Source organism: Argiope bruennichi, chromosome 4 (assembly GCF_947563725.1).
Source record: "Argiope bruennichi chromosome 4, qqArgBrue1.1, whole genome shotgun sequence".
NCBI lineage: Eukaryota > Metazoa > Arthropoda > Arachnida > Araneae > Araneidae > Argiope > Argiope bruennichi.
In genome coordinates, this window is record NC_079154.1 from 50,059,693 (window position 1) to 50,131,781 (window position 72,089).

Below are 72,089 nucleotides of genomic sequence, written 5' to 3' on the forward strand. Positions count from 1 at the left end.
ATACAGGTATCAGATTGTAACGTTACAACCGACAAGTACCTATATGATATTTGTTGGTTGTAAAGACGACTAAAAAGCGCCAAGAAAAAATCTCGCCAAATTATCAAAATATATTTAAGTGCATAAACAAAATTTATAATAAATATGTGCATAAATATGGATCAAATTACGTGCGAAATCGCCAAATTGGGAAATTTAATTTCTTGGCGCTTTTTGCTTGCCGTTACAACCGACAAGTGCCATCTATCTTCTTGTTCCTCTCCATCTCTTTTCTGTTATAGCTTAACATATCTCGGCTAGACTTGAAGCGATAGGCGAATGTGGACCTAGGACCTTGTGGTTCGCAGTCCAGTGACTTAACAATTATACCAAAACGATCGTTTGGATAGAAGAGTTGTTAACTGTATTATATGCGATTCACCACAGACTAAAATGTGCCGTACTGTCATCTACTTAACATTTTTATAGAGCGATAACTCTCCAAATGGGATAATCATCCTCAATGCGGCAAGCGTGACTTTTTGCAGACCTAAAATTATTGGCGAGTTTTACGTGTTTGGCATCATTTACCGATACTGGGAAAAGCTGACACCATATACTTTAGTTTTATTTTGATTTGTTTTTTAAAAGATAATACCCTTATTAAATTAAAATGTTATTTATTTAAGTATTACTTATATGTGGATCATGAGTTTGACACACTCTTTCCAATAAATAAGTTAACTAAATCCACAGGGTGGCCCTGAGATGATATTAGCGCAAGTGCACTATCTGTTTTGATAATGGAAGATCCAACTGATAATCAGGTCTTCAAGTCAAGAATATGCATCTAATTCCGAATTATTTATTATCCTGTAGACCATACTGATAAACAGTGACTCAGCATGGAAATTTTCAAAAAAAAACTTTAGAAAACTAGTCAAGAAGTTTATTATGATGAAAGCTGTTTATGGATATAATATTTATATTTGAAAACGGATTATGAAAGATGAAAGAATTACAAAGAGATGATATAAAGTGAGGAATAGTGTCGACTTCAGGCGTTGATGAAAACACTTTAAATATGTGCAGTCTCTTAGTTTTCTGACTGTCAAGATGATTGCTGATAAACTGAATATGAGTGTGACTGGACATTCTGTTCAGACAAATTACGTGGAGTTGACAAAACTGTTTTATGAAAATTGTTCCAAAGTACAGCACATTCAGCAATGATTACCACAAGTCTGGTTGTAAATCAATCAATAAATTGGATAGTCTCATTGCTCACTGGACATAATCAATGTGACATTTTTTCGCTTCTGAGATTCAAAATGTGGTATTTGTTTATTACTGATATGGTTATGAAACAATTAAGAGGTGGTAAAATGAGACAAGTAAAGGAATTTAATCTCTGACGACTTCTAGAGATATTTAAAAAAAATAGAAATGGAAATAGGACCGATATTTTGATGCACATGAAAAGCAATTTCAGTGAGAAAGATGATGAATCCTGAATCTTGGAAAATAATTTGTTTTAAACCGCATTTTTATTGAATGAACAGATTAAACGTATAGGAGAGCAATCCATTTAAAATATCAAAAATTATGACTAACCACTGTCAGCAACAAATTATGACAATGTGAACGGAAGTAATTTAATGATCCCTCAATCATATTTGACACTAACCAGCAATATAAAACCCATTACCATTTTATTTTCAGGTACTTGTTGTTGTGAGGGCGACTAAAAGGCGCGAAGAAAAATTTTTTTTTCTAATGAATTCTAAATTTTGTAAAACCAAAAATACGTGCAGTTTTTGCCAGTCACTGCCAAATCACACCAAACAATAGAAAACTCGCTAATTTTCAGCTACAGAATGCAGTTAGGTTAATATATTTGGCAATTTATCGCTATTAAAAAATTACAATTTGGCACATTGTAATTATTGTTGCAATTGTATTCTTTAGCTTAACATTAGATTTTAACATTGCTGATTGCTGCAATGTTTCACAATTCAAATTTACAGTTACAAAGAAAATTAAAAAAAATGTCGCCTAATGATATGGATGAATTTCTTTGAAGTTCGCTTCAGAAGCTGCACTATGTAATAAGATTTTTTTTGTTTAAATATTTTAGATGCTATTACTTTAAAAATTGCTTACGTTTTCTGTTCCCTTTGCTGTAGCCAAAGAATTTCGAAGTAGGAGCAGACGATTTTCCAAACGAGAAAGAATAATCGACAAGACCTTCAGTTGATTAGGCATCGTTATATTGTGCCTTGTTTCAGGATTTGAAGTGGTGTCCATGATTTTATAACATGTTATTCTACAAAAACTTATATCACACAATTAAAAGTTAGTTGTGCATGAAATTTACTAAAACAAAACGAGAATAATTATAATGATGATGATGAAAAAGATTTGTGACTTATGCTGCGGTTTTTAAGTTGGCTTTATTTCAAAATACCTGTAAATAATTGTTTGTAAAAGAGTACTAAATATTTAACTATCGCTATAGTAACCAACACAGTAAGATCGATCTTATAATAGCAAGTGATTTTTCTGACATGGTCGCTACAAATTCGAAAATAATTCTTTATTCTATTCTTTTAGTGGAAAAATAAATTTTTAAGATTATTTTTTAAGAATAACTAATTTCCTATGTTGTAACCATTAAAGAATATTGCTTTGAATTCATTTTTCGTCAAATTTCTTGGTCAAAGCAAAATCTTCAAACCAAAAGCAATAATGTGTTTAAAATCATTTTATGAGTAAAGCTTCAAAAACTTAAATTTGATATTTTTAGTTCCTTCATTTGCTTATTTCTTCGAAAACAGTGAGTTACCAAGCAATACGGATTGAGCTAATCAGACAAAGAATATATATTTTCTCAAAAGATTTTTGTGTTTGGACACCGAACATATTCTTAAAATATACAGACACTTAACAGAATAAACGCAAAAAAAGTTTATGTGTTTAATTTTTGTAAAATTTATTATCATTATTTATTATCATTTATTGGCATCGTTGTGGAAAAGATGAATAAACGAAACTAGGATGCCAAAGAGATGTCCGAACCAGAGTGAAACTCTTCAGGCGAACAAATAAATACAGATATCAAAATGAAACTGAAAATAAGAAGTATGCACTTTTATACATGTATGGAAGAGTTTTAGAACAATCCTTTAACAACTACATTCAAAAGTGTTTTTTGCATTCTCCTATACGTAGTATAATAGAGTGAAGTAATCTTTAAAAAAATTCGAACTCTAGAGTTTGACGAATCTCTACATTTTAGGTCTCCCTCAGTTCGAAAAACACATTTTTGGAAAATGTCCGTCTGCCTACCTGTCTGTGAAAAAGAACTCAAAAAAGTTTTAAGCTAGATTGTTGAAATTTGGTATGCCATTTCTATATCACGTTTATAGATTTCTATCAAAGTTTGAACAAAATCCATTCAGAGGAAGTTGTCTGTCAGACTGTTCGAATATAAATTATCACGATAAACAAAAAACGAAGAAATCTACATAGATAAAATTGCGCACATAGACTTAACACCTATAGTGCATACACCTATCAAATTTTGAGACAAATCTAACAACGGATTGACCGTCTGTCGGTCTGTAATTTCAGAAACATGTAAAAACGATAATTCAAAAACGAAATGACTTAAATATATCAAATTCGGTTTGGAATTTTGTGATATCAATTGTAATTTTGTGTCAAATCTTTGTACCAATCGGTTGAGAAAAACGGTCTAAAGCATAAATTCAATTTTCGGATACTATTAACGACATGCCAGAGATTAAACTCGCCAAGTATGGCACGATAGATTCAGTAAAAATGCTAAATTCACGCCAAATGTTAATATTTCGTAGCTATTGTACACTAATGCCATGTAATGCGTTCTCTGGTGTGATGAATTTATTACAGAATATACGAGAAAGTTTTGGGAAGATCACCCCAGCTGGGTTTTGTTTGTGTGTATGTGTGTAATCTTCAAAAAATTTTCGGCGTCATTGCCCCCCCCTTTTTTTTTAATTCACCTAAAAAGGCAGATGATGTTAAATGTTATTAAGTATATCAGAATATATTGTTCTACATTATTTAGAACTCGTGGTATGTGGGTTAAATTTTAAAGAGTTGCATTTACTGTAATAATCAAGGAAGATATATTTATTATTTTAATTATATTTAAATAAAGGCAGTAAGAAACTATACCGATTTTTTTAGGTCTTTTGTTCGAAATATCAAATTCCTTGAAAATTCTGCTGTAATTCGAAAGTGGGTCAATTGAAAACCTGTATTGTTTTAGGCATGGCTGGAATTTGATAATTTTGTAACTGTAGCATCCCCTAACTTTTTACAGTGCAAAAATTTAACCATTTATTTATTTGGTCTGATTTGATATTTGGAATACCAAAATCTGTAAAGAATCTAAGCCTTTTCCGAGCAGAATAAAGGAAACGAAGGTTACTTGAGGGATTTTCTTTCTGAGCCTTTTCAGAAAAATTTCATACCCTTTCCAAATACTGAGATATTTCTTTGTTGAATCTCCTTTTAGCTATGTATTCTTATTTACAAGCAATCTCAACATTTACTTTTTATCTTAGTAATACATTTTGCTGAGAAAGGTATTTATTGTAAGTCAAATAGGGAAACTGTTAAAGGTTTCTGAATTTCCGAAATTTTTTTCCACGAGATAGAAAGTAAAAATAAATAATAAAGGGAAATTCAAAACTAAATAAGGAGATAATTAAAAATAATTTGAAAATAACTGTAATGAATGTGTTTGCATTCAAAATTATTTTGAATACTTTTAGTCAAAAAACAACAAAATGTTTCATTTTTATGGGAAGGGAATTTCGTAACCGATTTTTCCATTATCTTCCTTTAATATTAGATTTCTTTGGTATTGAGGCATAGTTACTGAATTCTGATAACAACAGTGGAAGTTTTATGTCAGGCGTTGGAGGTAGCTGCCTCATATTTCGAAATGTAGAGGACAATCAAAATCTGTTCGACGTATATCGCAGTGTTACGCTGACCATAAATTTTCCACATTGCAGTCTTATTCAGAAAAAAAAATCTCTCTTTACTTAACTTTAAAAACAATTACAGGAAATGGATAATAGTAAAATGAGCCAAATAAAATGTTAACGAATATACGAACTAACCAAAACGCAATGAACAAAATCAGATTAATAATTTCAAAAGTTGTGATATTAAGGGAATGTTTAATTTATAGAAATACCAAAAAGTAAAAAAAAATGATATTATTAAATCAATAGTATCTTTTAAACTAAAGGCGTAAAAAATTGTTATCATTATCTTGTTTATCTAATGAAATAAATAAGTTTTCAGTAGAATCATATGCGTCAATTGTCTATCAAATTTCAGACGAAATCTGTCAACGAGTAGTTTCTTTTGTCAATATATAAACATAAAAACTCTGAAAAACTTCTAATAATTGTTTGAAATTTTATATACAATTTTATTACCAGATTATTATCATTTTTTTTATTTAGGCGAAAGTTTTGCAGTTCACTAAAGTGCATGTTATATCATGAGGAATTTCGAAAAATTCAACTTATCCGGGTGTTTTATCGAAAATGGCCACAATTTTTTTAAATTTTTTTATCATGCATAAAGAATTATATTCTTGTAGTTCCAATGGTTTCTGTATGGCTGTTTCTCGGAAGAAAAAAATGAAAATTTATTTTTCTGATGTACCACGCTGCTCATGTTGCGCTTAGGAATACTGATTTATATTGTTTCAAAAATACAAAATTCATAAAAGATACTTTTTTTTGTGCCAGAATTAACATATAGAAACCATTTAAAATTGTAGGGTACCTTTAGAACAGGATTTTATGGGGGGTGGAGGCAGGTGGAGAAGTACTTATAAACATTTCCCGAAGAATCTTTTTTCGAAAAATAAGGCAATCTGAAATTTTAGTTACATATTTACTTGCATGTAACACCTTTAGTAAAATTGCAAAAATTTTGTTCGAGTTAATGTAACAAATTCATATTTATGTACAGAAACGATACGTTGAGTGATGTGGTGCTATTTTTTACAAATAAATGACAAATAATATATATTTAATATATCAATTTTAAAATAAATTCTCTGTAAAAATGAAGGAAAATAAACGTTATACAAAGAGTATTTACACATTTTTAGAAAGAATTCAATACATGTTTTGGAATAAAAATTTCTGGCAACCGCTAATTATTTCAAATGAGAAATTTTCATCTTCAGTTTATAAATTTATTATTCTTTCAAAATGTCACATGTAAACAAATTTTAGATTGAAGGAAATGTTTTTACGCTTTATGAAGGAAAATATTCATATTCCATAATTCAAAAACATTGCGAAAATATGGTTTGGGAATTTTTAAGTGCAAAATGAGCAATGTTATTAATCGAAAAGAGGAAAGAAACCATCCATCTTTGCTCCACATGGAAAGAAAATCGAACGCTTACTCGAAAATATTTACATACTGTTTCAAATATTTCTAAAGTGAAATTACTGGTAACAAGAGAAAATACGCCAACGCAAAAATCAGTTGCAAAATCTTTAAATGCATCCCTAGCAACAACAAATCTCTACGAATAAAAAAGATGAACATGTGTGTGTGGGTGTGTTGGTGCTCTGCACACTAAACCGTTGGATCTATGGCTATCAAATTTCGCACATATATAACTTGGAAGGTGGAAATGTGCATTTCAAAGATATTTTTAAAAATTTTAATTTTAATTAACTAAAAATTAAGCTGAAATTTGACGGTTTGCTGGGATAACTTCCGAAAATATGATTAAACACAAATGAATTTTACACGAGGTTAACATTCAAAAATTATCTTTTATCACGATATTAATTTAGAAGCCATGCGATTTTTTCCTGAATTTTGACAATTTTTAATTTTTTTTTTTTTTTTTTTTTTTGCTTAATTTTTAATAATAGCAATGAGTTGAAGGACAACATTGTTGTCTGCTATTCAAACACAGATTTCATTGTTTTATCAAATATTTAATTATGTTATTTTCTTCCAATGTTGAAAGCTGAAGAACATGGATTCTATTTAATATGTGTGAATAAAAAAATGAGTTTACAGTGTCGCAAAATTTAGAAAATTTTATAAAAGATAAAAGATAATTTTTTCTGCCTTTTTTAACCGGAAAAAGGCAGAAAAACTTTTCTTTTGGCCTTTTCATTGGTCCAGATATATCACATGATTATCAGCTGATAGTTGGCTCTTTTTCATGTGTTTATTGTTATTTTGTTTCTTTCCGAGATGTGTATAAGAAATGTGGGACTAACAAGCGAGAAAACAATGTGATGTTGTCTAACATAGTTTTAATGCCTGACAATTTGGTGGAATCATGGACATGAAGTTATAGCGCTTTAATCAGTGCATCAAAAATGAGAAATAATTGTTTTATAAAAATTCTAGAAATCAAAACAAAATTTGTAAAAGTGTGAAAGGTAGGAAACGCTAGAAAAAGATTATAAAATCACCAGGAATACATAAAAAATAAAAAATCAGGAGCATTCAGTATAAAAAATAATTAAAATATGAATTTCATAATTTCAGTTTACTTAAAGCTTTTCATTCTGTGCCCCACGTTTTTACGAATTTTGCTTTGACCTCTTGCTTTTTTCAGAAAAATAATTTTTTCCTTTTTTTTTTTTTTAAATAAAAGGGAAAAGCATTTAAAAAATTTTTTTGATGTTTATTGATAGATGCCTTTGAAGACCAGTCGGTTGACCAATTGTTAAAAATTTCTTTTAAATATTTTGTGTAAACAGACTTAATATTTCTACAGTAAAATATTTTTAAACTCGAAATTTTAATAGACATACTGTTTTTGAAGCTTACATTGTTCTGTTAATTCTGTTGGTTAATTCTGATATTTTCCACCATTGTAGGGATATCATATAATATATTGTGTCAAAAGAGATGTATTTAGCTAATTTCCTGTCTATATCTTTATGCGTTCAATTATACTACAGGAAAGAGCAACAATGTGTAAAAATGCACGCACTCTAAACATTTCTCATCATTGCTTGATTCTTGAGCTAAATATTAATTAAAGTATAAAATAATTTAGAAAATAGTTTTAAAAATATATTTTACATGGAAACCTACTGAACATAAAAAATAAAATAAATCTTCATATCTTGATAATCTATACTAATAATGAAAATGAATGTGTGTACGCGTATATGTGTTGGCACTCTGCAGGCCAGACCGTCAGAACCTACAGCGACCAAATTTGGCACCTATATATCTTGGAGGTCGGTAAAGTGCACAATGGAACTATTCATTTAAAATTTTAATTCGAATTAGAATTAAAAATTAATATTATCGCAAAAAAGTAAACTCTACACTGCTTCAAATTTTTTTTAAAAAAAATTATCTTTTTCGTGATATCAGTTTATTAACCGTACTAATTTTTGTTGAATTTTGGCAATTTTTTTATGTATATATATATATATTTTGTCTGATTTGTAATAATAAATTACATTACTATTATGAAGTTCAACATTTTCATTGTTTCACAAACTATTTGATCACAATTTTTCCATTATTAAAGAACAAGATTTCTGTTTAATGTGTAGTTTACAAAAAAACAAAACAAAAAAAAATTATAATATAGCAAAATTTAGTAGATAGATGAACCGAATACTTACGTTTATAATAACATCATGAAGTAAGGACTGATCTTCATTAGAAAGGTTCAGGCACACTAAAAACAAAGCAGATGAAAGACAATTAAAGTAACACATCTTTAATGCCTGGCAGTTTCATGATCTGATGGATATGAAGTTACATCTAAATGATTTAACGGAAATTAATATGTCCGGTAAACTAGCTGGTCTCCAAAGGCGACTAGTTACTTATAAATGTTGAAATGTCTGAAAGGAGGTTCATGCAAAATTTCTGCAAATCCCAATATTATCCTGCAATATCCTATTTAGGACCTCTGACTGAGGAAATTAAAAATAAAATAAAATACAGTAATAACATAAAATAAAATAAAATAATTTCATTGAGGAGAATTTCTTAAAGGACTTCAGGCACATGGGTTCCAGTGCCGCAGGTCTTATTATCCAATCAGAAAAATCGTGGAAATCTGAATAACAGAACTTCTTAATGATAATCTGTAATTGCATTAGAAAGCTCCAGAACACACATATTGGCAAATATACCATAAATTAGTAACTTTTCTTGCTTTTCCGAATATATGGTATCTAAACAACACAAAATTATTGTAATTGTCAAACTATTCAACCTCAAGATTTTGTGTAGCTTCTATATTTCAGAGCTTCTGGAATTCCCTTTCAAGCTTCCCCCCCCCCTAAAAAATCGAATTTGTTCGTTAGTTTATTACCACCATAATTGAAACCCAAAGCAGCTTGAGGAATGAAATTAGGTAGAACATCTTAACACCAAAATTATGAATTATTTTTGGACGAAATCCCTGAAATGTAATTCTGTCTGTTCGAGTGAGTCCTTGTATGATATGAGAGTCATACGAACTGTAAAAGAAAAGTTATTAGTCTTTTCGTTCGAAATAAAATCTGAAGAGTAGATTTCATAAACCATTTTTATTGATATAATGGTTAATGAATTATTGGTATCATTAATGTATAATTATCCGTAATGGTATCATTATTCTTTTGATATCTTTTTCTTTAACATATGTGGTCATTTCAACACAGTTTTGAAAAAATTAAAAAAAAAATTCTTAAAATTCAGAAACACAATAAAAAAAAAATGCAAATTTATTTTTAAAAATTATGAATTAATTAAAATATACCGATAGAAGTAACCTTTATCAAGTAAAACGTCTTATAATATTGTTTATTAACTGATTATTAAACTGTTCGTAATTAATTAATAAGAGACCTAATTTAAATTATTCAGAAAAGCGCCGTGACATAGTTTAGAACTTAAAATTACAGCATCCAAGTGGTGACTTTTGTACGAGCTACCATTGTCAATTGTACATGTTTTAAGATTCAAGAAGTGTGTTTACAGAATAAGTATATTATTTTGTACTTTCATTATAATCTTTCTTGTTGCTGTGTAGAATTAAATCTATTAAACATACAAACTACTTAACAAAAATAAGCAAAGCAAATTTGTATTCGTAATCACCATTAGAAACATTAGGCATTCTTCATTCTAACATCTAATAAAGAAAGAATGAGGGGGGAAAAGAATTAGTCATGAAAAGATTAAGAATTTGATATCTTGTGTATAACAAAGAACTAATCTTAACATGAAACACGCAATATTATTTAAATGAATTCATTGATTGTCCATTTCAGGAGGGTGCATATCAACTAGTGTAATAAGAGATAGTATTCGAATTCATTCATGCAACCCGGAAATAAGTAGTCCTATTCAGAACTCACTCTCTCTCTCTCTCTCTATATATATATATATATATATATATATATATATATATATATATATAAACAGCGGTCATAAGTACACTAAATCTCGATTATTACAAATTCAGAATATGGAGAAATTAATGGCGTAAAAAAAAAGTTGGATGAGATGAATGAGAGAAGTGATGGATGAGAGAAGGTTCTATGAATAGTCCCTGACGTAAACACAACTCATACGTCTCTGTGTGATATTTCAATCTTTGTTTTTATGCATATTAATGACGAATTGAGAAGTCAAATACATACTCACAACTGTTGCGAGAACCTAAATATCACTTTAATTAATCCATGTAAGTTAACAAGTTCTAAAATTTAAAAATAAAAATTTTTTTTAATGATGATTTGTCTGCTAATTCGATTCGCTGTGTTTTAGAATATATGGAAAATCTCAAGATTTTCATATATCTCCGCATTTTAAACGTCTTTGAATCCAAAAAATATATTTTTAAAACTATGTGTCCTGTCAACGCAAATCATTAAAATTTGAGAAATTCATCTTTTCTATAAAAAAACTGAACATTTCTATCAAATTCAATCAATGATGCCATTAACAAGAAATTCGTATTTTTTTAGTATGTTTGTATGCATAACAAGGTAACAAAAACTCGATTAGTTGGTGTTTCTTGTGGCAAGAGCCATGTTTGCCTATACTGTGCATAAATAAAAACGGAAAAATCTCGATGAATAAAGTTTGGTATACAGTTTCCTTATTATAACTGTAGATTCGAATTATATTCTAAACCAAATTCATCAAAGGTTGAAAGTCTATCAATTAATATATTCGCTAGCATACGAATACGATAATACAAATACACAGTAAATTGACATAAACAAAATTTTATGGATAGCTCTTGTGGGCAAAAAGCTTTCAAAATACATAATGAATTTTTTTTCACTATATTAGGATGTATATAATGCGCCAAATTAAGTCATTAACCTTTAAACAAAAAGTTCTATTTTCCTGCGATTAAAACTAACCTAGTTATGATGCTTTAAATGTCACCTTGAAAAATATCACTTAATCAATGACGTATTTAACCGTAATTACGCAAGGAAATCCTTGATTGACTTTAATAGTGAAATTCAGCGCTTCATAACTTAGAGAGTTTTAGTTGTATAAGTGAGAAACTTGAATGAATATTCTGCTAAATCTCACTAACAGGACCAAAAAAACTACATAACAATTGAGATTTAGTTGTTGTTTTTTTTTCTTTTTTAGAAACAAATTAACTGACTTAATTAATATAATTCTTAAAATAATTTAAGGCATTTTTTTTTTCATTAGAAATATTTACCTAGCTCTGACGTTTAGAGGATAGCCACGATTAGAATGGCCACCCTGAATAACTTTTTAACAATATTATTTTATTCAGGAAATATTTCTCATATTCAATGGAAATTATTCAAAAATGAATAGAACAAAATTTTTCTTTCTTTTGAATGCATGGATAATGAATTTTGTATCACTCTTACATGGAAAGGGCACTTTATTATATTAGGAGTCCTGGATATAAAAACTTTTCACTAATTGACCCATTAGTGCTATGTGTTACAGTACTTTATCTTTATCCAGAAGGGGATGGGTGAGGGTTCATTTCTCTAATAATAGTTTTAATAGAACAATTATTTCCACATTGTCAAACTAAAATTTCTACAATTTCAGTGTTTAAATCATCTGATGAAATGTGTTTTATCAAGAGACAATATTCAAATCATTTGAATTTTAATATTAAATAAAATATGATTAAAACACAGTTGTCATGAAAAATTATTTATTCAATACATACATCTAACCAAAACAACAAAGTCATGATAAATAAAATCTGTAAGGCGAATAACATGGCATTTGAGCATATAAAAAGCATCTTTTTTTCTTTACATGAAGGAATGAATACTGAACATGATAAACAAAAACAAAACAAAAAAAAAAAAAAGTTACTTTTATCAGCAATCTATTCACAAGTGTAATACAAATCATAAGTATTATAAGACAAAGATGCATAAAGTAATTATAACATTTAATTGAGCTAACAGTAAACAAATAACTGTTACATACAGAATAAAACAAAATTCAAAAAGATATTTACATGAAAGCTAATTTCCATTTGTTTGTCAAGTACTGAAAAAATCGGTATACATAACAATCAAAACAATATACACTTATGAAATCATATCCATTAACTAAATTATTGCCTTTAAAGCAAATGGCACAAAAAAAAAATGAATACATAATGGTGGATGACCAGAAATTCAATTCCAAATTTCATAAATTTTAATACATTTTAAAATGAATTGGACAATCTGGATTACAGAATTCTTTAATTTCCTGAATATTCCACAATGACCTTACTTAGTTTGGTTAAGAAACTAATGTCCTTCTTGAAATAATACAAAAGTTATTTGTGGACAGACTTCATAATTTTGATTAGTAATCAGATGTCAAGAACAACTTTCAAACATATTTATCTTCAAACTTAAACATTATATCTGTACATTGATGTTTCATATCAACAGATTTCATGGGCACCAGGTCTACTTATACATAATAACCTAACTTGGTAGTAGCATTGTTAATTCTGCGCACAAGCACAGATATAAGTAATTTATTGAGAAATTGATATCATTATCTTGCAAGAAAAATAGAATACCATGTATCATTTTGAACAAATAGATTTGAGATTTAACATTATTTAAAAATACATAGAAAATGACATTTTCTAAATTCATTTTAGAGCATAAAGTTTGTCTAATAACATACATAAATATGTAGCAATTAATTAAAAAATGTAATATAGAAATAATATGTGAAATATTTTTTTCAAAAACCACAATGATTTTTTTTAATCAAAAAATGAAAATGAAATCATAATGAAGTCAGCTCGTGTTCACACAACTATTGTCAAGTATACAAAAAAACCAGTTTACAACTCATACTATAATATATTGCTTATCCTGTTAAAAGAAATTGAAATACACTTGTCGTTAGAAAGTGACATTGCACAATTGTCTCCAGTTCATTCTTTTTCTTCTTTCTTTCATAAAGTATGAATAATTTTTTTTTAAAGTTAAAACATGTGTATTGCAACTTTTTAAATCAATAGTTAAGCTCAACTTTAATTATATAAAGAAATCAAACAATATGCTTTTCTCTGACTTCACAGTTATTTTGCAAATGCATTAAAAGAAACAACGTAGTTGCATGAAATCATCAACCATATATTGCATCTTATCTTTATGACTTATACTAAAAATCTTTCATCAATTACATTTCTTATCATCATAAATTTATTAAATCATAATTCTTATTACTAATGGTAAGAGAGCAAATTCATGAAAGATTTTTTAAATCTAATTTTAAAATATTTTGTTATTACTATCAACAACTTTGAAAATATTTCAGTTTCAACATATAAATAAATATTTTAAAACCTCTTCACTCTATTATCATAAAAATACATTTATAGAAAAAGTAACTTATAACAAAACAAAGAAAAGACAAAAATCTAATTCATTTTTGCACATTACTTATTTTACTAATGCATTGCACAGCCTTTAAATGAAGCAGCAACAACAACAACAATAAAAAAAAAATTATGCAAGAAAAACTTAATTGCACATTGAACTTTCAAAACAAGTTTTTAATTTAATTCATTGCAAAGGAACAAATTCAAGTAGCAAATGTAATGTTTGACAAAATGAGGCATTTTGAAACAGCACTTTTTTTTTCAAAAAGAAAATCTAGTTTTATGCAAAAGATATTAGAAATGCTTATTGCTATGTCAATCAAATGTTGTTCAAATATTAATTGCTTAACTGTATTATATGCAAATTTATTTTTTCACCACTTGATTGTAATGTCATATATTTTCAAAGAACCAATTTAAAATAAAAAATTCATATAATTCTCATTCAAATAAAGTTTCCATTTAAATAGACTTAATATTTTACATGCTTCTATTAAATTTTAATATTAAGCCTGTGAGTAATGTGACTGACTGGAAATTACGAAATTTTAGCCCCACTTTACGACACAAACCAACTAATTCAAAATGTTGATTCAAGTGATTAAAATACGATTATTATCCAAGTTTATTACCATATATCCATGCCACAAATTTAAGAGATTTTTTAATACTGCAACAAACAGAATTAAGATGGAAAATTTGTCCAAATTATCATATAATAGACTCTCAAACATTAGTAACTTTAATCAAAATATTGCTTAAAAACTTCAATTACAAACTTAAAAAAAGAGTCACTTTAACATAAAAACACAAAATTAACAATATTATTAATAAAAAAGTAAACAAACTTTAAAGTTCAGAAATATACTATTATGTGAGTATTTTATGCATAGCCCACCTATTGTAAATAAAAATTACTCAAACAGATTTATTTCTTTTTTTCAGTCATTTGATAGATTATTCAAAGTAATCAATTTACTTTATAATTAATTTATACATTAAAATTTTCTTGCTCGTAACAAACATTCATTAAAGTTGTAATATAATAAAATAAATAACAATAATTTCTTATAACAAAAAATAGAAATAAAAGAAAAATAGACACATTTATTGTGGCAATAAAAATGAATCATTGCAAGGAAAAGTGAGTTAGATTAAGTCAAGACCAAGCCTTAGGTCTGCTTGATTTCCTAAGACACCGCCATATATTGAACTGTATTGCCATTAATATGGTATCGATGTAAAATGTCACAATATCATGAAATAATCTGAATATTCTCATGAGAGATTGATTGGAAGTTTGTACATTATAATAGAACTTCCTATTTATTCAATGCATCACAATCACTCGAAATTACATTACAAAAAATCAGTAATCCCTTTTCTCCTAAAACATAATAATATTTCAAGTTTTTCTTTACATTATTGCATATTATTAGGATATTCAAGCCTAATTCATAATAATGCTCTACAAAACAGATATAAAAACATTCACTTTAAACCTTTGTGAAAACAGCCTTTTGCATTTCTCATGTTCATTTTAAAAGCAGATAATTCGTATTTATATTTTCTCAACATTCATGAATAAAGTACTCTTAAAACTTCACAGATATGAATAAGTGGAAGGGGGGGGGATCATTTATTTTAAAGACCAATTTTTTTAATCTCAAAAAATAACATCAAAATATTTGGATGCATGGAGAGTTAAATACATTATAGTGTTTTTTTCTCACCCTTTTAGATGATTGCATTTTCAGGAAGTAAATAGGAGTGTCCAATATGTAGTGGAGTGGCAGTAGAAACAAAATTGTATTACCCTGTAGAATTATCAATCAATAAACATTTCAGTTGGAGTAATAATTAAAATAAAATAATGTTAATGAGTGAACTTTTGTTTGAAGATATCAAACTGCAAGATCAATTACTGTGTGAATAAACAATCCAACTAATTTAAATATTAAATAACAAATATATAAATGAAACAAATTAATAATATTTTACAAACATTGTTTTTCTTCCTTTGGAATAAGACCATACATACAGATTAACACACATTGAATGATACAAAAAAAAAAAAAATGTCTATCAATAGCTTTCATGCTCAACTGCTTTTCAGTTAATTTCAATTCATGACAACAAAAATGCACCTTTAAAGCTGAATTATGAATCCAGATGATACTTTCAGAAATGAAAACATTATATAAAAATATAAAGAGGTACAATATTGATTTATTTATAGTCAACAAAGCATGATTTTTGTACTCTTTATCTGATTTCAGTGATTAATTTACAAATGACTAGCATGAATATAAAATTTATGTCACAAATAACATTTAAAATTCAGTTTATAAAACATTTCAAAACAGTTCATATATATTTAAACATAAGAAATCCAAATGCACTAAAAAAAGTTATTATTTATCGGAACAATAAATAAAACAAAATGTTTTTAAAGTGTGAATTTAATTTGTAACTTTACAGATAATTTAAGAAGAAATGTAGTAAACCTTCTGTTATTCACATACTCTGGAGAGGTATAAGAAAAATTTTCATTTTTAACTGCATATTCCCAGAATTTATCTCCCAAAGCAAGTGAACTGGTATTTTCTTTCCACTTTTTTAATCTTAAAAAAAAAAATTTGTATTTATTAACATAGCCTTTTAAACTATATATGTAAAATATTCTTTAACATACAAAAGATCTTTCCACTAATACATTTTATAAAATCTATCAATTCACTTTACACTTATTTCTCATTGATGAAATAATTATTAAAGTTAATTAATAATTAGAACAATAAAATTACACAAAATTTTGAATGATTTGTTCCAAAAATATGTTCCAATTATTTTTAACACATACTCGTATAACTGCAACAAAATCTTATACTATCACACACTTTTGATACTGGGATGAAATCATTACACACACCAAAAACACAAAACATGACATTAAAATTTAGTCAAATTTGATCCTAATAAACCTACTTATCTACATCTTCCTACATTAGCCCCTTTATCGGTCTGTTAAGTTTTACTCAAAAAAAAAAAAAAAAAAAAAAAAAAAAATCACAAATGATTTCAATCTTATTTAATTCATATCTCAATGTAACTCTCATTCACAGTGTGATTAACAGAAGATAAAACAAAATATTGAAGTGCAATGCTATAAAAATCATCAAATTTCTTTCTTACTAATCCCATAACAAAGTTTTATTTTATAGCAATATAATAAGATTATTTTAAATGTCCTACCAACAAAATGTAAAGTTTTGTATTGAAGAAGAACATGCAAAGATGAAAACATCAAAAAATGAAAAACTTTTAAAGTTAGGATGAAATATAACTATCCCAAAAAAACTAATGTAAGAAAGCACAGTATGTACAACAACAAATTAATTTTTTAAATCAAAAATTTCAATCAAAAGTGGCTCAACTTCTTTAGGATTAACATCCAAATAAACACGAACATGATTCTCATTTAAGATGTGAAGCTCTTGTATTTTCTGTATCAGCTTCAGATAAATAGGCTTTGCCTCACACACACCATATTTGAAGTCTAAATAGCGTCGAAGAAGGTAGTAGTAACTATCTTGTTCTAGTTTTATGGCTTCCTTATGTACTGTATTTGGACGTTCAGGAGTGAACAATGCAATGCCACTAAGTATCAGCATAATGTTTTCATCAGCTCGCCACTGTGGATGGAATGAAGTTAGAAATCTTTTGTGCTCTTCATATAAATTCCCCTTTGCCTCTTTTAAAACATCTACCTTTATAGACATGATCTTTGGTCCTTGAGGACCATGCCAACATTCTTTCTCAGGATCATAAGACATGACAGACCTCAAAATCATCATTTCAGTGCAACCTCCTTTTAGAAGGGCTATTTGGTCATCTTGGCACAAGTTTTTGAAAGAGCTTATTCTTTTCGACATTTTGATAAGTCGTCTGATGGCATGATCAGTCATATTGATGACATCGATAAGACTGGGATCATTGGGACCACATACCAAAGGCATTTTCAGGACCTCATTGGCATTCACAAGTTCCTGAAGCTTCATCTTTTCAATTGTATTAAGCTCTTTAGAGTTGATGAGAGTGTTTCTAATAGGTAGCTCTGTAAACTCAATTTCCACAGCCTTGGCAAAAGCTGACTGAGGAATACCTTCAAAAGAAACGGAAGATAAACCAGGTAAATTCACTTTTGGTATCAAAAGACTATCATCAGTATTTAGGTCTTCTGATGCACTTGTATCATCTGCATTTAACAACCTTTTACATTCCGCATTGCTAATTTTACGGCACCTGGTTGAACCATTCTTGATGGGTGCAGAACTGCTATCAATGGTGCTAGTACTGTTCTCATCTTCATAAAATCTTGAATCAGTCATAGAATCTGATGTACTTTCCAAATGAGGGATCTTTGATGGTGGGCTGTATTCACAATCTGATGGAGTAAGGGGCTGATGATTGAAGACCCGAGCTTTTGGAAGTTCTGCTGTGATGCCAACACTTCCAGGAGTTTGTGGCGTTAATGGAGACATGGTGGACAATGGACTCAGCACAGTTTGAGTGTCATCAGGGCTTTCAGTTTTTATATAAGTGTATTCCTTATCTGATAGCTGAGCTTGCTGGCTGTTGCGCTTCCTACGGTTCTGGGCAATTTTTTCTCTCTTAGCTTTCTTCTCATCTTCAGACATGATCCATTCCTTTTTCATCCCAATTTCAAAGCACTTCTTCAAACGACATTTCTGACAGAATCGCCGTGTCACCATGTCAACTTTGCAGTTGTTCTCAAAAGGACATTTGAATTCCTATAAAAGAACGAAAATTAATTATACTTGCTTGCAGAATAAATATACTTACTTCATAATGTACAAACAGAAATCTGAAAAACAATATTTTCTCTCACAAAACAAAAAAATATAATTTTAAAAATGACATCCTGCTAATAAAATAAAATGAACCCACATGCTCACATAAAAATGTTAAAATCTACATTACAGAACTTCGAAAATGTAAATGACTAGAATAAATGAATTTTTATTTAAAATATACATGCATTTTTATCATTGACTAATTTTAAACTTTTTATATTTAGTTAGAAAACAAAAACTCAAGTGAAAATATTTAAATTTCTATACTTTACACATAAATAATACCTGGAAAGATAAAATGGAATATCTATGTAGATCTAGACTATTAATATTTTGTGATAAATTTTAACAAGCATATTTTCTTAATACAAAGTCAAAATTTATATGTAATATATTTAACTGGCTTAAAAGAAAAAATTTTTCTTGCTGTTTCATAAATTTATAACTAAAAGAATTTTTTAAAAAATTCTTTCATAATCTTTTAACAAAAAAAGTAAATTGCCATGCTTATTATAACTTTTTGATATTTTTATGTTACAAATACAGCTATTCAACTACCATTTTTTCCTATAATGTAGACTAACAATGATAATGATTAATCGTGAATCTCATAAATAATATTTTTACATCATGAAATACTAGCAGAAGCAGCTTTAAAACACACAACTAACTTCAATCCACAACTTCACCAAAATTTATTCAGAATTATAATGAAAAAAAAAATCAAGTATAATTTCTAAAAAGTATTTAAAATGAAAAAAAGAAGAAGAAGAAGAAGAAGTTTTATTCAGAAAATTCTTGTTATTAATATTTTTGACATGACATTAAAATTCTATATCATTTTTTGATTTTAAGGCGAAACAGTTAAAAAAAATTCAACTTTTAACAGTACAACACAAAAAAATATTTTTTTTTCCAAATAATTTTTTTTAAATCACTGTAGGAGACGATGTATATGCAGAATACTGACATACATAGAGGAAGCAACATGCCATCATTTACAGTAGTCTTAACTATCACTCTGGAATTTACAAATTTCTTAATACATCTAATTCTGGTAATATACAAAATAAAAATTATGCTTTCACATGAGTTTTCTTTTAGATTAAATACTTCACTTAATATAAAAAATTTAATTCTTTTTAAAATTATTCTCAAATAAATATTTCCCATGCAAGCCAAATATTTTCTCAAATCAGTCTTATGATAAATAATAAATGTCATTTCAATATTTTGCCTTTTAATTTTATAACATAAGTTCAATTACAAATTATAGTACAAAAAGAAGCCCTACTGACATATGGAAGCAATTTGTGGGAAAACAGGCATGCAGCTCCTTAATATTTTTTTATTATTCTTAATGCAAATCAATTTTTTATTCCTATTAAGATTTCTTTATAAGAACCATAACTAGCAGTAGTCATAATTTGAAAAGGAAGACAAAAAGCACAAAGAAAAAAAAGAGAAAAAGAACAATGAGGAAATATTTTGAACTTATATAGATTTAGAATGGAATTATGCAGAGAAATAATTTTTTTATTTCAACTATGTTACAGTCAGCGAGGGAAAATAATAGCCCATGTAACTCATAAGTTATAATACAGTGGTTAACAGAATGAAATGACTTCATGACTTTGCTATATTTTCAAACAACAACAAATAAAAGCATCCATTTGGTATCAAATAAATCTTCTCTAATTTCTTTATTTTCATAAATAAAAAAGCTGATTTTTAATTACTGTTAACTAAATAAATATAAACTTTATCTGTGGCTAAAGTAACTAGAAGATGACCATAATTACATTCATGATTTTCTTAACATTAATATATCATTTTTTAAAAGACAGCCATTATAAAACAACATTCTTATATAAATACTAAACTATTTTTATTCATTTTTGATTGTATTTTTTAAATAACTTCATTGTTTTACATGATATATACATTAATGAAAATTATTTCAAGGTCCATATAACCACTTTCTACTATTCAATCTATTATTCATCTCCAACCCAAAAAATATTAATATTTAAAAACCTTTCGGCATAGATTAGAATATAAAAGGAATGACTTTTAAGCAAAAGATTATGAGCATACCTTTTGTTTTAAGGCATTTCTTCTAAAAAATGCTTTACAAGATTCACATGTAATAGCATTGAAGTTGCTACCCAAAGCATGATCACCACAAACACCACATTTCTTATGATCCTTCTTCCGTGACCTCTCAACAATTTCAGCCATCTTTAAGACACTGAAGGTCACAAATGAACTGAAAGAGACAATGACACGCTTCTTTTATAATCACCAAATCCCATTAATTAAAGCCTATATTTTCATCTGACATATATCATGGTTATATTTCATTTCCTTGACAATTTTTCAACATGAATATTTTATTCCTAAACATATAAATTAAGTATCAAATTACCACATTATTACAGCATGAAACTTTCACATTATGCACCAAATTATCACATTTCTAATTTATTTACTCATAGATATTATAATTGGACCCAAAAATTGTATGGAATTGATAATTATATGTAGTGTTTGATTATTAAAGTAATTCAATATATCAGCATTTACTTAAAAAATAATTGTTGGACTAGCTTTGAGTAGGTGGATACTAAATATGTAATATTAATTAGATTATTTTAAATTTAAAAGGAAATACATAAAACAGTTATTTGTATAGTAGTAATCAAACCTATTAATATACTAATCAAAACTAAAAAAATTAAAATGCTTTAAAGAACAACTTTTAATTAGCATTTAGAACATTAATCAGCACAATCATCAACCTAAATTGAATTTCAAATATCAAAGAAAAAAAATTTAATACAGACCTTTTTAAAGCTACCCTATGAAAAAATTAAAAGTATTTCACCTTTTAACTTTTGGTCAGACAGTTACTGCAGCTTAAATTGCTCATACAGCAACCGTCTGTTTAAAAAAAGAAAAAGCAAAAGATTGATGACTAATACATATCAGTAACAGTTACTCCAAAACGTGTGTTTTAAAGGTCAGTTCCATTCAGATTGAAACAGCTACTCTTATCTCACGTTTTAAGATAAATACTCTGACAAAAAAGAGAAAGAAGTTAATATTAGATGTAGGCGCATGACATAGAAAAAATAAAATGAAACAAAAATTTTCATTAAGTTATTAAACTGAGAAATGTATATAAAAACATGAATACTTCTACCAAGAGTAGGCTTCTTCAATGCCAAGAAAACATTGTAAACATTCTTATCAAGCAAGATATATTATCTTAGAAAAATACTTTACAATTTATTAAAAGTTAAACACGTGAGAGATGTCTGAGATAAAGAAAACAGACTAAATTAAAGTTATAAGTTTTTTCACACAGGCTACTTTTTATAATGTGTATTTTTTTCCCCACTAAGTATTATTATTATTTTTTGGAATTCTTTTTAAAAATTAAACTATGATTTTAGAATTATTATCAGAACTGCAGATCAGCTACCAGAGACTTTTTTCCCCATTATTTTAAAGTCTACAAAGATATTTGAGCCATTTCTTAAAAATAATAGTCTCATTTTTCAACATTTTTATTCCCTTATAGTAGGAATAAATACCTTAGGAGAAAAAAAACTCAAAAATAATTCTTAAAAAAACTATAAAAATGAATGACATTCATGATTATGAAAATTTATTCCTTAATTTAAATTCTATAAAATGAATTGAAAAATATATGCCAATAAATTAAAAACAATCATTAAATAAATTTTGATGAATTCCATTACTATGGCATCAAAAAGTCGTGGCTTGGGCAATCAATTTCTTGTTTAATTACAAGAAAATTACAAATTGTAGTCATAATTTAAAACAATAACAAAAAAATCATTTGCAAATGTCTGGTTATTGTACATTAAATGAAATCATGACTTTAATATCCTCATTGGAAGGACAGTGTGAAAGCTGCAATTGTTTTTTAGAATTATAAATGGCCTATAATTACTTTATATTTCCATGGAATTTTTAGAACTTTTCTTAAAGATAAACTGCAGGAGTCAGCTTACATATGGATCAACTAATCTCACAAAAAAAATATATGTATATTTTTATTAGCTAAGGATGAGCAATAAATCAATATTATTATTAAATATAGCACTTTTTATTTCTATAATTTATATTTCCCAAGTTTAAGAAAGAATTAATTTTAAATAAAATGAATTATTCTTTTTGTAGAAATAAGTTATTTTACTTTCAAATTTGTTTATTATTGCTGGTTTGTTTGGGAATAATTTTACAAAATAAGAATTTCTTTTCCTAATCACATTTAAGACAAGTATAAAAGTGAATGAAAAGGGAAAAAAATGTGCTTCAGGCTGAATTACCAGAGTTAAAACTACTGTTATCAACCACTGGCATTTTACTTTATAGCAATTTGATTGGAAAATATTCCCCTCGTTTTACCTGCTTAGCAATGTTTTTGTCTGTGGTAACATATATGAAAGTCATATGATTTTTTAAATTTTATTTTATTTATTTATTTTGGTTTATATATATGTTTTGGATTTTGGGAAAATTTTTAGGGAAAAACTATTATACAAATATGTAATATTAGTCTGTTATTGGAAATACAGAGTAACATAAACAATAACTTCATAAGCAAATATTAATCTAAAAAATAAAAATGCACTTTATTTGCCACATTCTGAACAAATAATGTATAAAAAGATGTATATCTGAGTCTTATATCTCCATAAATGAGTATTAATTCATTTCACAGCTTTAACTTCTTTCTGTCAAATGTAAAGATTCATAAGATGCTACCATGAACTGGAATAACTAGATATGCCATTTGATAAATTTTTGAACAATCAGAATAAATCATAATAAAGATTAGGTTCATTAAATCTTATAGATAAAGTACTAGAACTTTTAATTTCATGTTCTCACAATATATTGACTGGTGACCTCAACATAATGTTAATTCACAGATTCAGAAATTTACTAAGTTATGCCATAACTAATTCATTAAAAATCATTCTTAAAAAGACAAAAAATATATACACTGCTTACCAAATTAAAAGTTTTCCAAAAGTGTGAAAGGCATAATAGTACAGATAGGCATCATTTCAAATCACAATCAGTAGAGCGCTGGGATGAAACTGAATTAGCCATATTGGCTATTAAGGTCAAAAAGCGTGATTGCCAAGAATAATTTTTTGAACACTCCTTCATTTTCTTACGATTTACCTGTGAAACAAAATAGGAAAAAGTTGAAATTTTATTAAAATACTTTTTTTACATTTAAAAACAGCCTTTGTGTTTAAATTGAGCACTTAACAATATGTTCCAAAATGATACAAACATATTTTCAATAACAGTGTTTTGACAGATTATTAAGATGTTCTAAAGTACCATAACTCAAAATAACTGAAAATCTCGTCAATTATCAGAATAAGTCAAAATATTGGTTGCTTTTATACAAGTACTAGTAACATCAATATTAGAATCACAAACAACCCTTTGAATATCAATAAGAGGCATTATATTTCAATAGCTGCTCTCAACATTGATATATAACTATAATGATTGTAAATAGTTCCAAGTTCACATTTAAAAAAAAAATTTTTTTTTTAGAAGTAAGATCTAGTGAGGGAGAAAAACTGCCACTGTCTCTTATTCCTAATCAGTTCTCAATAGAAAGAATTCAATTTAAATAACTCAATTAACACATTACTTCTGATGATAACTGAAGTTACTAATTAATTTTAATTAAAAAATATTGACTTGCTTTATAAATTGTTAACATAAATATTATAGAATCTACACATGCATTTGTAGGTTATCTTATAATACTGATAACATATTTTAACTTTCACAGAAGTTATCAATATTTCCACTAGTTATATTATTTAAAAAATGGGAACAAGAAATGATTAATTCTAATATTCATTACAGTGTCTAAATTTTTTAAGTAAACTGTCTTCTTATACATATATATATATATATATATATATATATAAAATCAATTATTCATAAATATCTAAACAGAAGAGTGAATGATATAGACCAGTGTTAATGAAGTGTCACAAAATTAGACTAATACTGCCTTTTTTTATTTGATATGTTGCAACATTTCAAGAAGGGAAAACATGTTCACAGTATTTTTTTAACACTTGACGTGTAGAAGATGATCTGCGAGATTAGGCAAAGCGATGACCTCAGCGCTATCTGTCAAGATAAGGAATTGTGAAATACTCCACAATCTTATTGCTTGTTGCATGCTCAGCTCCCTATGCTTTTTAAATAAAAATGTTTCCTTATTCCATCTATTGAAATCTGTTTTAAGGTAATAACTCCACAGATAATTTTAAAGAACAATATTTTGACATTCTATTCTCCCCTGTGTTTAAGCAGATTAATATCTTGATGAAAGAAACTAATAGCAGTATTAAAATTAAATAAAATAGTCTTAAAATGAAAATTAGAAGAAAAAATCTTGCTTCCAAACTAAATATTACCAAATTTTGAATTCAAATCTTTTTCAAATCAACCAATTCCTTTTATAGAGTATTAGAAATGATAAAATAAAGGGTTGACAAAACTTTAATAGGCAGTTTTCACAAATATATAGAAAGCCACTTTTATTACAAAAAGGAACCAAGCTAAAATGAATAATTTTCAGTAAAAAGAATAATTTTGAATAACAACTCATTTGGCATATGTTGATAACATTCTCAAAAATTAACATTTAACAGATGTCAACAGTCAGGTTTTTTTTTTTTTTTTTTTGTCACTACCAAATTATCTCACGAATTTGGAGGAAATTAAAATAATAAAGAAAATACAAAAGATTATAGTTCATAATTCAAAGACTGGTTAATCTACGATTTAAAATTTTAAGGTTTAGTAAAAACAATAATGTAGAGACAAAATACCTAGCCAATAAAGTTTTTAACATTTCTAAGGAATATTAAAACTATTTAAGAATTAAAATATTTATTTAAATTTTTCAAATAGCATTCATAATTACGGAGTTTTCTTCAGTGTTAGTAAATAAACACTGAAGATTACCAAAGGGAGAGAAAGATTTACAAAATGGGAATATTATCACATGCATGCATGCACGCACACACACACACACATACACACAGATGATGATGATGAATTCTCAGGCGTGGAATAAGTATTCTAAATAAATTTCATTTTATTCTTTCACACACAATAGAGAATATAATTAAGAGTTTTAGCAAATCAAAGGAGTGATCTTGGATAATCAATAAAGAAGGAATTTGAAATAAGTTTAATTAAAACACTGAATAAAACTTTATGGACAATCAACCATCAATACTCACATAGAAAATAAATAATTTTTAAAAAGATTAATAATATAATAGAGATAATCCTTTGATGTTTTCCAAAACAACTATTTTCTTTTCTTCTCCCTCCATATAGTTGGTCTGCCTTATACTAACTAATTAGCTAAGAAAGTTATTGATCAATTATATATTTTTTCTTCTTACTTATATAATTATTATGAGTCACTATCTGTCTTTATAACAGTAGACTTACAAATTAATCATTTTTTATTGAAATATTAAATCTTACATTAAGCAATGTTACATTAATCTGTTTTAGATAAAAAGATATATCAATTTATCGACAAATTAAAATTCTATAATGTTTTGTTTTAGCTGTTCAACACACAAATCTTATGAGTAGTACATATTTCTTTATGCAACAATGCAATGATATGCAACAATATATTGTGGAGTGTATGTAAATTCATATCAAGAAAATGCTCTGGCATCACTAATTGACAATATGCCCATGAAATAAAAATATTTAGATATTAATAAAATGAACACAAAGTCACTTGAATTGTTTGATGTTAAATTCTACATGGTACAAGTTTGCAAGCGAATTAATTTATTTCTTGGTAAATATTTAATTAATGAATCATCTAACAAAACAAGAATATATGTTTCAGCATGAAAATATGAATTATTAAAAGGTTACAAGTATTTTAAAAACATTTAAAAACAAAATTTAAGGAAATTGAAAAAAAATATATATATATATAAGAGAAAAACAGAAATTCCAAAAAAACCTAATGAAAAAAAACTACACAAACACTTATTTTTTTTATGGAAAAACTTTGAATCCTTTAGAAATGAAAATTTTACAGAAAAACATTCCGTAGGCACAATCCAAGTATTGAATAAATGTCTATCAGAGTATTGATGAATCTATATCAAAATATAGTCCCCATATTTTTTATATACAACGAAATAACTGTACACAGCTATCAGCAGTTATCCTTTGTATTAAAGAAAAACCTGAGAAGTATAATTTAATCTTAATATTACATTAGAATAAATAATACTTATTAATTCAAATTTTTTTTTCTTAAAATGAGTTTTATTAGGTGTGGAATTTTATATGTGAGATCTGATAAAATGCTAAAACATCAGTTATGGAGAAGAGAAGGAAAAGGAAAAAAAAAAAAAAAAAAATCAAAAGCTAATATAAGTAATGTTAAAACTGAATATAATTTATGAAATACAAACATAATTTAAATTTATTTTTTCCATACTTTTAAAGATGAGGATTACAACATTACTATATAAATTACTTTAGGACATATAAAAAGAAATAGAAAGTTAACAATAATAATGCAATATTCTCACGCATCTTTGAAAGAAAAATTATAAGCAAATAATCAAAAATATTTATTTATATATATATTTAAGAATACCTTGATTCTATAAATCCAATAAATGTTTATCCATTATCTCTCAGCAGCAATAATTTCTACATCTACGTAGCATGCACATGAACATAAAATATGAAATGCACCAATAAAAAGTTACATAAATATCAATGTGTTAATTTTATGGAATGTTGAGGAAGAACTAAACATATCACAAAGAAATCATATTTTTTATATATTCATTACCTTCAAACTGGTAAGAATATTCAAATAGCACAACATTTCCTTAAACTTCCTTCTACTAGAATACGCCAAGTGCAACTAACAGATCTCAGCTGTGAGGGCTTAGTGCAGGTGCACTTAAAAATGGCTGATAAACAGAAGCCCTTTAACCAAACATTGATAAAAACAGCTTCACCAATAGCATCATTTAGGAGGAGGACTTTTATGTCCAATAATATCCACTGGAACATCAATAAACAATGATGATGTCAAGAATTAAAACATGATGGTATTCTTGTTTTTATGTAAGTTATGAAAGAATTCATATAAAAATATGAAATTATCTTTTTTTATCAAATAAAAAAATAATAGAACAGGAAAAAGGAAAAAAAAAAAAAAAAAAAAAAAAAAAAAAAAATTACAAAAAAAAAAAAAAAAAAAAGAGTCAAAGCAGGCCTATATAATTTTCTACAAAGTTTTCTACACAAAATAGAGCATTGGATAAGGATGTAAAAACATGAGATTAAATGAATTGAAAAGTCAGATCTTTTTGAAGTTGAAAATACTATGACTGTTTCACTTTTAATATATGAAAAAAAAAAAAAAATCCACCAAATATTTATAAAATAAAATGTAAAGATATTAAATTTCCTTTTAGGCTCACATTTAAAAAAATATATGCAGGGATTTTTATTAAAACAAAAATAAATAACTTGTCTCAAAAATCAAGAAAAAAAAATAGTAAGAATTTTTAATGAGTCAAGTAAAAAATCTTTGATATTTTTGTATCTGAATTTTCAATTCAAGAACAAATTAAAGATTTAAACAGTTCTAAGTAGGTATGAATACTTGTCAAAAAATATATTATAATAAAAGTAATATGGCTAAGTTGCTATACAATCAGTAATGCGAGACATAAATATTTTTTTTATAGAACAATAAAAAAAATAATACAGTTTTATGAAATGCAACAAAAGGGGTGAAGAAAAAATTCTGCATAAAAAAAAGCTGTGTGGATTTTTAAAAATCAAAGATATTTCTTATTTAATTTATATGTACTATACATTTCAAATGGTGTCATAAACTTTTGAAGGGATTAAATAATTTCAGAAAATTTCTAAGGTAAAAATTATCTATAATATTAAATTTGCAGTTTATAGTTGACGTCATTCAGCATATAGATTCTTTACTTTCAACATCTAGCTCTTCTCTGATAATAAATATGCAACAATTAATTATTATTATAAATTTTAACTTTTGTTTAAAAAATGTATAAAAGAATTCACCTTTAGATATTTCAGTTCAACATTCTAATAAGAAATTCTACTAATTTTTTTAATGGAATGTTCCTACTTATTTTGCTGTTTCATTTTACTTCTTCTAGGAAAGGATGAAATTCAAAATAATTAAATAAAAACTATTTTATTTCAAGAAAGGATGAATAACTGTACATTATTTATCAAAAGATAAACGCTTTCACTTTTCATTACTGCCATAAATCATTACAAAACATTGAAGAATATATTGCCTGTTCTAGAATTAATCATGTAAAAATTTAATCTCAAATGACTAATGCATAAAATTTAAATGAATGATATGCATTAATATATAATCTTCAGTTTCTATTCATTAACCTTAGACACATAAAAAGGGGCTGAAAAAATCTGAAATAACAATTTTTTTTATTTAAGATAATTGTTGCAATCTATATTCTATTTATTATAACCTCAATAATTATAAAAAAAAAATTAAAAAAAAAACAGTACAGTTGTATTTTTTAATAACAGAACATGAATTTGGATATCATATTTCTTTAAAATTTGTTAAAAAAATAATATAAATGATAGTAATAAATAAATAAAGTTAATATTTTTTAAGGCCAAATATTTAGAGGATAAAAGTAAATCTAAGTTTCTCTTAGTTAAAAAAAAAAAATTCAGAAAAGAAAAGGAGACAGATATAAATAATTTTATCAAACAAAAAAATATGAGGGAATAGAAAAAAATAAACACTCCTCACCATATTTAAAATTTTCTGACTAAATGTCTTTTCTAATTAAAGCACAGGCTAAAGGAAATAAAGCTTTTTAAAATTAACAAATAATGAGATAAAATTAAGCAAAATACAATTTATATTTTTGTTATTAACATAACAAATTTCATATATATATCCTCCTATAGTCATGATAAAAATTAGTGTACCAAGTTAAATTAATATCCAAACTTTAAATCATGATTTACTAGTAATGGAATTAATTATTTTCATCTGTACTCTAATAAATTTTAATCAGTGAGGTATATTGATAATGGAGAAAATGGAAGAATTAAAAGCTAAGTGTAAAGACATAATAAAAATTGAAAAACTTTGACAAAATAAATTAAGAAGAAAAGGAAACATTCTGTACTCTCTAAATATAATGTTAATCTAAAAAATGAGCAAATGCATTAAGAAAAAAGAGAAAAAAAAAAAAAAAAAAAAAAAGAAGGTACCAACTGCATTTTTTTCACTTTTAGTTTTCAATTAAATTTCAAATATTTAAACTCAGTGAAAGAGATATAAAACTAACAGGAAATAGGGTCATAATAAAAAATTATGAGAGCAGTTGGTTCTAATTGCTTAAAGATAAGAATAATTACCATAATCAAATAAAAAAAAGCAAACTTCTGGTAATTTTATATCATATTAAGGAAATATTATATATTCATAATCAGATAAAGTGCTTTAAAGACTTTTAACAATACAAATTTCTAAAAAAATACACTATACCATATACTAAATTTTTATTAATGTAAAAAATTCATGTTGCATAACAATATATTTTTATAGCATATAATTATGGAAATAAAGCTTTAAAAACTAATAAATATACCTTGAACTCAAACTTAAATTCTAACTAATCTTATTCAAAGTCATAACATTTCTATATAAAAAAAAATCTGTCAAATTAAAACCATGCATTCTGATATTCAATATTATAATAGATGAAGTCACTTTTCACTTTGATAACTCTTCTTGAAAGTTCTAACAGGATTGCTACTAGTATTCAAGAGACAATATTTTCATACAAACCTATGATTTGCATCATTTGCATTACAGTTTTTGAATCAATAACCAATAATTTGTTCTCTATAAATTGCAAAATATCATAATGCTGAAAGACAAAAAGTAGAGCCCAAAGTTAATTTATGTGTGCTATAATTTAAATTTTGCAACACATTGCTGAAATATATAAAGGTATTGCTGTTAAAGATATAAATAAGAACAAAACAAAGTAATTTCTGAATTATATTGTATAATGCATGATTTTTTTTTTATTTATGATAAAAATTTAGTATATAACAAAGCATTTCCCCCCCCCAACACTGAATTAACTAAAAAGTATTAAATAGTCATATCATTCTTTTCACAATTGCTGCCATGATAATTAATCGTTACTCAGCTGAATCAATAATTCATACTTTATATAACAATCTTTTAATATTTTCTAACTAAAAATTTATTTCATCAAATTTTGATTTAATTAGATTTTAACAAAAATCATCAGCATATAAATTTGAACATATAGAATCCTTTTTATCCTACAATTAAATCATATTTGGTTCAGAAAATCTACCTTACAATCTGCAGGTTGCATTAACTCTTAAAAAGTATTTTCATAAATTATTCAAAAAAAAAAAAAAAAAAAAAAAGAAAAGAAAGGAAGGAAGGAAGAAAGAAAGAAACAACAGCAAATAATAATAATAATAATAATAGTAATTTTTTAAAACAGAGACTACACAAATTTGCTAATAGTAAATTATTTATTATTTGCTGATAACTGTGTTCAACATGTTTCTGAGCAGAAGCTGAAACAAGGTCTGAGATTTAAAATCTTTAGAATCTATTTTCCATGATATTCTAAATAAATATAACCTTGGAATAGAATTTTATTCTAATGGAATTGAGATATATCATGATTCTGATTAGGAGACAAATTTCATGAAAAATTTTATGACTGAAACAAAAAATATTTTAAGGGGGGGGGGGATCTTGAGAAACATTTGAAAATTTTGTGGAATTCATTGCTACTCATTCATTTTGTGAACAACTTTCACATGAGATGTTTCTCTGAAATAACAAGTAAGAAATCCCAAGAAACATTCTTTTCTTAACAATTCTTGTGCCTTTTCATATCAAATTATTTAAATTTAAAATTAGTTTTTATAAAATTTTGAGATATTTGTACATGTTTTAGGTCCATATAAATTTAAATATTATATATTCAATCACTGTAAACCTCAAAATTTGATATTCTGATTTTAAGACAGAAACAATTATATAAGACACAATATACAAAAGAAAACATTATGATATGAAAAAATGTGACTCTAATTTTTATTAAAGCACAAAAATGTAAATTATTGGTGTAGAGTACATAAATATTTTGAAATGTAACAATAAGTTTTGATTATCAATATCTCATAGCATTTTGATGCATAAACTGATGATATATGGCACTGTAAATTAGCTCATTTATTAGAATATGCTGAAATTTTCTAACACAATAATCCTATAAATGTTATAAAATCTTTAATCCTTTTACAAGTTTCAATTAAACTCATCATTTAAATTATTTGTAAAATTCCAAAAAATAAACTTCTAAAATACTTTTTTTGTGCAATTGATATGCTAAAATTTTATTTTTAATCAACCTTTTTTTTAAAATTTCATATCTTTTATTACACTATTTTGTGCACTCTTAAGATCTCATAAAGTGACAAACATGTACTTCAATTTATTTTTTTTTAAATAAAAAAGATGTTGACTTTTACCAAACATTTTATATCTATCATTTAGAATCTCAGTTATTTAAATTTATTGCCATTCAAAAATATTAGGAAATATTTTAACAAATGCTATGATTTTACTAATATGGGCAAATCTCAGAAACACACATCAAAAACATTTTTGATAATTCAACACAAATACCAAGGCATGTATTCTATTATCTATAATAATATGTAATTGGTGACAAGACATGAATTTAGTTAGTGTTACGACTTTTAGATTAGTAGTTAAAGCTATGATTCTCATCTTCTAATAAACTTATGAACATTTTTTTATATTCTTATTAGGATTTGAGAAAAATGGGGATAAAGCGATAAATGGCACACATGAAAGCACAACTGAACTTCTGTTTGTGTGCTAAACAAAACAAAACAAAAAAAAATGATATATATATTTTTAAATTTATTCATTAGATATGTTTTTTTTTTATTAGAATTAAAAAGTAACAAGATAAAATTATTATTTTTGCTTATCTTTACAAAATAAATGTCCATAAAAGATTGAAAAATAGCTTTACGAAAAATCAAACTGAAATTTTCTTATTGTAAAGGGGTTAAGAAAATGTAGTAAGAAAATTTTCTCCTGATACCTTGGAATAAATCTGCAACAAGACAACTGAATATCGTTTCAGATCTCTCTGATTATTTTACTAAAAATAATTATGATTTTAAATGTATATTTATTATTCAACTTTATTGTATATCAATATTTTCTAACTGCTCATGACAGCAATTTTATGCGAAATTTAATGTCCTTCACTTAAATTTCAAATCAAAACTAAGAATAAAGAAAATGATAACAGAATAGGAATGATTAATTAAGTTTTTATCAAAACTTATTTTATGAGATTCAAATATTAAACTTTTTGCAGCCATTACCAGGTCAATAATTAAATTATGCTATATATATATATATAACATATAATAAATATAACAAAATTAATAACATTATTTTTTAAATATAATATATTTTGCATTAACAGGATATTATTATTATAAAACTATTTTTCTATAATCAATCGATTCATTTATAAAGTACAGCAATATTTTTTATTCAGATTATATATTTTTTTCTTTTATGCTTGGGGTCAGCTTTAAACCGAAAAAGGAGAAAAGTATCAAATTTTGTTAAACAAAATCAAAATTTTCCTACAGTAGGTATACAAGGTTTAATATAAGTAGTAATTAATATGAAACAAAGAATCAAATAGTGGTTAAAATTATACAATTTGAACTAAAACTATGTAAATTGGTTAAAATTACTTAATTCAAAGAAATCAGTATGCATCATAACTAAATGTGCATTGATTATAATAAATAAAATTAAGTTTGTAGCAAAACTGAAAGAGAGGCAAGATTTCAATATTTGTGCAAGATATCAGTATAAAGAATTTCTGTACTTTTAAGAATTTATATCTGCAAATTCTAAATTTTCAACGGAATGTTCAGCAATGAACTGTAAAGACTACATTAGAATGCGTTTGAAAGAATAATGATAATCGCATTTTTACATGGACAGGAATCGAAAATGACCTCAAGCAAAATAACAAAAAAAAAAGATAAATATGTTAATATATATTTAAGTGACAATTTGTGTAATTTCAAATGAATACCTGAATATTCCATTTGCTTACATCACAAGTTTTAAAAGTATGAATGGAATTGCAGTAGAAAATCTCGAACCACAAAGAAACGTTTGGAGAATCTAAATATGTCATCATAAATTGGGTGGTAATAGGATCGTTCGCTTGTTATCACTTATACGCTTGAAAGGAAAATTAATGGAATAAATATCCAATCAGACAATAGGAAGGATAAAATAGAAATAAATTTTTCTTCGTTTGAAATTTAATTACAATTAAATAATAACTGTTTAAATAATTTCTTCCTCCCTCCCTTCCACTACATTGTCTAAATGCGTCATTCAGATCGTATAGGATTCAAAATTTTTTGAATATTTCTATTTTAAGCAATTACTAAAATAAAAATATTTTATATACCATTTCCAAAATATGTAGATGTATTTAATGCATATTTATTTCCAAATCCACTTAGATTAACAAAATGTAAATAAATAAACGGATCATAAGATCAACAGAATTGTTATTGCCATCATACGAAACTATAAATATGCTTCCAATTATATATATATATTAAAGTTGCTGTGCGTCAGTGCTTTCGTATGTGAATATGAGAAATATAGAGTCTCTTTAAAATCTGTATAATAGAATTTTATAACTTCAAGTTTAAATTACAACTTCCTACCAAAAACATAAAAAACAGAGAAAGTTTTAATTTTTGCAACACAAATTCATTAACCATCATGACAAATCGGTGCTAAACTTCCTCCATTAAGAGATCACATGATCCATGTACAAACGTTAAGAACAGAACTGGAACAAAACCAGAATTGCAGTGTTCCACTGACTTAATGAGAATTAAATTAACTGTAGGTTGTATTTAAAATAAAAAGACAAAATAAATTCAATTATAACTATGAGAAACAGTTGATCATAAAAAGAGATTTCGTCTGAAAGAGAAATGTTTTCGAATGAAATGCGAAATGTCACGATGTCATTAAAAAAACCTTCTACATTTGAGGGGGGGGGTGAAATTGACTAATAACTAAACAGTTAGAAGTTTCTAGTGATCACAATGCGCTCCACACAGAGCTCTTTTGGTATGTTAGAAATATTTTAGAGTAGTTAGTAGAAGATTTAGAAAAGAGTAGAAGTAAGGCCACTCAGACTTGGAACTCAATTAATCAGAATTAAAATTATTTTTAAAAATATTTTAAAATCAGATAATAGTGATATGGTAACACAATTGGTATAACTGAAAAACTAAGTTTTTAAATTTATATTGGGATAATAATGGTTTTGAGTAATGATATTCTCCAGTCACTAAAAAGAAATATTATAATTTTGATTGATATTTAATTAGGAATGTAGAATTAGGAAAAAATGTACTCTTTCTTAATGGGCTCTTATTATCCAGTTATTTTATACCAAATTTAATTCCTCTAGGCACAACGACAGTATAGTACTGCAGAACTCTTTGAATGATTTTTTCATCATTCATGTAGAATGACGCAATGCGTGCATAGTATGCCAGTCTATAAACATTATAATCTTAAAAATTGCTTTCTTTGAATATTAATTTCAAAGTAGAATTTTCACTTCCTGTTTTAATAACATGATAAGTTTTAGGCCAGTATTCATTCTGTAAATTGCATGAAAGAAATGCTACTTCCCATAAGATAGAATGGCTGACGCAATCAAAACGATGAATTTCAAATAGATGAATAAAGTCTAAAATTTTGCCTACTACGGCTTTTCGAACTAGAATTTGAAATCTAAGGAGACATTTGATCACAATTATTAGAAATTTCAATATATATTGAAAGAGGATTTTTTTAAAAAATCTTTTTGAGTACAATTTTCTCCCCCTTGCTTCGAAGCTGACATTTCTCATAAATTAAATGTGGAAATTTACATTTTGAATAAAGTGAATATATTTTCTGAATTTAAACGTGGAATTCTGCAGATATTCTGGAGGAGAAAAGAGTGCATTGAAAAAAGAGAAACATAAAAAGGAAATATAAATCCTTAGGAGAAATATTATTAAAAATATATCATAATTTTTTTCCTTCGGTGATTAAACGTAGGTTAATTGTCAGCAATCTTCTTATCAATTAATCTGCGATGTTTCTTCCTTTTGGAAATGAAGGTGCTAGATTTTAAGAAAATATGTATTCTATTTATATGACGAATAGACAAAAACACACTTTAGAACTAAGTGTAGTATCTTACACACCAAAAAAATATAGCTCTTTCAAAACACGGACGAAGAAAACAAGCCAGACAAGTCACCCCTCTTTCCTAAGGTCGATCCTAATTTCCTCCTCGTTTTCAAAGATGTCATCTTCAACAGCTGGGAGATACAAGCGTCTTTCCAATTATCACCACCCATAGCCAAACATCACATGTTCATGAAACTAGTTATATACAATATACATTTCTTCGATCGATGTCTTATGGATTGTATATAAAAGAATTCGCGGCATCCTATATAGTTTTAAAATAATAACTTTGATCTAGTTTGTTTTTTCGTTTATTAAGGTATAAATGTGAAACCATTTAGGGGAAGTAGTTAAAGAACATTTAATAAAATTTTTACAATTTTTAAAATTTAAGACTAAAGAATGTAATTTTTATCTATGATGGTTTCTTACACGATATTTCTTTATTTTTTTATACATAGTAAATGATGAACAATTCAATATTTCTGCTCTACTCTTTACTTTTAATCATCGTACTTGGGTGTTGATTTTTTTAATCCTGAATCACAAAGTAATAATAAGAAAGTCAAAAGGAAAAATATTATTTTCTTTCTTTTTACAAATTTGAATAATCGTATTCCAATAATTTTTCTAATAATTTGGAGGAAAAAAAAAGTATTCAAAAACTAATTTTATAAAAAAAAAATTTAATTGACCCCTTTTTTCATTATAAATTTCTTATAAATTGAAAATTGATTATTTCAGGATATTTAATTCGAATCTATTCCCATTAAAGGAAATTTCAACATTTTAACTTAAAATGGGGGATTGTTTAAATGTAATAAAGACAGTAATCCATCAACCAAAATAGTTCTCTCGATATATATATAATCAGGATGATTTAATAATTAGTAATTAAATTATTTATTCACGTTATATTACAAGTTATTTTTATGCAAGGCATATATATTATATAAATCTTATGTACTTTCCAAATGATTAATTGAAATAGATAAAAATTGGAGCGGATAAAATAAATCCAATTGCAGTGACTAGCTTCCAACTAGGTAGCTGTATAGAGATGCTGGGCCGAAGGGGGTGGACGAAGATAGATCGATTGAAAAATATTATTCGCCTGTCAAACGTGTAAAATGTGTCATTTTTTAGTTATAAAATATTAGGACTACTATATGTGTACACATTAAGCTATTAAAATCATTAATTAAAATTAAATTAATTACTCCTTTTTAATATATTGGGACATTAATTATTCATCAACTGTTTCTGTTACATTCTTCTCAATTAATCTTGTGAAATAATACTTTTTAATGTTATATTTATCTGAATTTTATTATTTCTCTAAGCTTTTATACTAATTAAATGATCAAACTTGTAATTAAGGAAATAATTAACTTATTCTTTTAAGAATTCCATTACTTTACTTATTTTTTTCATCCAAATACAAATAAAAAATATTTTTTCCATAACCTTATTAGATTAACTGAAATAAATCAGTAACATGTTAAAATTATTTGAAATGTGAAATTATATTGACCAGTTGTGAAAAGTGTGGTATTACAATATTTTTAACTACAAGATGTCTAAATCCGCCACTGAGTCACTGCAGTAGAAAATTGCCTACATAAATACATTAAAGTAAGTGTTTTAAGTAATAATAATTTAAATTCCATGAAAAATTTGAATTCATTTAAACCCACCAATTTTCCCTTTTCTCATAATCTACTTTAAAAACATAGTAAGAATTATTTAAATTCAAATTTACTATTTTAGAGTTTTAAACAACGTATTAACGGTAGATGCAACCATTTTTAGTATGAGTAGGTTATTCTCTTCTTTCAAATTTTCATTTTTTTTTTTTAACTTACAAATTAAAAATAAAAGTAGAAAAAAAGTTTTGTTTTTATAATCGATTTATTTTTTATTGTATTCAAACTTCGCTTAAAGAGGGCGCCACGAGATAATTAATAAAATACACTAAAAAAAAGTAGAAAGACGAAGGGGGAAAATTTCTTCTCACAAAGCCTTCTCTGTGTTACAGTGTATATAAAATAAGACATTAAGGTGACAAGAGGGTTTGGATTCCGAATTGATTAGTTCAGCTGACATGGATACTTAGATCTCGTTATTTGTTTTTAGAGAAATCGTGCATACAAATTCATTTATTCCCCCTCTCTCCTCGTAATAAATTAGATTCTATTATTGCATTAATTGGCAAGAGCTGAATCTTCAGAAAAACTAGTTCTGATACTTAATCTCTTATTTATCAAAGATCATTTTACGCTACTCTTGGATTTAAGGCAGAAGTGAAAGATATTTTATTGAATTCTGATTGCAGGCGATAAAGGGTAAAAATAATGACTGTTTTTCTTTAAAATCATGAAAAATTATTTTTATAACAAAATTAATATATTTGAAAATAAAGTCTGAAATTACGGAAGCAGATTTTATTAAGCACCAAGATGAATTATGGTGAATATTTAATTTCAGCATGAAGTTAAATACCTAATTGCGAACATCATTTTGATATTTTTAAAAATTTAATGTGAGGCAAAATTTATGATAAGTTTACTTGTAGATATTCACTAAAATAGAAGAATATTCACTAATAGAAGATATTCATTAAGAAAAAGTTTTCAAAATTTAGTTTAGATTTTTAGTTAAAAAATCGATTGTTTTTTCCTTAACATCGTCGTGACTTATAACTGTACAAATATCGCTTTTCTACTACTTTTCAATAGAAAAAAAAAGTTTTAAAGTAACACCAATTTTATTTTCATGTAATTTTTTAAATTTTAATAAATTTTTAAAATATTTTAAAGTATATTTTATAATGATATTTTAATATCTTTTAACAGCTGCTTCTTTACATACTTGTGTAGTGACGACATTATATAGATTTTTTTTTGTGTGTATATATAAATTTTATTACTTCTATGTAATTAAGAATAAATTTTGATAATAAAAATATAGATGAATCAAGTCTAAACTTTTATTGTACTATGATATTTCAGACTAAAGAATTCAAAATATAATTTTGATAATATTTATAAGAAGTTTCAAAATTCATTGGAAGAGAGGCAAAATGTTTCCAAACACATGATTTTAATTTGTAGATTTTTCTAGAAAAAAAAAGGGGGGGGGGCGGAATGCAAATATTTGCATTTTAAATTTAAAGAACAGGTTTTCTGAACTCCATTAAAGAAGCTGCAGATATTGCAGAAGAGAGAAGAATAAAAAAGATATTGTAAAATAAATTAATCAAAACACATAAAATATATTTACCACTATAATGTGCAATTATTTTTCTTCAAAAAATAATCCAAATTAAGATACATTTTGGCAGATTAATCAAAATTATACGAATTTACTTCTTTTAACTACGATTTTATTTTAGCAGATTCCTCACCCCTCACACAATTTAAGGTACACTAAAGAAACATCCAACGATTTTTACATTTTAGAATGTAGTTTTTATCAAACGTCATTCTTCAAACGATTTTCAATCTTGCTCATTCTTTGGTTCTTACATAAAACAAACGATGATCAATTCATTATTTTTATCCTGCTTTTCACTTTTAATCATCACATTTAGACATTGGAAAAATTTCTTTATAAAAATATTAATAAAAAACAAAGAATGAAAAGTTTTACTTTATTTTCTTTTCTAAATTAGAAAAATCATAATCTAACAACAGCAAAAATTTGGAAGGGGAATTCTTAGCATTCTTATTTTTTTTAAATCAAATTCTGTGAATATTTTTTTTAATTTAATATGAACTACTTACTTATCAATTAAAAATGAAATTTAATTCGAATTCTATACGAATTCGGGGCATTTTTTTAAGCAGACGATTTTTAGTTTTACATAAATATATATATATATATATATATATATATATATATATATATATATATATATATATATAACTAAATGGCAGTGATTCATTAATTTGGTTTAAGTCGGAGATTATGTTTAAATGTAACAGAGCTAGTTATTTATCAACCAAAATTGTTCTCTATTTCTACTAATCAACATGATTTTATAGGAAAATGAAAATTATACAAGCTAAATACAAAATTTCCAGAAATCAAAATACTCAATTCCGTAATTATTTATTATAATAATCCTTTAATTATTATATTTAATATTTGTAGCTTTTAGTTTTAGTTCTAATTTATGTTCTATCAAACGATTTTTTTTTTATTTTCAAGTAATGAAAAGAAGAAATTGTACTTCCGCACAATTAACGAGCGACGATACGAATCAGGAAGTATCAGCATGTCATGGATAATTCCGGAAAATTTTTCTATAGGTGAGTCGAAGAGTCTGGAAGGAAAAAGTCAGTTCGAAATAAAAATAATAAAAATATATTAACTACATCTCGTCATCTATAAGGATAAAATGAGTTTTGTCTATTCTTTTAAAATATCAAAGAGGAAAATTTCAATACTAAATATGAGTTTTTAGAGGTTTGAGAAACGTTGTAATTATATTAAATGTGAGTTTTTAGAGGTTTGAGAGACATTGTAATTATCGTCTGAAAAAAAAACATAATAAAAAAATAAGTTTAGCAATAATATTAATTAAAAGTAAAAAAGGATTTTTTTAATAAAAAAATAGAGGTAAAAACAAAATCGTAAAAACATGAAAAGTTGAGATATAAGCAAAATAAATAAATAAAAAATTAATCACATTCTGAATATATTTTAATTTTTTAAGTAATATATATATTTTTTTATAATAACCCTTCTTATTATAAACAGTATATTAACAAGAACTTACTTGAGTTCTGTAATTGTATTTTTTGAATTGAGTAATTAGTATTATTTTCAGCAAATCACGCATTTTGAACTTGTTTCTACCGCCATATATTTAATAAAAATTATTTTATACTTATATATTAATAAAAGCAAGCTTTTAGCAATATTTTCACTATTTTTTATTTCCTAATCTTGTTTTCAATATGATTAATAATTCATTATTAAAAATATTATGGATTTTTGTGACCGCCTTCTTTATCAAGTTCATACCCAATGGATATTACCTATGGAATAAAAGTTAATGTAAAATCAATTTATTAATTCATAAATAAGTTAAGAAAATATAAAAAAAAAACATTGTATTATCATTGGAACATACAGTTGCACAGTTTCATAACTTTAATCCATTAGGAAGTGATTGCAAAAAAAGATGACAAAATTCCAAATTTACAAGAATGAATCGAATCAAGTAATGACTCGATTCTTCTTTGCACTTTTTATATAAAAAACACTTTTTATATAATAAAAAAGGAGATATAAATAAGATCTGTATAAAAATGAATGCGGGTGTAAAATATCCAAAAATTTTCTGCTCCCAATAATAAAAATATTATAAAAGAGCACATGATTGACCTTTTCTAATGACTGCTTTTGTTGTTTCTTAACTTTTTAATTCTGGTTTTCTCCGTTAACAATTTCGAAAATTATCCCTAAAAAATCACTTTTATGTGGTTTTTAACTTGAAATATTTTTTTATTTAACAACAATAATTTGATTGCAATGTTATTTCTCTCATATTTCTACATTTTATTTTTTGAAAATATAATCACAATATTCAAATAAGTCATACAAATCAATATATTTAAGATTTTTGCTGAAAGAATGATAATGCTTGTGTAATTTAAAGGGACAATAAAAATGTATATATTTTCCTTGAAAATCAATGGTAAGGAGAAGGCTAAATAGATGAAATAATTAAAAATAAATATAAAATTTTCCTTTAACATGACTCTAAAAGAATCACAATTTGCGCGCGGACAAAAACAAATCCTTATAAATATTCTTAGAATAAATATTGAAACTGTTAAGCAAAAATATATCTTTTCTATCAACGAATTTGATTCAGATTTAATATATATTAATAATTTTATTTATAGATTACGTACCATATTTATCTATTTACATCGTTGTATTTATATTTACCATGCCCTGAAACAAATGATCAAAGAATACGGCCTACTACATAGTTTATATATTAAAAAGGAAAAATTATGATTTGAGGGCTATTTAAAGCATCAAAATCCATGCAAATCTCATAACAAAATGAACTTTTAGCAAGAATATTCATTTCTACATTTGAAAGTAATGGGTATTTTTAATAAATAGTGTCAGAGGGGATTACTATGAATTTTTCTTGACTTAATGATTTTCCTATTATAAATGTTATCCGGGCATGATATTATTATTAATTTTGCTTCCTCATCACACTTTGTTTCAAAAATGATGTAACTACATCAAAGTTTTATCCTAAGAATGATCATTAAGACTAGTGAGTTGTGCATCCGGGTATCCATAACCATCCTTAACTCACCTAACTTTAGTTGCCAAAAAAATCTTACACAATTAAAAATAGTTTTAAAAATTATCTAGTTTTAACAATATATATTTTTTTAATTTACCGAACACATTTTAAATTGAGTTTTTCATTTTTAATCATTCATTAATTAATAACAAATTGATACATTTCGTTATTCATTTACCATTTTTGGTGCGCAATTAAATTTTTCATGATGAAAATAGGGTAGTGAATTTTTATCTATATCAAAAAGGGGTCGCAACAGGAAAAATGTAAGAAGTTTTGCTGGTTTTTCAGAAGGCTCAATTACTTAAAAGTATTGAATGAGCAGCTTAGTGTAAGTTGTTCCCATTTCAGTTTCGTGATTTCCAGTTAAGTAGAATTTATTGATAGCGAAAGCACAACTGAATTCATTAAAATGCTTTTTAAATATGATAATTATTTATTAAGGAAAATGCCCATGGCAATCTATATCCATTGTTTTTATGTGAAAAATTATCAAATGTTTTTAATTGAACTAATTAAATAAGATTTCTCAAACTTAAAAACAAACAAACAAACATTATCAATGACAACAAAAAAGAAATAGTAAAAGTACTGCTAAGCTTTTAAGTGGATACTTTTATTATTATTGTGAGAAACACATTCCGTGCTATGTCGTTGACCTGGTTCCGGTATGGTTTCCGGATTTCATTGGGTTTTTTTTAGTAAATTCCAATTGTTTTTGCTTTCACGAAATATACAGGATGCAATAAAATAATATTTGAGTTTTAATGTTGTTTAGTATGTCTTTACTGTGAACGGCAATAATAGTTCATATAAAAAAAGTGATGTAAATTTTTCAAATTTCCTTTACAGATGTTCAATATGAAGTATCTTTTCTCACGTAAAGTTTGCACCGTTTCAAAATTTTAAAAATTGTCGTTTTAATAACGTAAGTTTAATAATCATGCAAATTTTTCCTGAATTTTCGTAACTTTAAAATATACATATGTATTTCTTTTACCTAATTTCTAAGAATAGATTACAATGTTGTCATGAAATTCAACAATGAATTGTTTGTTCATCAAATACTGAATAGCTCGATTTTCTTCCAGTATTGAAAGCTAAAGAAGAAAGATCTTGTTTAATATATGTGTAATTTACAAGATGGATAAAAAAAAGTGAAGTGACAATACCGCGACAATTACAAGATAGATGAACCGGACCATTTTATTTATGATAACATTATGATGTCATGGGACAGGTTTCCATTAGAAAGGTTCATAAACACAATGAACGGAACATAGGTAAGACAGTTAAAATAGCACAGTTTTAATGTCTCACAATTTGATAGAATCATGGACATGGTTATATCTAAATGATTTGACTGTAATCAAATATAACCAATATTCCCTGCGGACTAGCTGGTCGCCAAAGACAACTAGTATTCAAAATGAAATCATGACACACATCGGATTAAATGAAACCTCACATTCTAATCAACACTTCTGGAGTGATGGAAATGACAGCCTGGTGTTATCCAGTGAACAAATCGATTAAATCAACAGACAGGGGAATCGCATGATCTCTTACAAAAACTCCAAATTAAAACTCAAGCAGGGAAGAAAAATAAATAGCACGAGTTTCCTGACATGTTCATCATTCTCTTTAGACACTTTGCCGTCCTAATCCTCTCCCTGTACAAACAACCAGCGGTTCCAAACTGATTTTGTCAATGACGGATGTTTCAGTCATTTGGGGGAGGGAGGACATGGTTTATTCGTCTACAGAGAGCAAATAGAACTGTTTCTTTGAGGCAAGAGTAATTTCGCTTCGGATTAAACTGGAATTCTAGAGTTATCTTTCCTGAAATACGGATTTTCCGATTGTGTGGGAACATAGATAGGGAAGATTTTAGGGACAATTGGTTGAATTATTTATTAACATGTCAAGATTTCTACCAGCAATTTTTCTTCTTAAACTCCTGTTAACATACACGCTTCAATTTCAAATTTAATAGTTAAATGCTTAAGTGGAAAGTCATCATCTACATCGAAATGTTTCACTGATCATAATGAGCACTCAATGTTTTGCAAATAAAAATAAAAACACGAGAGTTCTCAGATCTTTTCCCCCTATTATAACTCAAATACAAGCTAAACTTAGCGATTATTTTTAAAAACATCGAGAACCAAAGAGTTGCGCTATTTTGTAGAAACATATTGTGAAATATTAATTTCCCATAAATAAATAGTTAGTAAAAATATATAGGGATATCCCTTTAAATATTGGTCGAAAGTTAATTTCTAAACTGTTAAACATATACTGACTGCTAATTAGGAAATACTTTAAATGAGACAAATAATGTAGGGTCGTGTTCCCAATCGAAAGAAGACTACACGTTTGCCTTTTCCATATTTTTAATAGACGAACACGGGACTATACAAACATTAAGCAAAATAACAAAAGTACAGGGTTGGTTGCAATTTAGGCTAACATAGAATGGCTGTTATCCTTCAATTTCAATTAATCCTTCAATATCTCACACTTTCCCGCTCCAAGCGTCTTTCTACCGCTTGCTTTGCTTCTCCGTCTAGGCGGAACACTACTGCCATCTGCAGGCGAGGGAAAGACAGTAGCATAGCGGCTCATACTACAATAATTATATTTTAGTTTCTTTAAATCAGTAAAAAAATTGCTGAAATTATCTGTAAGTATAAAATTTTTACCATTCCCTGGTCCTGTTAATCATATTTAGCAACCTATACATGACATACTAACATCTTAAACAAAAAGAGTCTACTTTTCTGCGACTAAAACTGACCGAATTATGAAGCTTCGAATGTTATTATTTTACACGATTTAATCCCATTTCACAGGTCTCCTTGAAGAAGATCAGCTAATTAACTGGCGGAACTTATGCAAGATGGTGGTTGTTCCGTTCTGATATGACTTTATCAAACTTGTATTACTACAAACAAGTGACTTTGCATTATTGACTCTCCACGTGATATATATTATCTTCTTTAGTATTTAGTTTTTTTGTATGGCAACATTATGAATTAATTTCAGTTTGGAATTCTAATATTTTGGATAAAACGGCAGATATTACTTCATGTATTTCGAGATAGTCAGATTAATATTATCTGACGATACGTGCAGATTAATATTATAGATCTTTATTTTCTGATATAAAGTAAATTATAAGGCGTAAGCATACAACAGTAGTTCATTGTTTAAAAAAACTAATGGAATTCGAAGTTTCATAACGTATTTTAGTCGTAGACGAATGGAATTATTTTTTTAAACTATATTATGTTAAGAATATTTTCAAAATAATGATTCATAGAATAGGGGGACTGTATAAAAATTTAGGCTTCAAAATTGATTCAGGAGTATAATATTGACTTTCACAACGTAAAATGCCAGCGTCCTAGCATAGGGGTAGCGCGTCTTCCCCGTGATCTGGGCGTCCTGGGTTCGAGTCCCGGTTCGGGAATGGTTGTTCTTCATCTGTTCAATCTGTGGGATGTGTGAATGTGTCCCCCTGTAAAAAGGGGCTGTGCAAGCGAATGTGATGCGTGAGTAACTAAGATGTACTCTTGGCTCTAGTTGGCACTACTACAAAAACAAGAGACGCACCCTCGGCTTAAAATCGGTGATTTCGTTAACGAGCTTATCTATGGCAAGTGCCATTAGAAACAACAGAAACGACATAAAATATAATCCCTTATAACATTTAAAGTATTTTTATTATAAAAGCATAAAAATTAACTATTGAGGCACGATTAGGTTGGACATCCTGTATGTGGAATTATGTTAAAAGTGACATATTTTTAAAAATGCAGTCGCTCCGATAAATTCTTTCTTATTGTCTGCTTTTAAGAAATAAAAGGTTCTGGATTTTTTTTTTCTAAACCTAAGAATATAGCTATATTGGGAATACTGACAACTTCATGTTATCTTTCCCCATATGTTCGTTGCGATTTCAGGTGATTTTTCATCCTTCTTTGTTGTGCAGAAATATGAATGATACTATGTTATGAAACCGAAAGTGAGCAAATTTTAAATATGACGCTTATAGAATAGTTTAAAATTAATTGTCGTTTTATCTACTGCCAACTGTTAGTTACATAAATCCATCGTTTATTTCACCGAAAATAGACATGAGATGGAAGACGAACCAGCTATTGAACTGGCTGTGTGAACAATCAATATACAAGTTTCGTATTAAAATAAAATTTTACAGATCTAAACGTATGTGGGGGATTTAAAGGTATGGATCAAGTGGGAAAAGAAAGTGAAAGAAATAAAGGTCAAAAACTAAGTCAGCCATCTAACTCTCCGACCCGCCATGGAGGCACACGGATTTAAACCATAAAAACTGAATGACCGGACCGCCGCAACAGAAACATTGGCGGGAACTGTGGTTGAGTCCTAAGGGCCGTCACCGGCCACGGTACAACCCTCCCCGAAGGAAGTACGTCCCGCCATCGATGGGAGGAGTCAGATCTCCCACCTATTAGTGTACCCTCCAGGGTGGCGAGATACAACCACCATGCCGGAAGCATCTCATCCTCATTTCGAGGTGCCCTCCCGGGGGGTTCAAGATCAAAAACTAACAAAGAAGTAAGAAAACGCGCTCATCTTACAACGCATCATCCCTTTCCGAAGTAAAATCACCCAAAAATGCCAGTTTCAGGTGTTGTAATGAATAGTAATTACTAATAAAAAGAATGAAAAAGAACATCTCATGATGGATCATATATATAATAATTAACTTTCATACTTCTTGAATGATGGAAAGATCAATGTATGAGAGTTTCCGATTTTTCTCTAGCATGACTGAAATATTATAAAAGTTATAAGAAAAACAATCCTTTGCTATTAGCAGAAAACTGATTCCAATTTATGACAATTTTAGGAATACTGAAAGTGAAACTCTACAGATCTCTCGTAAGCAGCATATAGAAAGAAAGCGTTAAACTAGTAAAGCAACTTTTTTATAATTTCAAAACAGGAAATAAGCATATTTTAGAACACTGTCATTTAGAAATCATTGATTCAATATTTTGATAAAGCTGATATGTACATTTGATACAAACGAATTTAATAAAGATAGCGATAGTTACAGCAGCACTTTCTTGTTATTACAATAGTATGCATAGAAAAGCAGGGATAAAAATTATTAAAACGTTTTTTTACTTAGCCAATACAATAACCTAAAACTATGCTTTTTATATATTTGAATATCACATTAATATTCTGAATTGTTTTCTATTATATTGAATTTTCAGAATATAACCATTGTCAAAGCTAATTTTCTTGGCGATTTCTTGCCAAATGTGGTAATTCCGATGGGTTGCAGATGACGGAGCTTTGGTCAGTTGACTCGATTTGGCTTCCTTTTACCATTTCAGGAATTTTTTTTTACTTGCTCGTCTCCATCTTTGCTTCAGGAAGCATTTTAATTAATTCGCCTCCATCTTTAGTTCAGGAAACTTTTTAGTTGATCCCCTCCTTCTTTACCTTACTATATTGTCGCACAGTAAAGTACTAAAGCAAAGTTACAAAGTATCTTTATTTTTTTTAAATGCTTTTCCTTTTTCTTTTGCATAAAAGAGAAATTAAGTTAAACTAAAATCCTATTTTATTTTATATACATTTCGAATTGTTAGTATAAGCAAAAAAAAAATTTTCAATTTATTTTGATTTCTTTTGTGCTGAAGCTTTATAAGTCAGATATCAGCCTCTTGGCATGGGTGATTATTTTTGTCTAATGGTCATGTTACTCAGCTAAGAACTCAAACGTTGCGAGTTCGGTCCTCGCTATAACCAAATCACAACACTGGTGCCCGATGACGAAAAATACGCAACCTTCGTATAGCTGTTGTGGCGCTCTCTACCAAAAAAAAAAAATTTTTTTAAGCAGGCAAAATAAATAAATCAAACTGAAAAATAATCAGCCAATTACTAAAAAAAAAAAAAAAAAAAAAAAAAATCAAAGCTGGTAAATAATCAGACAATAAATAAAAAATAAATCAACGCTGATAAATAATCAGACAATAAATAAAAAATAAATCAACGCTGATAAATAATCAGCCAATAAAAATGGGTAAGGCGCAACAGCCAATATCACCACTAAAAACAGCGGAAAATATCGTTCGTCTTACTGGAGACGGAGTAATGTGGTGCAGCTTTATAAGCCAGATAACAGCCTCTGGACATGAGTGATCATTTTTGTCTAGTGGTCATGTTACTCGGCTACAAACCCAAACGTTGCGAATTCGGTCGGGGCCACCGAGAAGACTGCTTTCTCTTCTATGGGACTGGAACAGCAGAAAAGGGGAAACGACTAAGCGATGGTTGTGTTTCGCTTAAGCGTATTGCTTACATCCTTTTTCGTTCAGTTTTCTTCCTCTCTTCCTAATTAAGCAAAATAGCTTTAAATTTAAAAGTAATTAACAGCATCGTTACATTTTCTTAAGTTGTTGATAATTTTATATAGAGAGCTATCAAATTTCATTGTACATAAATAGAATAATACACATAAAATGTTTGAAATATATGTTAATTGATTTTAAGCTATGGTATTTCGCATAAAAAATAATTTCATAGAATTATTATAAAACTGTTTAAGATAGTTTTTTTTTCTTTCTTTAAAATATTTTAATGGGCAATTTTTTACACAATTTGAAAGTAAAAAAATTATAAAAATCATTGAACTTTAACGTGAAATTGCCAAAGCCACGTCAGCCATCTGATTCTTTAAAAGTCAGAGTTCCCCAAAAAGCACCACGAGGAGGTGTGGTTGGACTTTGCCTCTCAAAAATTTTTTTTTTATCCTTCAACAATTTAAATTCTGTTATTAATATTATTACTTTGTTTCCATAAATACAACTAAGATGCACTGATGATATCCTTTCTTTTTTTTCTATGATGATCAGTTTTCTTTTTTTGCCTTTACTTAACTTTGCACTACTATTTTTGAGCTTGGAATAATTATTTAAAAATATATTAATAAAAACCGATATAAATTTTCGACTGTGCTCTTCTTTTGTTCGTTGACATGCACAGCATATGCCTGTAATATTTAAATCTGGAATTTTGCTTAATATTATTTTTTTTAATGCTGATCGTACATTTTCTGAGTGGAAAAAACTTTCATTATCTGTTAAAAAAATTTAAAAATTTTGAAAATTGCTACAGAAATTTTAACGATGTCTTCATCTGGATATGTCAACTTCCCTTATTCCAAATATTCTTTAGCAATAAAGTTCGTCATTTCAAAAATCTATTCTTTTTCCCCTGATAATAATTTTATACAATTGCTACATTGCAAGTAAGGTTTTAGCTTGTAAACCGCATATCCAGAAAAATAAATATATAAAGGGAATCAACTCTTCTTCTTCATACGTAAAATCTACACCTTTTATTTCGAATTTTTAGATTTGGAAGGGTGCTTCTCTTTCTGAAAAATCACACACACACAAAAAAAAATTTCAAATGAAAAGAGCCATTTTTTTAATGCAGTTTTAACAAGGTATTAATTTTTAATTATTCTCTGCTTGTAAAATTTATTCAACAGAAACACTAAAGTTATCACCACACAGCTGTCTGTATTGATCAAATCTGCTTTCCAGAGGATCGGTTTGATATTTGCCAGTTATACGTAGCTAGGAGAAATCTGTAGCTGATAAATAATTATATCTACCATTGTTTTGGTTGTATGTTCGAATGAACAAAAGCAGTCAATTTTCCCAGTTTCTTTTCTTATAGAATTTTTTTCCCATTCATTTATCCATTTAATGCATTTTTCCAGGAAAAATAGCCTATCGTCAGAAATCAAATTATTTATTCCATTGAGTAAAAATAATCAAAAGATAAATTTAAACATTGTGCATATTTCAAAATATTTAATTATCGTTTTATTTATCTGAAATAATAACGTTATTTTTTCTGAACTTTAATAGCTATCGATTTGTTTACAATTATTTTTAAAAATAAAATATTTCCTGCGAAAAGAAGTTTAAAAAAAATTGAATGCAAAAAATTAGTGAAACAAACAAACAAACAAAAAAAGGTTTTCTGTGAAGTCAAAAAAATATTTTATAAGCAGACAAAATAATTCTGCCATTAGTATTACACAAATTGAATTATATGAATCGTTAAACCACTCTTGTTTACACTCTGCAATGAATAAAGAAAATCTAATACTAAGAGACACGAAAGGATTTTAGGCTTAATGTATACTTCGCATTAAAACTTATAACTCGAAGAAAAAAACTGCTATTAAAGAAAAATAAATAATCTTAATTACTCACATGATAATCAAGTGTGATACGGTACTTCGTTTTAGTAATCCAGAGGCGATGTCATAGAATTTTAATGCAAAAAATGCTCAGAAATCTTCACAATCACAAACGAACGGACGCTAGGGACGATAGACATCAACTGACCAAAGATAAGGTCAGTCCATCGCTTAGTTAAAACCTGTAATGGCTGAAACGGTCGCTGTTAGAGACCCATAAAACTTTTATTGCTTTCTTCGTTCACGGGGGCCGCGGTGGCCTAGTGATAAGGTCTCGGCTTGTGAGCCGTAAGGTTTCAGGTTCGAGACCCGATTTCACCAAAGAACCGTCGTGTAAGGGTGTCTGTTGCACGTTAAATCCATCATTCCAAGCGTTCTCCCACTGGTGTGGTGTGGCGTGGAGAGGGAGGTGCCAGCTCAGGTGTCGCCCTCGTCCTCTGACCGCGGTTCGAAATTACGAGGTTCGTCCAAAAATAGCCCTAGTGTTGCTTTACAACGGGACATTAGTATAACTAAACTTCTTCGTTCTCGCAGCCCTCGGTTCGGTCCTCGGTATAACCAAATAGCTACACTTTCAGGACTAATTTGTAAAACAATCTATGATTTATTTTAATTTATCGCATCAAAAGGTACTTCAACTTATTTGCAAAAATATGAACCAGTTTATCCTTATAGTCACTGAGAAAAACAACTTATCCCACTTAGTAGAGTTCGAGTAAAACTTCTAATTCAATTTTGGCAAGATTGTACAAGATCGTAAGTGATTGTTCAATAATAAAAAGTTTGTATGTTCAATGCAATACAGCTAAAATAAGAAAATACTTAAGATTTTAAAATACCAAGCGAGGCCACGTGATATATGCCTCGTCACAAACACGTTTGTGTCATTATGTTCACAAGATAATAGCAGGACACTGTATTTGAGTATGTGACTAATTGTTGTACTCAATACCGATTAAAATGCCAACTCCAATTTTAAAATAATATATGCCTCGTCACAACACGGTTGTGTCGTTCTGTTCACAAGATAATAGCAGGACACTGTATTTGAGTATGCGACTAATTGTTGTTCTCAATACCGATTAAAATGCCAACTCCAATTTTAAAACACCAAGCGAGGTCAAGTGATATATGCCTCGCCACAAACATATTTGTGTCATTATGTTCACAAGATAATAGCAGGACACTGTGTTTGAGTATGTGACTAATTATTGTACTCACTATATAACAGTACGCATCACCTCAGTTGTCTAATAACTTATATTGTTTTGTGGCGTCTGAGTCTGCACAAACGTATAAAGTAAATAAATAAATAGGAGGATCAAATCTCTAATCCGAAACATTGTAATACGATAATGTTTAAAATCTGCTTTATTTTCCTTCTTAAACTATCGCACAACTCGTCTAACCGAAAGAATGCAAGGCATTGAAGGTCATCGGGGTGGGGGAGACTCATTATTTATTTATTGATAAGCTTATGATCATCGGTAGAATATAAACGGTGAATATAAGCTGTGACCAAAATGACTAAATAAATAAAGCATTGGACAAAACATGACCACGAACAATCCAAAGAATTGACTCATCTTCCTATTCTCTTGTGATTTCCATCGCAAATATCTACCGAGATTTCACATATTTTCCCCAACGACTTCAGATATAAGTCTTTCGTTAATAGACTAAGGCTCGTCTTATCTATCTCTGTTTCAGTATTTCAAAAATTTGATCTTAATTATAAAGCAACGATAACATTGATACAAAAAATATATTTAAAGCCGTTACAATGCGCGTGTGTATTGTAATGTCTTGATCTAGACTGATAAAATAACGAAGCAGAATTTCCAGGCAATTCATTATTTTACAGCCCCTTTGTTAAATAAATAGTTATTTACACCTGCAGTGGAAGATATAGCAGTCAAAGTCGAAGGCTTTCTTGAAACTCAGTTGGTTCTCAGACTCCGAACTCGTGGGCGTAGTCCAATAGTCTCCTGCAATTCGTTTCTTCTCTCCCCCTAAAAAAAAACAAACTCCGCGCTTTATTTCGGCGACAAATTCCGCCTCTTAATTTACAGTGGTCATTTGAGCTCTTTTTCGGCCAATCGGGGTTCAGCAATATGCTCTCTCAGCGGTGTCAATGGGTCGTGGGAAGGTCCTTTCACAAAGAGAAATGTCTAGCATCCAGATGTTTGGACACCCCTTTCTCTTTCAAGGTACTATCAATACCTCTTGGACGAGGAATTCCACATGTGGTCTTTCACTGTAGTCGCTAATGAACAGATGCGAGACCACCCAGGTGAAAACATCCACCATCTGGCTATCTCGAGGGGTTTAGTAAGTAACAGCGACGACATAGCTGACTGTAAATGTCTTATCAGTACTGGGAAACGGGGAATGTTACAGTATAAATGCAGCAACTAAAACAAAGAAAAGTTGAAAATTATGTTATTTTTTTTTAATTTACTAAAAATCAAAGAAATTAGAGGGAGTTATCTTCCGAAAACTTTCACGCATACTCTCTTATAAATGCATTATCCCATACAATGCTTTGCATGGCAGTTGTTTGGCGATTGATTCCTGGCATGCTCTTAATAATATCCGAAAATTGAATTTAGGTTTTAGATTACGAACAGAAATTTGACACAAAACTACGCTTGTAGTGTCCCAAAATCTCATACTAAATTTGATATATTTAAGACATTTCGTTTTTGAGCAATTACGTTTACATATTTCGGAAAGTACAGATTGACGGATGGTCAACCCCTCATTGGATTTTATAAGTGTCTGCACTATGCATGTTAAATCTGAGTACAGAATTTTATCCATGCAGCATTCTTCGTTTTGTAATTACAGCGTTAACATTTTCCAACAGCCGAATAGACATACTTCTTTTGAACGGATTTTGCTCAGAGTTTGGCAGAAACTTACAAATTTGGCGTATAGACCGTATATAAAATTTCATCCGTGTAGCTCAAAATGTTTTTAAGTTAATTTTGTCACAGACAGACAGACACACATTTTTAAAAATATGTTTTTCGAACTAAGGAATTTTAAAACGCGGATATTCGTCAAGATGTCGAGTTCGAATTTTTTGACGATTACAATGCTTTCTCTATACTTCGCATATGAGAAAGAAAAAATGACAGTTTTACATTCTATTATTCATGCTCTGTTTCGGTTTATCATATTAAAAATTCGCTATAACGTGATTGTATTTTGACTGAATTACGCAAAGGAATCCTTTTCCTCATATTAATTATGAGTTTTAAGAAAATTGTTTGTATAAAACCCATTTAAAAAGTAGCTTTTAAGCCCGTTTCAATCCGTTTCAGACATAATGTTAAATTTGGAAACACTGGTATACACATTTATAAGTTAATTTATAAAAAAATAAAAAATATAACTAATAATTTAGTAAAATTAAGTAAATATATTAAAAATTTAAATTATTTTGAAACTTAAATTAATTTAAATTAGACTTATTCTTATAATTAAACTACATAAAGGGAGTGAGAATGAATAATTCAAACAACAGTAAACCCAATGATTCAAACGAACATCCAATGATGCTTATGTAAATAGAAAACGATTTTAAATAAATTTGACAAAATTTGTTTAAGAACAAATGAAAAGATCCAAAAAAGTTAATAAAAGTTCTAATGTAAGAATTAGAGTCATAATATTAAGGAAATAATTAAAAAAATATTTAAAATAAAAGCGAAATTATTTCTAAAGTTAGGAGCAAATAATGCCAATAGAATGTGCAGTAGACAGACACAAAGATGCGAAGAAGATTGTAATTAATATTGGCAAAGAACACTTTCGTTACTCACATCAGTTTGAGTCGTTTTCATATGAAAATAATTAAATCAAATTTTGTATGCTATCATTTAATTGCATTTTTAAAGCTTTAAAATATTTAATATTTGAAAAAAATAAAAGGAAAAAAGTAAGATAATAATAATTACAGTGTGCAGAAAAATTCCATTTTTGAATTATTTGCCTTGGAAATGCACGCATTTTTTTCTCAGAAGATATGATTTGGCAACATACTAATATTAAAAATTTGAATTATATTTTGGTATTTTTAATATCGTTTTCTAACTCGGAACAGGAAATTAACTGTAAGCAGGAACAACAGAGAAAAATTGGAAGGAATTTATATTTATGCTTTTTTTGAAGCGAATTATTGCTTCTTCATAAATTCAAGTACATTGAGAAAAACTGGAAAAAACATTTCTAAAGAAATAATGAATTAGGTTTTTCACGTAAAAGGCAAAAGTAAACTATCTCTGCATTTCTTTTAAAGAACTATCTCTGCATTTTTTTTAAATCGTTTCGAACAAAATAACCCACTCAAAAAAGCCGTTTTGAAAGTAAGATTTCTAAAGAATATTAAATAAAATTTAAAGAGAATTCTAGGTTTAAGGAATATTCAATAGCTAACAAAATTATTTTCTCAAATTTTTCATAGAATATTTGCTCAGCTCCTTAATCGAATTCTTAGCTATTAAATTAAAGGCACAAATTCGCTTTAACTTAGAAGCCTAATCGATAAGTTGAAAGTGAGGTGCCAATAATGGCTTTCATATTAAAGGAATATTATTCCAAATAGTATATTGCCTTCTAACCCGTTTGGAGACCGTCAAACCCTGTTAGCCTAATGTACATCAATTTATTTAATTTTTTCCTATTTAATGTCCATTTATACCTGGAATCTTTTACAAATTTTGTTGGAGTAAAAAGAACTAGAAGTCGCTGTTTATTGTACGGTAATATGCAGCTGGTTGTTAGATAGCATGCACAATTATGGACCTTATAAAAAGTGAAATAAATATGAAATAACATTAATTGACACCAATGTCTGCCTTTGAAACTATTTGTTCTTCAAGTAATCTTTAGGCACTTATTTTAATGCCATTTAATGCCATAAATAGTATTTTGCATTTGTTGTATTTCGATAAATATTTTCATTTTTCAAATTTTCTTATCTAGTTCTGCTTTTTCTTTTAACTAATCAAAGTTGTGGAATTTAAAAACATTAAATGGTGATTAGTTGGTTCTCCAGGGATATTGGCTGTATTTAATTTCAGCTAAATAATTTAGATATAACGGTATATATCGGTTGCAACGGCGACAAAAAAAGAGCCAAAAAAAATTTCGCCAATTCGGGCGATTTCTACAGTCAAATTATATAATATGGGATTCGCACGTTCAAAATTCTTCATAATAAATAATAATGTACCTGAGTATATTTATATAACTTGGTGAAATTTATACTTCGCGCTTTTTGGTCGCCGTCAAAACCGAATTATACAGATATAACTTCATATCGATGATATCCGTAAGCTGTCAAATATAAAAATTTTGAATATGAATTTTTCTAATGAGGATCAATCTTGGTATCAACACTCTATTAAATACATAATGTCCGGTTTGCTATCTTCTAACTATCGCACTACTGTAGCTTCACTTTTTATTTGTTTTATAAATACAAGAAAAATTTATACAAATATTAAGTTGGTATTATTAAAAAAGCAATTTTTAAATTTTAGAACGGCGTAAAATTCATTTTTGTGTAATAATATTTTCTTAAGTAATCGGTAAAAAACTTCAAAATCTAGCTTACTTTTTAATTAATAAAAATTTTAATTAAAATTTAAAAAAATCCTTGAGGATCTTTTTCTACTCGTGCCAAGATACACGTGCCAAATTTCATAGCAGTAAACCAAACGATCTGGTCCACAGATACACACAGAATGTTTCTAATAATCCATTTATTTCTTATTATTTAATAATATGTTCAAACATATCAGTCTGAGATTTTTTAATGTTAAAAAACTTTTTTTCAACTTTTTTATTAATAATTATTGGTTTGCTTTAAATGATTCAAAATTGGATCATAGAACATTCATAAAAACGAAATTATCTTATTGAGTCCTTTTCAACGCTATTTCCTCGTTTATTTCTTTGAAAACTTCGGATATTTAAAAAAAAAATTTAGATATTCTGAGAACACATACTCTTATATTCATCTTTTTTATTAGAACAAATGTATAATTTTATGGAATGAATTATGTAAAACAAGTTTCGCGTTTGAATGAATAATATCACTAAAATGAATCAGTACTTTTGGAATCAGATAAATATGATAAAAAAAGTAGAGTCAAAACTGAAGTTTGCGTCACGGCAGTCGACAGACGTAATATTACGAAGCAGTAATAAAAAAGCAATCATTCCTTTTGGAGTAAAAATGAAAGACAGTTATCGTCATCTTTTATGTCGCACTTCAGAACATTCGATTTTGCTTCGATGATAAGTTACATTGTTAGTCTTGTGAAGGGGGAAAAAACTATATTTATCAAGATAAAAAATTTTCAAACGATACTTTTTCATTCGTTTAAGCACCGTTCATTCTGAATATTTTTTCTTTCGTTTTCATTGAGGATTTTCGAAATCGTCTTAAGTTTGTTTTTTAGATAGCCTATTTCTATAACTTTATAAAATAATTCGCCCACATTCATCATGATAAAAAATAATCAAACAATATTTTTTGATAAAAAATAATCAAACGATATTTTTTTTCCCGTTTGTTTAATATTCTTCTTAGTCAAGATAATTTTTTTCTCGTTCGTCTAATATTCCACTTAGTCAAGATTTTTTTTTTCGTTCGTCGAAGGGCAATTTTTTTTAGTTTTTTTATTTTGCTAAATAATATTTAAGTTTTGAAAATTTTAACTCTTATATTTACTTGAGGTTTCATAATCTATCGGAAATACAAGAAAGAAAAAAAGAAAACTATAATTTTTAAGTAGAAAAAAGTTAAATTTCGATTGATACATGTTACTGCATTTTTTATAAATATTTAAAACAGTTCATATAAGAAAATATTAGTTACTTTCATAAAAATGCTTTTAAATGTTTAACAGAATTGGCTTTTATCTTTCAGTTAATCAAATATTCATAAAATTCAAATTTCTAAAATATTAAAATAATTATTATTTAATAATTTATTATTAATAATATGTCTAGAAAAGCTTATTTATTTCCAAGATTTTATTTGCAATTTTTTGCTCCATTGCTTCATTTTTCATGACAGTGAACAATAATTTACATTTTCTAAAAATTGTTAATAAATTAAAAAAAATCTAATGAAACTATATCCCTTTTTTAAAGAAAATCCAACAGAAATTTTTTTTACTTGAATAAATCTATTATGAATAACTGAAAATACTTAAAAATAAAAAGTAGAAATTCGTCATAAGTTACCATTATAAAAGACAGAAAATTTCGTTCACAACAGTATTATAAATAAATATATGCAGTACATCAAACAATTGAGAGTACACCTTACTTTTACTTGATAAATCCGACTTTCAATATAAATAACATAGTACCGAGAACTGCAAACATGTATTTATTTTTACATACAACAAATTTAAAGCAAAAATAAAGAACAATCAACGAAAAACTTCTAAATTGAAATGTTTCAGAAGCGTTTTAAATAAACATACGCAGATTTTCGCCTCAAAAAATTGAGAATACACGAATGAAATTTTAAAATATCTCGCGCAGAAAGAAAGCGTAAATATTTAGTTGCATGCCTTTTCTGCTGTTATAATGTCCTCTAAACATCTTGGTACCGATTCGACCAATTTTGGTGGTATCTGAAGATATTTTACTGTATAACTATTATTCTCCGATACCATACAAGGCATTCGTATAATGTCACATAAAAAAATATCGGAATTTAACCCTTTCATAACACCATCTGTTTTCATATTTTTTTTAAAACATTTGACAGTAATTTAATTTGGAGGGGGGGGATGATCTTCTGGACTTAAAGATAACCTTTATTTCTTTAAATGACTTTAAATAATTAATTCTATGTTAGATATCAATACTGCAGTTTCTTATATTCTACTGTTAGAAAAATACTGTAGTTTCTTATTTCATTAATCTTTAGCATCAAAATTAAAATGTGCAACCCTTATTGATTAAACAGGATTATCATGAATTTTGGTTATTTGTTCCGAAAGTTTCTCGTATAGCTAATGCGATATGCGGATTTTTTATCCCCAATGCTATGATGAAAAACTCCTTCCTGTGATAATCTCCTTGGTTAACCGATCATGGCCGTTTTTCTGCTATGGCGGCTTTCACTTTATCCAGTTGATTGTAGTATTTAGTAGAATTTGGGATTTCACCTTGAGGAAACAACTCGTCGCAAACTATAATTTTCCAGTCTCAACAAATGAACAAAAGAACTTTTTTTTCGAGTGAACTCGACGCTTCGCAACAGTTTAAAGTCTATTGTACTATGACTAAACGCATTTTTAAGGACATGTTGATACAAAATCCTTCAGTCTCCACTGACAAGCCTGTTTAAAAAAGAATTTCTTTAAAGTTGGCGGAGAAGTACATCTCTAGTTCATAAAGTCGGTTTCCCTCAATAGTGGTGAAACGCAAACTTCATATCGATTGATATTCTATTCTGATCAGGTGATTATATACCGCTGTCCCAGGGATATCAGTGATATCCACTATCTGGTGAGCACTATATATGGTCTCGATAAGAGCAGCATATGTTGTTTCTGAGCAGTTGTTGCGATCTTCATTCACCAATTCAAATCAAGCTAAGAGATCGGGGAGAGAGGAGTGAAATAGCTTTTGAGGGTAAAGACCCCTGAACACCCGAGGGCAGAGGTCTGACTTTAGCTCAAATGAAGATGACACTCACACACTTGCTTGCACAACCCATTTTTACAGGGGGTCTCTTTCACACACCTCACAGAGAGAACAAAGGGCAAAGAACAACCATGCCCGAAAGGGGACTCGAACCCAGAATGTCCAGATCACGGGGAAACGCGCTACCTCTAGACCATGATGCTGGCTTGCCAGCTCTAAATCTGTTAACCAACTGTGGAAAATCGTTAATAGCTGTAACATTATTCCCGATTTTTTTTAAAGCAATGGAGCGTAATATGAGCACTTTTTTTTTTTTGGCTATACACATTAAACGGTGTAGAAAATTCCTTAAAAGAGAATGGGTCACTAATGAAATATATTTTTAAAAAACTCTAAGACAAATGAAACCCTGTCATAAACGACTAATATATTATCCTGCATGTATATAAAAACATAGTAGATAAAAGGAGCGAAAAAAAACTTTTAGAACACTCTAATGCTAAGAGAAATGAGATTATAGTTTTGCTTTATGCCACGAGGGACGTTATTTGGTCATGCTTCATCAAAAGTAAAAAACTTAAATTGTGGAAATATACAATGGAGAATGAATATGTTTAGAACACTCGGATTCAGGTCATGGAAAGAAAAAGTGAAGGTGTAAATTGATCTAAAGTATTGTTGATATTTTTCATAGATATCTGAAATATCTTCATGCTATTCAGCAATTAGGTATGCAAGTATGACTGTTAAGTCAAGCCATGAAAACTGTCCTTGGTATCATTACATATCTGTGATAAAATCTTCGTTAAATGGAGAAAGTTCACGCTTGAATTAAGTTCGATCAAGCTTTGTATTTGGTTTCATTTTAAACAGATTAAACAGAAACCAGTTTCAAAAAAAATCCTTGCTTACTCAAGTATATTTTTCTGTTACAAACATGACTTGAATTTACATCAAAAAATTTATTTTATTTGCTTTCTTTTCGACTAACTCTCCATCTTGCTTTCAACCCTTTTCCCTATTTTATAATTTATAGTTTAAAAACCTTGTTTGAATTCTAATTACGAATGGGAGACCAGGAAACTTAATAGAATATCTGACTCATTAATCGAACAATTTTGCACACATTATTGTTAAAGAGGTAGTTAAGATTACTTTGGTTTTAAATTTTGCTCTTCTTGGATAATTAACTCTTTAATTTATAAGGAAATACTTTTAACTTTCTCGTATGCTTAGTACAGAGAAAGTATGGTAATCGTTAAAAAATTCGAATTCGAGATTTTGACGAATCTCCACGTTTTAGACCGAAAATACATTTTTGGAAAATGTCTGTCTATTTGTAACAAAGATAACTGAAAACCGCTTTGAGCTAGACGGTTGAAATTTGGTGTATGGTATTAAAACCATTAGCAGATATCTGCTAAATTTTGAATAAGATCTCTTTAGAGTAAGTCCGTATGTCCGACTGCTCAAATATAAGTTAACACGATTCGGTACACAGATTTAACATCTGTAGTGTAGACGCGTGTCAAATTTTGAGTCAAATCTAATTTTGGATTGACTTTTGGTACGGAATTTTATGATTACAATTTCGGTTTTGGATCAAATTTTGGTTTTAATCGGCTGAGAAAAATCGTGTCTAAAACAGAAATTCGATATTTAGATACTATTAATGTATGTCAGGGATTTATCGCCAATTAACTCGCCAAGGCTGACGCGATAGATTTAATAAAAAAGCTAAATTCCCGCCAAAAGTTAATATTTCGTTACTATTGTATGCCAGTGCCATGTAAGACGTTCTCTGGCATGGTAAGTTTATTAGAGAGTATGCGAGAAAGTTTTGGGGAGACCATTCCAACTGGTTTTTAAATTTACTCATAATTTCATCTTATCAAAATTCTAATTTTTCTTAAAGATTCAACGAAGCATGTTAATATATGTTCATGTAATTACATTTTATAAAAATCTTTAATTTTTATTTATTGAAGCTAGATATAGTTATGCCAATACTAGGTTTCTTTATCTAAAAATATTTCTACAAAATTTTATTACATGTGCTTAGATTAAGGAATAAAAGTACATGCGAGTAAATTGTGTAGCGAAATTGATGCAAAAGTGGACCGAAAGTCATAATATGGAGTTCGTTCCATTTCTTGGAAAAGTGATCACAACAACCTAGAAAACTACCCGTTTTCTTAAGCTTCAAACTATAGCCTGCAGAGCATCTTAAATTCTTAAAACTAAAATAATACTCAAAGCAATTTATAATTCCATCGGCTTGTTTATCCTTTCAACATAACAGCGTTCTTACAAGCACTGCCAGATTCCAGAAGGTTTACAATTGATCATCAGCTATTATACAAAAAATAAATGAATTAATTTTAACAAAATATGTTTATCAAAGAAAAAATCGTTTGTTTTTTCTTTGTAATAATATTTTAACAAAATAAAAATAGTAGCAGTAATAAAATGTCTGAAAAGGAATCGTCTGCTGAATGTCTATTAACAGATTTAGATTATGATATTTACCGAACACCCGGAATGGATGTGATATGTGATTTTTGAATGATCACAGTATCAAGTTGGTTGCGTATTTTTTTTTTTTTTATGCTTACAGATATATGTTTACACGCATAATTTTTTACCTGTTTACAGAAACACGTAATTCCAAACATGTCCTTTCCGGATTTGGTGAGGTCAAAACCGTGAATATTCATTAAATTTTCAAGGTCAAATTTTTTGACGATTAAAATACTTTTTTTTTGTATATTTGAAATGAAATAAACCAAGTATTTGAAATAACAGATTATGGAGTTTTTCAATTTTGTATTGAAATAACGGTGAAACATATGTCTCATAATGTAATGGTGAAAATATAGATATCCCGTTGTAACTAATCTAGTAGTGATAACTGGTCCTATCTCTCAGCAAACCTGGCATTGAACAAAAGCATAGAAAAGTTCTAACTATCAAATTCAGTATTATTGTGATAGTGAGTGAGTTGTGATTTTTTAATAAACTGCCCGGTTTAAAATATAATATTTTTAATCTACACAAACACAGCTAACTACTAAACACAGCTACTACAAAATTTACAAACACTCATAAACAATTAAGTTAAAGTAAACAGTATGATAGAGGGATTCCACCTTCTCCAATCGAAGGGGGCGCTTTACAGAAACCCAATGTTGGGCGCCACATTTTATAGTGAGTGTGTTGTGATTTTCTAATGAACTGCCCGGTTTTAAATATAATATTTTTAATCTACACAAGCACAACTACACTACAAAATTTACAAACACACATAGACAATTAAGTTAAAGTAAACAGTATGGTGGAGGGATTCCACCGTCTCCAACCGAAAGCATTCGAAGTTAGCGCAAGGGTTGCGCATAGGAAAAAGTCGACCTCAGGATGCAAGTCTCCCGTTCAGCTGCTTGTCTTCTGTTAAACGCCACAAGGGGGCGCTCTCTGCTGGAGAGGAAAAAGAGGTGCTACAGTATCTATTATTTTTGTGCGTATGATATGTATTTCCTTTTAGATACATGGATGTACCATGTTTCTGGTGGCAAAATAATTTTTTAAGAACGGCGAATTGGCAAGGGAAAAAAAGTAATTAGCAACATTTTCCAGGTATATGAAAAGGTCACATGTCACAAAAAATGACAGAGGTTCACGAAATTGGAAATGCTCTCTTATAGAATTGAAAGCAGACATCAAGTAGGTAAGAGGAAAGATTGAATCAGGTCTTTCCCCCTAGAAATTAAAATAATTTTGTCAAATCGATTTAATCAAATTGAGAATACTTGCATATCAGTATTATAATTTTGATTTATTTAATTGTAATCTCCGAAAAGAAGATATGTTATTGGGCATTAAAATCAATAAATTAAGCAGGACTTGTTCATGTATTACGGTCAAGGTTGTGTCAGAGGATTTAATTATAAAAGTTGAGCAGAAGAGAGAGAGAGAGAAAAATCGCGTTAGGGCTTTGATCTTGGAATTAAGGCTAATTTTGAAAAAACAAATTTAATAAACACTTTTTTTGTGTATTACTGTTACAGTCAAGATAAGATTAGTTACATAAACCAAATTTGAATTTTTGTACATTAGTTTTATAGTCAAGATAAGATTGGTTGCATGAATCAAATTTGACTTTTTGTATATTAGTATTATAGTCAAGATCTTTGCTATAGATAAGCTGGTTATTTCATTGTACAATTGTAAGACAAATGAGAAATCACGAATTAATATATGTGTCATTCGTTCCTTGTTTGAATATCATTATAAAGAGAACCACTGGCCATCGCATATCTAAAGCCACTACCTACTTAGATAACATTGTAATTTGCATAATCTAGAGGAAAATGCTTTTCTAATTCTTGTTTCCTATCTTTATACTTTTATGATATTTGTACCTTGAATTAATCAAAAGAAAAAATGCACAGTTTTCAAAACTTTGGCCTCATTCTAATGAAAACATTTCAATCGCGAATTTCTTAAATTCATACCGCTTTACAGAATGAATTACAGTTAAGCAGATAGTCTTATCTTATAGTTTATTTATTTGTTATCTAAAAACAAGAAAACAATTAAAAACGAATTCCATTGTGAAAGTTCATTCGTTTTTAAACAATAATTCACATATCATAAAATGAAAGATGAGATTGATTATCTGTAGATAAGGAAAAAGACTGCCTTTTATGGATAATTGCACCTAAAACCTTGTGTGCATTTCAACTTGAACTGATTCACGCTTCAAGGTTATTCATTAGAAACTAAATAAGGAGTTTTATTTATTTTTAGAAGACATCTGGCAACAGGATAAACTGCCAGATTCTTTTAAAAAGAAAATGCGAGAAAATTGTAATGATTTTCGTTAATTGCGTATGTTTGGACTTAAGTATTTAAATAAAGTTCCGTTCCTCTCATATAACTAATCTTGTTTTAAACATTTTGATTGAACTTCACGCACTTTCAAGACTTGTATAAATGGTATTTGGTAATCAATTGTTCATTAGATTCTTAATATACTAAATTTTTGAAAAATCTATGTATTTTATTATTTTCAGAGCTTTCAGAGCTTTATTATTTTCAGAGATTTCAATATAATATTTTAATATTTTCAGAGCTTTTTTACCAGTTAATCTTTTAACCTAATTAAATTTTTATTCCATATCGATTGTGAATAATGTGAGTAAATTTTAAGAAAAATTAATTTAATTATTCCATATAATTTATAAAAAAAGAATTATAAGTTAAAAACTAAATAATAGAAAAAAAATTAAACACAAAAAATTTCTACTTTTTATTTTACTAAAAAAGTATGCTTACTTATTATTCCTTGGATTAACAAAAAGAGGAAATGTTTATCCTCTGTGAAGCGATACGGATTCTAAAATTTAAATATCATCGTACTTTTTTCGAATGTTCTGTGAGCGAGAATTGAATGCTTTAAAAAAAGGTTTCCAGTCTAATGTAACTTTAAAGCAATGTTTCGAAAATCTTGAAAAAAGAATTTGAATAATCATATAATTTTTTTTCTTAATTACTAATTAAAGTACAAATGCAAATTTTTTAAAACACAATTTGAGAATTTTCGCGTTTTAGATACCCAGTATTAAAAGCAAATCGCTAACTGCATTTCAAATTAACACGAAATTTATGTCATTGTAAGATGAATTTAACAGATTAAACCTTTGACTTATTAAATTTAATATTTAAAAAAGTTTTTAAGACACATAAGGAAGATATTTTAAACTTCTTAAATTATTTTATTTATTTTCTGGCATGTTTCTTCTAACATTAAATGGGATCATTATTTCATTTTTTAACTATAGCATTTATTTTACGATAAACAGTGAAAATACATAATTCATTTTTTACTCACAATTTCGGGGCTGCATTAAAAATCAGAGACACCGAAAAGAAGTCAACAACATTGCTTTCCTGTTGATTTTTAATTCTATAGAAAGCGTTTTGTATTTTGGTTTGTTGTATAGTGAAAAGAATTTGGTATACATTTAGATATCTTCCCTTTTGCTGATTCAATCTAAAATTAGATGCAGATCTATAATTAGAACACTCATTAAATCTAATTTTTTTTAGTTAACTGCATTTTGAGTTGTCATGTTAAGATGTAAGCGTACAGGCATGTAGATATTCCTCTCGTTCAGGAATTGTATCTAAAATTTAGCGAATCATCACCTTTCAAATCTTAACGAGTCTGAAAAACACATTTCTGAAATTATGTCTGTCTGTGAATATAATAATTCAAAAAAGGCTGTAGGCTACATGGATGGAATTTGGTAAATGGACTTCACACCAGATTTGCTGCCAAAGTTTGAAAGAAATCCATTCACAGAAAGTCTGTCTGTCTGAGCACGTCAGCACGGTAACTTGAAGAACTAGATACATAAAATGTGATACATAAGTTTAATATTTGAATGAGGATCCTTATCTATTTTCTGTATTTTGAATGCATATAAAAGCGATAATTAAAAAATGCAATCATTTAAATGAATGAAATTTTGTATGCGATCTGGTACTTATCCTGTAGTTTTATGTCAAAATTTCGTTTCAATCAGCCTGCATAAAGGCGTCCAAAACACATATTTTTTCAGGCACTTGTATAGTAAACACATGCCAAAGATAAATCGCCAAAAGAATTAGTAAGTGATATCATACTCTAGATTTAGTAAAAAATACTAGATTCAGGCCAAAAATCGATATTTCGTAACTATTGTTCGCCAATGCCATGTAAGGTATTGGCGGTCTTATTCAAGGCCCCCAATCTTGTGCATGGGAAAGGAGATAACACTTTTAACCATTCCCACTGTTTGAGTTAGCATCTGCGCAGATAAACAAATAAACAAGTAAAATAACAAAAATAGATTTTAGAAATTTTAGGATTCAGGAAGATTTAAAACGAGGAGATAATCAAAATCTCTCGTTTGAGTTTCTTTACGATAGTAATATTTTCTCTCCCCCCCCCACTTCTTTCATTTCTTAATATTATAGAAAATATAAACCTAGGCCACTTAAGAATAATTTCTTGATTTACATTATAGTAAAAATTCTTCAGATAACAGATTTTAAAAATTTTCCAGGAAAACTTTGAAATTACGAAATTAAAGACAACAATCGTAAATCCCAGAGGAAAAAAGGTTATTTTGAATTCTTTTTAAATTAATTTTTTTTCTCATTTTTGGCTGAATAACTCTTACACACTCTGGTTTTTGACCACATGAATTTCTTACGTTGAAGTGTACAAGGAAGTTAAGGAGAAGACATCCTTAATTTTTTTGGATTGCTTCTGAAATATTCATTATTTTATCTGAAATGAAAAGAAAACTTCTTGGAAAAATTTACTTTGCCTTACATTGCATTCAAGAATTTGCTGTTACTTAAATTTTGTTAAAAGATTGAGTCCTTATTTATTATTTTAACACTATTAAAGATAAAAATGCTCAGATTTTTAAGAAATACTAATACTTACTTTACATGAACAGAAAACAAAGTTTTTTTCAAAGAGGATAAATAAAAAGTAACGAAATATTTTTTATCGGCATTCAGTGAAAGTTTGCCACTTTTTAAAAAAATTTATTCAATTTTGATTACTTTATTTTTAATTTTTAATTTCTTAATTTTTTTTATCTGTGGAATGGGATCGTTCCTTTATTCGATTAGAAAATTCTGGAAGAATTCTGATGCAATCACCGTTATCTTTTTATAATTTTATACAAAAAAAAAGTATTGAGGGTATTGCACTGTCAGTGAACAATATAAAAAGAATAAGAACTCGTTCTTAATTCTTTCTAACTTGACTCTTCAAAATTTTTATATTTGTCTGAATTATTTGTACGGATTCTGCAACTGATAGTTATGATATCCAAGAAATAGAGAGAAAAAATGTTCTGTTTTACTGAATAATGCATTTAATAAAAATGATTTTTAAAAACAAACCTTCATCAGTGCACTATATAATGAAAATATTTTTATTTTAATTATTTTCGTCTTTGATTTAATTTGATTTTCGTTCTTTGATTTATTCTTTGATTTTTGAATGTTTAACAACTTTGCCTACGAAGTGGCACCACTCGTACGACATCAAAATTTAATCGATTAACTGATAATTCAACTGAAATTAATAAAATTCAGTAGATTTTGAATTGTCTGGATTAATTGGAGCCATACCGTTCGTATAGCAAATACCGGATACTGGATAAAAGATATTGTTCAAGCGAAATGTTTATGTTCATCCATTTACATGCTGAATAAACATTTCTCTGTTTTATTATACGAATAAAAGTCAGCTGTTTCGTTATCTTTAACCGTTTTCATTTGGGAAAATTTAGTTTCAATGTATCTTCTCTACCTCAAAGCGATCAGGATAAAATATACAAATGTTCTACCGCTCTATAGAACATACAAACGCATGAAGTTCAGAGCCGCTGCATCTTTACACACATGAAACAAGGCTTATTTTTTTCACTCAAGTCAAAAGTGTAAAAAAATTCAAATTTTGCACCTGATAATTATCCTGTTTCCGAAATCCGAATGAATTCGTAAATCTCGGCTCATTTCTACTCATAATAATACTTTTGTATGCATATGTGTTGGTACTCTACAGGCTAGTCCATTTGACCTATAACAACAAAATTTGGCCCTTATGGAGAGTGAAAATAATAACTTTAATAATGGTGGTAATTTTTCTTGAGTTTTGGCATTTTTAAAACTTTTTTTCCCAACAACAGATTTAAATTATTGTCTCTAAATTAAATCATTTTTATTGTTTCATTAAATATCTAATCATGTGCCTTTTTCCCTATTGATAACTTAAGATGAAAAATTTTGTTTAATAATCTGTGTAATTTACAAACGCGAAATTTAGAAAAAAGATGAACTGGGCATTTTTAGTTTTAATAGCGCTGTAATGTGATGGAACTGGAATATATTAGGAAGATTTATGTAAACAAGAAACAAAACATGTGTAAAACAAATTAATAGAGCTTTTTAATGTCATTTGGCGAAATCATGGACAAAATTAAACGATTGAATTGAAATGAAATATAATCAATATTCCCGGTGAACCAGTTAGTTGCCAAAGGAAAAGAGTAAACATATAATGCATACAAAAATAGTAATACAACTTGCGTATATTAATGAAGATAGATGAATGTGTGTATATGCTGGCGCTCTACAAGCCAGATCATTTGATCTAGAACTAATAAGCTTGGCGCAAATATTATTCAAAAAATGTAGCTTGGAACGATTTGTTAAAAATTTTCAATTAGAATTTTAATCAACCGAAATTTTGCAGTTTTATCATTATAATTTTCGAAACTATTACGGTATAAAAGTAAGTTTTGCATCAAATAAAAATTCAAATGATTATCATTTCAATGACATTCTACCAAATTTTGCCTGAATTTTGGCAATTTTTTAAAATTTCCTGCCAAATTTTCATCAGTAGATTAATTTTTTTGCTCTGAAATTCAAATCATTTTTATTGTTTCATAAAATATTTGTGTGATTTTCTTACATTGTTGAAATTTAAAAAGAGAGAGAGAGAGATCCTGTTTAATACCTGTGTAGTTTTACACTATGAATAAAATAGAGACATTACAATACTATGTAAGTTATACCATAAATGAATCCGGCAATTAGATAGCGTTATCATGTCATGAGCATGTAATAGCATTATCATGTCATGAGCATGTAATAGCATTATCATGTCATGAGCATGTAATAGCATTATCATGTCATGAGCATGTAATAGCATTATCATGCCATGAAATTAGTTTCTATTCCAAAGATATATAAAGCAATTTGACGCTTAAAATTGTTTGTTGACGGAATCATGGGCATGAAGCTATGCATAAGAGTATTAAATGAAATTAAATGCAACCAATATACCTGGCGAACCGGCTAGTCACCAAAGGCAGCTAGTAGAAAATAAAAAAAAATATTTGATTGTGTGACATTTTCCCTTTTATTAATTTCTTGTTACAAATATAGTAATTAGAAAAAAATGCTCCCATAAACATTCTAAATAAGCAATTAATGATAATAAACAGGTTGTATAAACACGTAATATATATATATTTTTAATGATGTAACGTGATTTCATTCTTTCACATCTTCCCACAATAAATATGGCGGACCGAAGGCTTTGATCCTGGAGAGTAGTTTAATAAGCTGCATTCGAGACACCACCAGTAATGTTCATCTGTCGTATGAATAGAACGTGTAGCTCTGAAGAGTTTGTTATGTCCTTCGGTCACTTGCGACTCTTACCTTCGGAATATTAATTGACATCGGCGACACTGTTGCACTTGATGCGTAAGATTACAGGCACGGCACGTGTTTACGAGAGGTTTCTTGTTTTTATATTTTTATTTTTCAAGGTCAGCTGTTATGTGAGGAGGATTATTAACGACAAGATTGTAGAAGTTCATGGTTTGACGTTAGTGATGTCTTTCTGAAATGTAATAGTTTATTCTTCTGACTATAAATTTATTACTCTAAGAAAAAGAAAATGAAAAAAAAAATGTTTTTTAAATTTTTTATTTTATTTCACTTGAATTTAACTAGAATAAGTAATTGAAAAATAATAAAAGAACTATCCTCATAAGATAATTAAAGATAAAAACAATCTCTGACAGTGACGGATTTGTTCTAGAAAATAATTTTTATCCTCTTATCATTTCACATCTATTAATCAGAAGTTTTGAAAAGAATTACTTTTTTATACAAATTTCCCGATAAAATGAAGTGAAGCGGATATCATGCACACGTGGCAACTTTATAGAGTCAAAATTCCCAATAAAATATTTGTTTCATAAATTTTTCTGACTTTCTATTTATTTTGCTGATATAACACCGTTGATAAAGCGATAATATTCAGAATTTTTGAGCAAAATTTAGAATACTTATAAATATTCAAGCATAAAAAAAATCGCATTTTTAGAAAAGGAATATTTTTTTCATTAAAAAATACTTTTAAATAGAATATTATATTGCATAAAAGCTTTTTATCGTCTGCATTTTATTTTTAATTTGAACATGAAAATTATTTGAGCTCAACAGTTTTTAAATCTCGTTCAGTTTCTTGAAAAATTACTGATTGCCCCAAAAGAATTTAAAAAAACTCTTTTGGGATTATTTAAAATGTTATTTTCTTTCAATAAATTACAACCTTGAAGATAAAATTATCTTTTTTTTATAGATAGAAAATTAATCTTTTTATAGATGGAAAATTAACCTTTTTATAGATGGTATAATAATTTCTTTTATGTTTCTTCTTTAAATCCATAAAAAAAAAATAATTACTTGGTTAATTCTATCAAAACTTTCACTATAGCCTTTCTTACGAATTATAGCATTGTTAACAAAGTCAGAAAAAAATTCTATAATTTGGCTTTCTATAGAGTACCTATTCATTTTGATTCATATGAATTTTTATTTATTCATTATGTGAAAAAAAATATATTCTTTTTCTGAAAAGCTTTTCAACGCTTTTTGTAAAAAAAAGTTTTAGCTTATCTCTTAAACGTAAATTTTCATATCAGTCTTCCTTATCATCTTTAATATTTTCCATATAAATAGTAAAGTTTCAGTACAATTTATGCCGATATGAATATATGCTTTATATATGGTATGATATAAATATTGTTCCTGTATTAACTTAGCAGTATTTAAACAACTGTCGCTTGTGATTAAACAATTTAACCAAAATTAAACACAAAAATAAATTTCAAATTATTATTCTCCGCATAATTTTGCAGTTATTTTAAATGGATTGCTCAAATTACTTTTCATTAAAAAAAATAAAAGCACTATGCGTTGTATGATTTTTTTTATGTTAAAAATCACGCATGAAATATTTTGCTTGAAAATATTTTGATGTTTTGTTTAAATAATACTTGATTTCATTCATATGTAAATATTCTTAAATATCAGCTTTAACTTATAGAAATATTTTGCTTTTCTACTTTTGCGTGAATTGAAATATCTTCCGTGTATTCAAAATCAAGTCACCATTATGGACCTCTTTCATTAACAGAATGAGTATGAAATTTGATACAGATTCCTAATTCTGGTGCAAAAGTCGTATGTTAAAATTCATTCTTCTAGTTTCTCACATTTTCACACATTCTTAATTGACATGTTCATATATATATATATGTAACATTATTTGTTGTGAAGCATGATGTAGTTTGAAGACAGTGAAGAGATTTTTTACATTTTTAAATTCCTTTTAATCCATCCGGAAAGCATAATTATTTACAAGCAGAAACGCGGACAAGACGTCCGCCACAGTGCAGACAAAAGCCAGAGTGGGGAAAAAAAGGGCCGAAATAAATTATCCCTCGCCTTATATAACCTTAGATTTTGATAGGGAAAATATTTCTCCACAGTGCCAATATATTAATAAGATT

At 27.7% G+C, this 72,089-nt stretch overlaps 1 protein-coding gene across 4 annotated transcripts; it reads right to left on the reverse strand.

Moving 5' to 3' along the window:
• Positions 1 to 16,955: 16,955 nt before the first annotated feature.
• LOC129965734 (nuclear hormone receptor HR96-like) lies at positions 16,956 to 34,641 on the reverse strand. 4 transcript variants are annotated; one of them, XM_056079866.1, is made up of 4 exons: positions 34,530 to 34,641; positions 23,842 to 24,018; positions 20,890 to 21,061; positions 16,956 to 18,729 (listed from the first exon to the last, which is right to left on the reverse strand). In XM_056079866.1, exons 3-4 carry the CDS (start codon positions 21,031 to 21,033, stop codon positions 17,311 to 17,313), a joined length of 1,563 nt encoding a protein of 520 aa, XP_055935841.1. In that variant the 5' UTR covers positions 21,034 to 21,061; positions 23,842 to 24,018; positions 34,530 to 34,641; the 3' UTR covers positions 16,956 to 17,310. The 4 variants fall into 4 exon arrangements, with proteins under 4 accessions (XP_055935841.1, XP_055935840.1, XP_055935842.1 ...); XM_056079865.1 differs by lacking the exon at positions 34,530 to 34,641 and adding an exon at positions 34,143 to 34,419; XM_056079867.1 differs by lacking the exon at positions 34,530 to 34,641 and adding an exon at positions 27,728 to 27,835.
• Between the last annotated feature and the right edge of the window lie 37,448 nt (positions 34,642 to 72,089).

Coding starts and splice junctions, on each gene's coding strand:
- LOC129965734 (XM_056079866.1), bottom strand. CDS start 21,033: ATGGCTGAAATTGTTGAGAGGTCACGGAAGAAGGATCATAAGAAATGT. Junction 18,730..20,889: donor GAAATGCCTTAAAACAAAAG/GTATGCTCATAA, acceptor GTTCTTTTATAG/GAATTCAAATGTCCTTTTGA.